Below are 59763 nucleotides of genomic sequence, written 5' to 3'. Positions count from 1 at the left end.
GATGCAGATATTTGAAAGCAAGGATCAGAATTTTAAAATCAAGGCGTTAGTCGACCATGAGCCAATGTAGATCAGTGAGCACAAGTGTGATGGTTAAACGGGAATTGATGCAGGTTTTGATATGGACAGCAGAGTGATCTCAAGTTTATGGAGGGTGGAAGATAGGAGGCCGGCCAGGGGAACATTTGAATAGTCAAGTCTGGTGGGGCAAAAGCATGGATGAGGGTTTCAATAAGCAGCAGAGAAGCTAAGGCAGGGGCAGAGACAGGCGACGTTACAGGGGTGAAAGGAGATGGTTTTTGTAATGGAGAGGATATGGGGTTGAAAGCTCAGCTCAAGGTCAAATAGAATGCAGAGGTTGCAAACACTCTAAATCAGCCTGAAACAATGGCCAAGGTGGTTGGAATCATTAGCAAGGGATCGGAGTTTGCGACGGCATCCAAAGAATGGTATCAGTTCTCCCAATGTTTCAGCTGGAGAAAACTGAAGCACTGGATATTGGACAAGCAGTGTGACAACTCAGAGGCAGTGAGAAGCTGGGAGAGATGGTGATCTGGTAGAGCTGGGTATCGTTAGCGTACATGTGGAACCCAATTATGTTTTTATGGATAATGTCACCGAAGAGCAGCAAGTCATTGAGAAATAGAAGGGGGCCAAGGATCTCTGGGGGAAGCACACAATACATCAATAAATACCCAAATAGGCATATGAATGGGGTGTTGTGACTGGTCCAAGCAAGCACCAAAATATACTGTGCATCACACATCCCAGATAGTGATAGTCACTGTTGCAATAAAGAAAGCAGAAAAAAAAGACATGCATTTATATAACGCCTTTCACGACCACCGGATGTCTCTCAGCACTTTACAGCCAATGAAGTAGTTTTTGGAATGTAATCACTGATGGAAAGTGGGAAACACAGCACACAAGCAAACTCCCACAAACAGCAATGTGATAATGACCAGATAATCTGTTTTTGTTATGTCAATTGAGAAATAAATATTGGCCAGGGCACCAGGGATAACTCCTGCTCTTCTTCGAAATAGTGCCATGGGATCTTGTACATTCACCCGAGAGGGCAGACAGAGCCTCGGTTTAACGTTTCATCCAAAAGGTGGCTTCTCCGACAGTGCAGCACTCCCTCAGTACTGCACTGGAGTGTCAGCCTAGATTTGTGTGGTCAAGTTCCTGGAGTGGGACTTGAATCCACAACCTTCTGGCTCAGAGGTGTGTGCGCTACCCACTGAGCCACAGCTGACACCCTAGCCAACAAGAACATGAATAATTAATTTTGAGAGAAATAAAAGGCCACACAAATCTTTTTTTTTTAAATCATTGGATTGAGTTTGCAGAGAACACATTAAGATGCCAAGATGGTGTCCAGAGGATGAATAAGTGTTTCACCTCCTACAAGGCACAAGTCAGAAGTATGGTGGAATATTCTCCATTTTTCTGGATGAGTTCAGATCCAACACTGGAGAAGCCCGACACCATCCAGGACAAAGCAGTCTGCTTGATTGGCACCCCATCCACCACCCTATATATTCACTCCCTCCACCAGTGCACCATGGCTGCAATGTGTACCATCTACAAGATGCACTGCAGCAATTCGCTTAGGCTTATTCATCAGCAACTCCCAAACCCACGACCTCTACCACCTAGGACAAGAGCAGCAGGCACATGGGAACACCATCACCTCCAAAATTGCCCTCCAAGTCACACACCATCCTGACTTTCATATTCCTTTCATGAACAGAGGTTCAATTGGAGAGGTTTGCTGTTGGATACATTTTATTTGGAAGTACTGTATATCCTCCTATAGCATGCTAATTTTAACTCCTTTCTCAGGACCATAGGATTCTTTTCCACTTGCTCTGTACTTGGGGAAATGAAAACAGGACTTTTATCTGACAAGGTGGACTGAAGTTCACATGCCCTAGCTGAAGCTGAGGAAGATTGCATCAGACCCTTGCAAATATATCTGACAGATCATACAGGAGGTGTAGGGTGAAATCCAAAAAAACCCAAAGAGGCACAGAACTCCTGAATAACATGTCCCAAATTAAGCCACGATCTGAAGATTCAGTTACAGGAGTTGAGGGAATTTTCAAATACTCCTGCTCATTAAACTTATTAATAAGCAATATAATCATAGTGTACTAAAAACAGATTCTCCAATTTATTAATACTTATTTGCAACACAGATACATAGAAAAAGTCAGGTGGCAGAGGATCACATCATATATTGAAATACATAATTACAGCAGTGATAGAAAAATGGAAAACGACAACATTACTTAAAAATAAACCAGCTTTGACGAATTCTCTTGATATATTGAATAAAGAATTTTGCAGTTTTTAGATAGTTAATACAATTTTATTCGAAATGGATTTTTGCAAAACCTCGTGGTTTTTAAAAGAAACATTTGTACCAAATGCATAAATATCACCCAAGTGCTGTTAGATCCTTTAAAGAAGCCATCAGAAAGCAGGGTCCTATTAGCAATTAATAATTTAAGTTTACATTTTGAAAACTTGTCTTATCTTCCATATAAAATCTATTTCTCCAAATTCAAATAATCTGATAATTCAAGTTTTAAAGTCTAAATTGGTGCTGCTTAATTCAAATGATTGTAGTTTTTTTTAAAAAAGCAGTTTTACAAAAATTACTTGATTAACCGGAGTAGACTATAGCTGCGTTAAAGCAGAACTGTATTTGTAGTTCACTGTTTTGTCCAGAAAGATGTTCCCATTTTTAAATTATTAAATCTGTACATTAACAAATCTTGTTTCACGCACACTGTCCATCCACAAACCTTATTCATTATCACTATTTTTAGTTCCGTTTTTCTGTCAACATTTATAACAGTCAATGTCAACAGTTCCCATCTAATTTCACTTTAGGCTTTGGCCACTTGGTAGCTCTGTGGAGCCAATTTCTGAAGTCTCCCAAATCCGTCCCTATCTAGTAGGTTAAATCTGGTATCCATCAACTGTACATGGGAAATTTACTAGTAGAAATACATTTATTAAGCCTTTTCCCTATCTGGCATCTTTCCATTTTTACTATTTTTCACTTCCTCCCCACTCTAAAGTTTCTTGCAGCCTGAAGACTTCAGTAAACTGATCAAAGTGTTTGATGACACTGTGGATAATGTCTGCTGCGGATTTGTTGTGCAATGGCTCCTAGATCTATGCATACCCAACCTAAATATAGAATCCCAATTCTCTACCTCCATTTTGCAGGTCTGGTGGGGGGTGGGAGAGGAGAGCAGGAGGGAATCATAATTTTGATTCAAGAGAAAGAATTCAACAAAATAGTTATATATTTTTATAAACACATCTACAATTCTCATTCAAAGATTTACTCATTCTCCAGTTCTTGTATCAGTGAAACAATTCCTGAAATGCTTATCCCAGCAGTACAGGTTGGGTTTCAGCAGCCTGGAATGATCTTGACGCCTGGCCCATTCTCTGCCCATTGAAAGAAGTTGCACTGTTTGCCCATTCCTTGCGAGCACACATAAAAAATGCGTCCATTATTAGGCCCAAGTTTCAGCACTGTCCTCATGATGCATCGCTTTCCATGATTGCAGAATGGAAAATGCAGATCAGCCCACTATGAGAAACAAAACAGGGTTAAGGCTCAACAGTTTGCATACGATGGGTTTACTTGAACTCTTCCCAACATTCAAATTTACAAAATCAATTTGAAATAATTCAAATAGTTAGGCTATGTAAATTTCTATATATACTGCTGCAGAAAAATTGCCTACTATAACTGTGTGACACACGTTTACACTGATGTGCCAGCTGAAATTGACTTCTGCATTTCTCTACAAAAAAAATCCAAGTGGAGGTGGGGTGGCAAGAATGCTGAACCCTCTGTCGCAGATGAAAGCCATTCCAGCACCACCAAGGCACTTGCTTACATGACGAGGATCAACAATTAACAAGTAAGTTAACTCCCAGTAACCAGCGTGCTCGCTGACCTACATTGGCCCCCGGTCCAGCAACGCTTCGATTTAAAAATTTTCGTCCTTGTTTTCAAATTCCTCCATGGCCTCACTTCTCCCTATCTCTGTAAGCTCCTTAAGCCCTCCAACCCCCCACCCCCTCCCCAACCCACCCCCCGCGATCTCTACACACTGCCAATTCTGGCCTCTTGCACATCACTGATTTTAAATCGCTCCACCATGGGTGGCTGTGCCTTCAGCTGTCTCTGGCCAAAGCTCTAGAATTCCCTCCCTAAACTTCTCCCCATCTCTCTCCTTAAAATCTACCTCTTTGACCAAGTCACCTGTCCTAACATATCTTTTTGTGGCTTGGTGTTAAATTTTGATTATGTTCTAGTGAAGCACCGTGGACGTTTCACTAAGTTAAAGGCGCTATATAAATGCAAGTTGTTCATATTATGGTATTTACAAAAGATATGGGGAATTCCTTCAGAACTCACCCATGGACCTGGACCATTTTCTATTTGTTATCCCGATGTTCTTTTGACCCTAATAAATTAACTTTGATGTTTTTCAGGGAAACCTTTTTTAAATTGATCATTTTCTGCATGTTAATTTTTTAATGTGTGGGTCTGTAAGAAAGAAGTGATGATGAATGATGTGTAATGTGGCTGATAAAGACAATTCTACTACTACAGCACAATTCTAGATGCATGAAAAGATGTTGCTAACTGCACACTTAAAATTATTAATGTCTTTGGCTTATTAGTAAAAAACCTTTTGATTTACAGGCCTATTATATAAATCATGTGTAACTGAGCTGAACAAATGCAATTAAATTATAAACAATTGAAACACTGCTCCACACAATATACCGTAATCTATTACCCGACTGTTCATTGCCTAGCAGAAAGCTAACAATTACTATAATTTCAAAGTCATTTTGAATAGTTCAATTCAAGAGTCAAACTACAATGCAGCTGATGTTTAAAGCAAATTGTGTAGAAAATCTGATGTGGGACTCAAACTGCAGTAAGCTCTGAACACTGCAGTTATTCACCTTCAGATTTTTTGACAGTGTTGAAGTGCCCTCTTCAGGCTATTTAGCGTAATGGTACACAACCATTAACCATGAATCTGCATTAAATAAAATGTTAGAATGGTTTTTATTTTGCAGTTAAAATGTTATTGTCTGATTGGATTTGCTTAAATTGATCATGTGATACAGTGTAACCTCAATTTTCGGCATTCTTGATTATCCGTGAGAATTTTCACAGAAAATTGATTGCCAGCAGGATTCGAGACCAGCAGCACTTTTCTCGTCACCTCTCTTTCGTTCTCACCATTGAAAGTTCCCCATGCAATCTTTTAACTGCAAAATAAAAACCATTCTAACATTTTATTTAATGCAGATTCATGGTTAATGGTTGTGTACCATTACGCTAAATAGCCTGAAGAGGGCACTTCAACACTGTCAAAAAACCTGAAGGTGAATAACTGCAGTTTTCAGAGCTTACTGCAGCTTGAGTCCCACATCAGATTTTCTACACAATTGCAGCTGCCAAAGGCTCGAGTGGAGCATAAACGGTGGCATGAACTGGTTGGGCTGAATGGCCAGTTTTTCTGTGCCACAGATCCTATGTAAATCTGCCTTAAAACTGAGAAAGTCAGCCTTAAAATGGTCCACCAATGTCAACCACTAGGCCTGCAACTAGAGAGGATAGTACTAAAGGTAGTATGTGTTCACCTTCAGCAATCTTTTGGAAGCCCCTGTAGTGCTAATCTTAGCGGAGCTGTTGACTGGAAAGTCAACGCAGAGCCCACTTGTTTCAAATGAGGTCCTGTCCCACGAAGCAGAGTGCAGTCCCAGCTCTGAAACAGGAGAGCCTGTGGTTGTCACTGTGGGGAGCATTTTGGCTATCATTCTTCAATCAATAGCCTGTCTAGTGACTGGAATCACAAGCAGATATGTAGAGGAGCTTTGAGCCAGCAGATAGAGGAAGTGGGGAGATGCAGAAGTGGGTAGTGGCATTACATTTAACATTTACAGCAGCAATCAGTAGTATATTTGGGGGGGGGGGGGGTGTGGTCTCAATCATCCAGTAAGACTGTCACTTCCATGTCAGGTAATTTACACTCCATTAGATTAGAGCAACATACTCACTTGAAAGTAGTCACACTGGGGTCCTTGAGGTAGGGAGCACGCATAGAACTGCCTCCCCTTGTTGTCACCTTCTTTCTTGACCACTCTCTGTGTGCAGGGACGACTGTGCTTTTTGCAACATGGGTTTTCAGGATTTACAGCAGCAGTACCATCAGTCATATTAACAGAGTCTCTGGGAACACAAGATATTTTTATTAATTCTACCACATGCTTTCATCAAAACAATGCAATAAAACTGCCTTTTGTGCAATTTCAGGGCTCACTGCCTGCTGGACAACCAGTCAGCAGGACTGAAGGGTGAGAAATATCACTATTTTGCAGCAACAAGAAATCTCTAGGCTATGAATAATTCTAAAATGACATTTTAAGATTATTCACAGTCTAGGATGTTAGTTTGTCATTCGAATTTATTGAGAGGTGCAGGTAAAGAAAACAAATGCATCTTCTGGTTTACAAACCCTTGCTGTTAAAACTAGTCTTTGTCATTTCTCTCCCATCTGTCAAAACAAATTCAATTTAACAGCAGGAACATATCGGAGCTCTCAGCGACCTTCATATATCTGCTAGTAGAAATCCTATTGCCTTTAGATTGATGTAAAATAATTCATTCTGAAATAACAATTAGAATACAAGAGCAGGGAGGTTATGCTTGAACTGTATAAAACACTAGTTAGGCCACAGCTAGAGTACTGCATGCAGTTCTGGTCACCACATTACAGGAAAGATGTGATTGCACTAGAGAGGGTAGAGCAGATTTATGAGGATGTTGCCTTTACTGGAGAATTTTAGCTCTGAGGAAATATTGGATAGGCTGCGGTTGTTTTCTTTGGAAGAGGAGGGACCTTATTGAGATGTATAAAATTATGAGGGGCCGAGATAGTGTGGATAGGAAGGACCTGTTTCTCTTAGCAGAGGGGTCAACAGCCAGGGGACATATATTTAAATTAATTGGCAGGAGGTTTAGAGGGGATTTGAGGAGAAATTTCTTCACCTAGAGGGTGTGGGATCCTGGAACTCAATGCCTGAAAGGGTGGTAGAGGCAGAAACCCTCACCACATTTAGCAAGTACTTGGATATGCACTTGAAGTGCTGTAACCTACAAGCTCGTCAAAATCCTTTGCAATTTGTGCACATTGATATCATACGCCACCCTAAAAAGCGATTATTTATCTCATATTCTGTTATGGAACCTTGCTGTGTACAATTCAGCTCCCACATTTATTTACAAAACAGTAACAGAACTTTAAAAGTAATCCATTGCTTGTTAAGTGCTTTGGACATTCTACGGTTGTGATATAAATTCTAATTCTTTCATCATCTCCAGTGTAGTTCATTTAAATTCACTGAGCTAATCAAGGAAGTCCACTGGAACACTTTCATTTAACAGACATCTATCCGCTAGCACAACTGAAAATAACTGTTCTGAATTTGCTCTTAATTTTATTTAAGGCATACAGCTGTCATGCTCTAAATGTATTTTAAATTGAGCAATAATGCCTTAACATACAGCTGGCGGAATATTCAATACATCTACGAACATATGAAACAGTAAATCTGAAATTAAAAATCTTCAAAATTTCTATTCAGAAAACACAAAACCCATTAAAATCTGATGAGCAAGTCACACCACTTTACAGGTTTTATCTCCTGCATTTGTACAGGTGAAATAATGGCCCAGAAATCGCAGCCTCCCCGGGTCCATACAGAGTGTGTACGGACCCGGGAAGGCATCGCAAAAGACAGTTTTCAGCACACAATACACATGCGCTGAAAACTGGCTTTTCCGATCGGTCAAGCTCCAGCTTGACAGATCCTCCACATCTCGGGAGTGAGGACGTCCGCATGGGCCAGATTGCGGTTATTTACCCACATCTTGCCCAGCAAATGTCCTGAAAACACTTGCGCCTGATAAAAGCAGGTGCATAGCTTACTTTTACAGGTGCAAGAGTTATAAAACACAAAAACATTTTTAGAAAACATTTAAAAATACATTTTATTGTTAAAAACCCTGCCCACTATGGTAAGTTTATTTTAAACCATCATTTTAAAAACTTTTTAAAAAGCGATTTTGTTTCTAAGACATTTATTAATTTTAATTTCAATTAATTTTAATTATGTGATGTGTGTTTTTTATTATGGTGTTTAGTGGGTTTTTTTAATCATTAATAGCAATGAGAACTCGTAGATACAGAGCTGTGGAATACTGTACCTGATTGGTTGAACAGTCACACGTGACTGCACCTTCTGTGTGGGAACCTCGAGGACGGGAGCGCACTTCGCAGCGCGGGAAGAGAAGGCTTCCCCAACGGAATCCCACGCTCCTCCGGGACCACCAGGTACTTTTGTAAAAATTCTCCGGTCGGAGGCGTTCTTTCAAAAGAAGCCACCGACCGGAAATTCAGGGCCAATGTCATATTCTGTGCCATTTAACTGCCCAGATGTCAACGAAGCAGTTCACTAATTGAGGACATTGTCCGGATTTATTTTCCACAAAATCATGTAACAGAAGGATAGATGTAATACTGTATCCATCATAATATTCGATCAAAAGCAGCAATGGAGACTGGCAGGAGCAGCTGGATTAAGATGGGCAGCTTTTTTTGAAGAAAATGTAAAATAATGCCCAGAGGTGTGAAAGGTATGATACTCAACAACTCGTATTTATATAGCTCATTTAAAGCATTATTGATCATAGTAAAACATCCCAAGGCGCTTCACAGAAGTGTTATCATACAAAAATTGATGCCGAGCCATATAAAGAGATATAAGAACATGTGAAATAGGAGCAGGAGTCAGCCATTCGGCCCCTTGAGCCTACTCCACCATTCAATAAGATTATGGCCGATCTTCTACCTCAACTCCACTTTCCTGCACTATCCCCATATCCCTCGATTCTCTTAATATCCAAAAATCTATCAATCCCTGTCTTGAATATACTCAACAACTGAGCCTTCACAGCCCTCTGGGGTAAAGAATTCCAAAGATTCACCACCCTCTGAGTGAAGAAGTTTCTCATCTCAGTCCTAAATGGCCCATACCTTATTGAGACTGTGACCCCCTGGTTCTAGACTCCCCCAGCCAGGGGAAACATAGTCCCTGCATCCACCCTGTCCATCCCTGTAAGAATTTTGTATCTTTTAATAAGATCACCACTCAGTCTTCTGAACTCGAGAGAATATAGGCCTAGTCTATAGTGTGCACGCTAGATCCGTGCAGCAGAGCAAGAACATAAGAACAAAAGAGTTAGGAACAGGAGTAAGCCATCTAACCCCTCGAGCCTGCTCCGCCATTCAAAAAGATCATGGCTGATCTGACCGTGAACTCAGCTCCACTTACCCGTCCGCTCCCTATAACCCTTAATTCCCTTATTGGTTAAAAATCTATCTATCTGTGATTTGAATACATTCAATGAGCTAGCCTCAACTGCTTCCTTGGGCAGAGAATTCCACAGATTCACAACCCTCTGGGAGAAGATATTCCTTCTCAACTCGGTTTTAAATTGGCTCCCCCGTTTTTTGAGGCTGAACCCCCTAGTTCTAGTCTCCCCGACCAGTGGAAACAACCTCTCTATCTTGTCTATCCCTTTCATTATTTTAAATGTTTCTATAAGATCACCCCTCATCCTTCTGAACTCCAACGAGTAAAGACCCAGTCTACTCAATCTATCATCATAAGGTAACCCCCTCATCTCCGGAATCAGCCTAGTGAATTGTCTCTGTACCCCCTCCAAAGCTAGTATATCCTTCCTTAAGTAAGGTGACCAAAACTGCACGCAGTACTCCAGGTGCGGCCTCACCAATACCCTGTACAGTTGCAGCAGGACCTCCCTGCTTTTGTATTCCATCCCTCTCGTAATGAAGGCCAATATTCCATTTGCTTTCTTGATTATCTGCAAATTAACTTTTTGGGATTCATGCACAAGGAACCCCAGGTCCCTCTGCACCGCAGCATGTTGTAATTTCTCCCCATTCAAATAATATTCCCTTTTACTGTTTTTTTTCCCTTCCAAGGTGGATGACCTCACATTTTCCGACATTGTATTCCATCTGCCAAACCTTAGCCCATTCGCTTAACTTATCTAAATCTCTTTGCAGCCTCTCTGTCCTCTACACAACCTGCTTTCCCACTAATGTTTGTGTCATCTGCAAATTTTGTTATACTACACTCTGTCCCCTCTTCCAGGTCATCTATGTATATTATAAACAGTTGTGGTCCCAGCACCGATCTCTGTGGCACACCACTAACCACTGATTTCCAACCCGAAAAGGACCCATTTATCCCGACTCTCTGCTTTCTGTTCGCCAGCCATTTCTCGATCCATGCTAATACATTTCCTCTGACTCCGCGTACCTTTATCTTCTGCAGTAACCTTTTGTGTGGCACCTTATCGAATGCCTTTTGGAAGTCTAAATACACCACATCCATCGGTACACCTCTATCCACCATGCTCGTTATATCCTCAAAGAATTCCAGTAAATTAGTTAAACATGATTTCCCCTTCATGAATCCATGTTGCGTCTGCTTGATTGCACTATTCCTATCTAGATGTCCCGCTATTTCTTCCTTAATGATAGCTTCAAGCATTTTCCCCACTACAGATGTTAAACTAACCGGCCTCGTTACCTGCCTTTTGTCTGCCCCTTTTTTTTTTAAAAACAGAGGCGTTACATTAGCTGCTTTCCAATCCGCTGGTACCTCCCCAGAGTCCAGAGAATTTTGGTAGATTATAACGAATGCATCTGCTATAACTTCCGCCATCTCTTTTAATACCCTGGGATGCATTTCATCAGGACCGGGGACTTGTCTACCTTGAGTCCCATTAGCCTGTCCAGCACTACCTCCCTAGTGATTGTGATTGTCTCAAGGTCCAGTCGTCTTGGTTAATCCTTGCCACTGGACCAAAGCCTAGCTCTGTCAAACCGTATGGTGGCTGGTGTGCAACGGTCACCACACGTTAAAAAAAATTCATGCACAGGCATCTTCCAACCCCTCAAGTGGAGTTCAGGACTGGAACATCGGGTCCTTCATCGGAACACCTGTGAACTCGTGGAAGCAAGTCATCCTCCTTTGAGGGACCGCCTATGATGATGATGAATCGATTAGTGCAGATGACCAAAAGCTTGGTCAAAGAGGTAGGCTTTAAGGAGCGCATTAAAGGAGGAAAGGGAGGTAGAGAAGTGGAGAGGTTTAGGGAGGTAATTCCAGAGCTTAGGGCCTTAATAGCTGAAGGCACGGCCACCAATTATTGAGCGATTAAAATCAGGGATGCTCAAGAGGTCAGAATTAGAGGAGTGCAAGATATCAGGGGGTTGTGGGGCTGGAGCAGATTCGAGATAGGGAGGGGAGAGGCCATGGTGGGATTTGAAAACAAGGATGAGAATTTTAAAATCAAGATGTTGCTTAACGGGAGCCAATGTAAATCAGCGAGCACAGGAGAGATGTGTGAACAGGACTTAGTGTGAGTTAGGACATGGGCAGCAGAGTTTTGGATGACCTATCAAACAGTTAAGCTTACTTTAATACTGACCTCCCACAGTAACTTTCAGCCAACTGAAGTTTCATTTTAAATAGATAAATCTATGGACACACCTGGAAATAGAAACTGCAGTACTCATGCTGGAATCGAAAGACGAATGATGGTCCTTTTTCATTCTTTTGGCTGGCTGATGAAATGAACTTTGGTTGGTACAACTAAATGATGCTGAATTGTTGGCCGTTTGATTTACATAATTATTAAAGGGACTATTCATCCGGAGGTTCGAGTTCGTTCCATTTGCAGAACAATTCTTAACCGAAGACAAAGCTTGGCGTGAAGGATTTCCATCAGCTAAGGGTATCTTCCTTTTCATTTCACGCTCTGCTGAGAAAGTGGGTCTGGGGTTCTCCCGAGGGCTCCTTAGTGATGTGAGAACCAGCGTTGTCGTACCAAATGCTGCCTTCCGATTCAGCTTCCATTCCACTAGAGGCTTACCAAAACTATTGCATGGGTATTTTATGAGATCAGTATCAAAGCCAGGCGTCTGACGAGAAGCTTCCACTTTAAAAGATGCAGAACACACAATTAACGTTACTGAACATAATTAATCTTCAATACCATTAAAGTGAGATTTTTTTATGCACCCTTTTGCAAGTTAAATTTATGAGGTGGTGAGAGAGATTTCATAACTGCAATAATTTAGCTGTTGTAAGCAAGATGTTCACTACAATGTTAAACTCTCAGCTACTCAACAAAATGCAAGAGGACTCATTTGTACATTTAACAATGTTTTTCTTGAACAGTTCACAAAGTTAATTTACATGCTTGGACCATACACTTAAAACTGTCAATAATATCTATGATACAACTATTTAGTTGAGGCAGATTCTAGGTCCCAGAGGTGGGGGGAAATTGTCATTAATATGTAAACAGTCATTAATATTTTGCTCATTGTGTAAATAGTATAGCATAAAATTCCACAACATAAACTATAATTGACCTTTGTGGCCAATTTCAGGCAAACTTTCACATTACATTTCCAACAGTAATACATCTTTCTCTTGAAAGATACTAACTATGCCACGGAGAGTTCAGAAATTGGAAATATTAAATTGCAAATGGCCGAAAGTTAAGTCAACTTGATAATAATGACTAAAATTGTTTTGGTCCTCTTGCTGAAGATGACTTACTGACAGGCCTTTGCGTCAAACAGGCATTGCACGACTTGGCTGATGGTGCATTTATTAATGTGCAGAGTGAACATGTCCATTCTTCCTCTTCTTTTTTGGCAATGGTGTCAGTGGAATAATCTTCAGAGCCATATGCCCGGCCCAACAGGCTATTCCGTTTAGGCAAATTACTGTTAAAAACAAGACATTTGAAAGCATTAGAAAAAGTTTCATAGTTATCAAAATAGATCTTTGAAGAATTAAAATGTGACGCTCCACCTATGATGTTGAGAATGATTGGAATTGAGATTTTCTAGAGTTACAGTGCTTTAAATTTATGGTTTATTTACAGGCAATGTATTTAAAGGGTATGTGGAGATGTTTGTAAACCTCTAAAGAAACCTTGGCAAACACCAGCAAAGCAGTTTAAAACGGAACATCTGTACATGCTCTCTTCAAAGCAGAATATATAGCTACCTTTAAATGTAGCATAGATTTCAGGATTCACAGAGTGAGCGACACGTGGAATGCTCTTGCAAGTAAAGAAGTGGAGATGAAAACTCAAATTATTTTAGAAACAGAAGCTGCAATGGTGGAGAAGAGGAGACTGTAGGGTCTTTCTGGGCGGATGAGTTAAAATGGGACAATGGGAACTTCATCATCTATATTTATTTTGTGATGTGATCTTGCATCTTACTATGGGCAATTAAACACAGATATGCAGCAACTAAATAAATGCCATGGCTACTAGAGCAGATCAGAGGCTGCTCCAATAGCCACGAGTGGCTGACCGCCTGTCTCCCCAAAGCCTCTGAACAACTGCAAGGTACAAGTCAGGAGTGTGATGCAACAATTTCCACTTGCCTGGGTGGCTATAGCTGTAACAACAATCAAGAAGTCTGATGCCATCCAGGACAAAGCTGTGTGCTTGATTGGCAAGGGCACAGAATGTAATCTGGGTGGGGGACTTCAATGTCCATCATCAACAGTGGCTCGGTAGCACCACTACTGACCAAGCTCTGAAGGACATAGCTGCCAGCCTGGGCCTACGGCAGGTGGTAAGAGAACCAACACGAGGGAAAAACCTACTTGACCTCGTCCTTACCAATCTACCTGTCGCAGATGCATCTGTCCATGACAGCATTGGTAGCTGCCACCATCGCACAGTCATTGTGGAGACGAAGTCCTGGCTTCACATTGAGGACACCATCTATCGTGTTGTGTGGTATTACCACAGTGCTAAATGGGATAGATTCAGAACAGATCTAGCAGCTCAAAACTGGGCATCCATGAGGCGCTGTGGGCCATCAACAGCAACAGAATTCTATTCCGCCACAATCTGTAATCTCATGGCCCGGCATATCCCCCACTCAACCCTGGTTCAATGAAGAGTGTAGAAGAGCATGTCAGGAGCAGCACCAGGTGTACCTAAAAATGAGGTGCCAACCTGGGGAAGCTGTAACACATGCATGCTAAAAAGCAGAAGCAGCACACTATAGACAAAGCTAAGCGATCCCACAACCAACAGATTAAAGCTCTGTAGTCCTGCCACATCCAGTCGTGAATGGTGATGGAGCATTAAACAACTAACGGGAGGAGGAGGCTCCATTCTCAATGATGGCGGAGCCCAGCACGTGAGTACAAAAGACAAGGCTGAAGCGTTTACAACCATTTTCAGCCAGAAGTGCCGAGTGGATGATCCATATCGGCCTCCTCCTGAGGTCCCCACCATCACAGAAGCCAGTCTTCAGCCAATTCGATTTACTCCACATGATATCTAGAAAAGGCTGAAAGCACTGGATATAGCAAAGGTTATGGGCCCCGACAACAGCCCGGCTGTTGTGCTGATCCTTATGCTCCAGAACTAGCCTTGCCTCTACCAAGCTGTTCCAGTACAGCTACAACACTGGCATCTATCTGACAATGTGTAAAACTGCCCAGGTATGTCCCGTCCACAAAAAGCAGGACAAATCCAATCCAGCCAATTACCATCCGATCAGTCTACTCTCAATCATCAGCAAAGTGATGGAAGGGGTCGTCAACAGTGCTATCGAGCGGCACTTACTCACCAATAACCTGTTCACCGATGCCCAGTATGGGTTCAGCCAGGACCACTTGGTTCCAGACCTCATTACAGCCTTGGACCAAACTTGGACAAAGGAGCTGATTTCCAGAGGTGAAGCGAGAGTGACTGCCCTTGACATTAAGGCAGCATTTGATCGAGTGTTACATCAAGGGGCTCTGGTAAAACTGAAGTCAATGGGAATCAGGGAGAAAACTCTCCACTGGCTGAAGTCATACCTAGCACAAAGGAAGATGGTTGTGGTGGTTGGAGGCCAATCATCACAGCTCCAGGACATTGCTGCAGGAGTTCCTCAGGGCAGTGTCCTAGGCCCACCGATCTTCAGCTGCTTCATTAATGACCTTCCCTCCATCTTAAGGTCAGAAGTGGGAATGTTCGCTGATGACTGCACAATGCTCAGTGCCATTCGCAACTCCTCAGATAATGAAGCAGTCCATGCCCGCATGCAGCAAGACCTGGACGACATTCAGGCTTGGGTTGCTAAGTGGCAAGTAAAATTCACGCTGCACAAGTGAGAGTCTAACCACCACCCCTTGACACTGAACGGCATTATAATTGCCGAATCCCCCAGCATAAACATCTTGGGGGTCACCACTGACCAGAAACTTAACTGGGCCAACCACAAATACTGTGGCAACAAGAGCAGGTCAGAGGCTGGGTATTCTGAGGCGAGTGTTTGACTTCCTGACTCCCCAAAGCCTTTCCACTGCCTACAAGGCACAAGTCAGGAGTGTGATGGAATACTCTCCACTTTGCCTGGATGAGTGCAGCTCCAACACTCAAGAAGCTCAACATCATTCAGGACAAAGCAGCCCGCTTGATTCGCAATCCATCCACCACCTTAAACATTCACTCCCTCCACCACTGACGCACCATGGCTGCAGTGTGTACCATCTACAAGATGCACTGCAGCAACTCGCCAAGGTTTCTTTGGCAGCACCTCCCAAACCCGCGACCTCTACCACCTAGAAGGACAAGGGCAGCAGGCACTTAGGAACACCATCACCTCCACACACCATCCTGACTTGGAAGTATATCGCCATTCCTTCATCGTCGCTGGGTACTGCGGGAGTACCTTCACCACATGGACTGCAGCTCACCACCATCTTCTCTAGGGCAATTAGGGATGGGCAATAAATGCTGACCTTGCCAGCGATACCCACATCCAATGAACGAATAAAAGAAAAAAAAAATGCTTAGCCAACAGCAAGATGGGAACGCCATCAACATGCAGACTGCAGCGATTCAAGATGGCTCACCACTACCTTGTCAAGTGCAACTAGGGATGGGTAGCAACTGCCAGTGACACCACATCTCCAGAATGGAAAAAATAATTTAAGCAGTGGCTAGGGTACCCTTTTCGGGGAATAGTTTAGAGCTTAGCAATACCTGAATAGTAAAAAGAAAATAACTACATTCGGGAGGGAGGGGGAAAGGGAAAGAAAAGCAATTCATAAAGACCCAGAGAAACTGATCTGGTCAGATTTCAAGATACTGACTACTCCTCATGTGGCATCACATTTCGATCATGAATTGAGATTTGCAACATTTGGACGAGCCACAAAATAAGACCACAAGAGCCAAAATAAATGTTGAATAAACATGATGGGATACGGAGGTAAGAAAGGCAAGGACTGACTGGAAGCAATAGAGTACAATAGAGAGAGACTAAGAGTAACCAGAAATAACTAGAGGGAAAAACAAGGAGTCAAAGTGACAAAGTAGTGGGAATGAGAAATATGGACGCGAGACTACAAGCTTTGGAAACCAGGACAAAAATTTTTAAAAGTTAATTGGAGATGGAGTGCTCTACAGTTCTTAATTCAAGAATCAAAAGTGAATTTGTAATAAAATTCAAATCAGCCAAAGTGGCATGTGGTTCTGATCTAAAGTACAATTTCAAAATAATCCTCGTTCACATTGTCTGGCCTCAGCTCAGCTTTCCAAAAGGTGTCTGGTAAACATTGTACATTTAACATATTCCATACGTGTGCAGTACCTAATGTTAACCTGCCAGGGATCTTCCTTCTGACAGCGTGAGCAGAAATACGTCATACGGTTGTTTTCACCAAGGCGGCAGACAGTGATTTTACCATTGCAATGTCCACATGAGGAACGCTTGTACACTTTGTAATGCTTATACAAGGCTGATCCCATTTTCCGACACTAAAAAGTAGGAAGAAAGAGAGTGAAATCATAGAGTATAAGTTAGACTGATGGAGAGAGACCAAATCTCCTTCCAATGTTGAACACAAGAGCTCAAATTGTGCCAATTCCTCGTAGATCTCCTGTGGCGTTGCTCAGTAATAGTTCCAGATCGGAAGTGCAGATTTTGACATTTACCATGTGTAAAAGTTTGCACTTTTTTCTTGTGTAAACAGCTCGAAGACAGATTATTCAATTATAATTTACGTTGATATAGCACCTATAACATACTAAAAAAAAAATCAAAGCACTTCACCAGAGATTTGAGAAATGGGGTTACAAGAATTAGGACTGGTGACAAAAGGGAGCTTATGTAAAGAGGTAGGTTTTGAGGAGCCTTTTGCAGAAGAGAGAGGTGATATGGCAGAGGGGACTTAAATAGAATGTTCAGGTATCTGCTTTGGCTCCGAGTCAGAATGTTGTGGGTTCAAGCCTCACTCTAGTGACCTGAATAAGTAATCTAGGCCAATACTCCAGTGTAGTCTGTTTCTTTTAATTTGTGGAAGCTTTTTCTTTTCGCTTGACACTGTCTCTTAGCTCATTTGTTGACCATAATTCCTGAACTGCACAAGTGGAGTTTTTGCCTTTTAGGGGCATGTACAGATTTTTTATTGTACCAAATACCTCTTGGAATACTTCCCACTGTTTGTCGTTTTACCCATTGACAGTTCACTGTGATCAATTTACTTCCCATCCCTTCGAAGTTTACCATACTTAAATTTAAAACATAGAATCACAAACCAATCTGTTCCCTCTCAAACCCAATATCAAATGCAATCATATTATGGTTACTCTTCGTAAGATGTTATTGTCAGATGTTAACTAATTGTGGTTAACTCATTATTAAATCTAGAATGACATGTTCCAGGGTGAAATCAGGCTTTCTAGCTGAAACAAATCAGGAGAGAACCAGCTTTGGAGTCACCAAGCCCCCAAAAATCCTGGAACTTATGGTGGGAAAAAAAAAATTAAACAAGACTAGTAATCCTTATTTATATTTTATTTTGTTGTGAAAACAGATTAATAGTTGTTTGATAAGATCTAAATCCCAAGTCACAACAATTTTTGATAAAATAAGTCCTACATTACGCAAGATTTAATAATGCTGAAATTTGACAAATATTTGGCAAAGCTGCGTGGAAAATTAGAGATGTCAACCATCACACGGTCACTGCTTCACGCGTACCACAATACATGCCCAAGCTTTCTGCTTGAATAGTATTTTTTTTAAACTATACAATGCATTGCTCAGTAAAGAGGTAAAGTTTATGTCAACTTTGACTAGAGGGAGCTACTGTGTTAGACAATATAACAATTGAGTTGATTTATCACAAATAATAAAAATACAGATTCTTACCTTATGAAACAGAATTGTGAAGTCACGAGTCACTTTTACAAGGTGGTGTATTTGCTCAGCTGATAACTGGCAAATCTACGAGAAAGGACATGTATCTGAGATAATGGTTTACTTTATAAATCATTAATGCTTGATGTTTGATTTTAAAGTTACTGGAAACAACTGGCTTCACATCAAAAGCATTTTAGAACAATGAAAATCTGTCAATACATTGCAGAGCACAGCTCAACTTAAAGCTTAGCTGATGGTCACAGAAATCCTCTGTAATAAATGCGGTACTGACATCTGATACAAAAATTAATTATTCAACTGTCATCTCTTCACAGGTTTACATTATTTTGCATCTCAGTTTATGAAAAAGCAAAATTTAGTATGAATGCATTTTTAAAAAGGTAATTAATATTTTGGTTTGCACAAAAATAGCTTGAGTAAATCTACGATATACAACCCACAAGTCCATTATATTGTCTGAAATCACTTGATGATTAATTTTTGCATTAAATACGACTCGCCAAGCTTTCTCCCTGTTTACAATAAATTGTTTTGAGGTTTGACCAGCGCGAGCCAAGATGTGAACGTGTTTTGTTTAGGCAGCATTTGATATTTTTCGATAATAATAGGAGCCCTTTGGAGAAAGGGATGATCTGGCAACAGTAAGCAATAGCCCCCTTACTTCTTCCCTGCCTCTCCTGAAGATATCAACTCGTGCGGTGTTCATTTCCATGGATAAATGTAGCCCTCTAGCATCTTACCCAAGTGGCCAGTACTCTTAGATGAGCTGGACCAGTGAGAGCTCGTCAGTTTACATGCAGCTCATCAGTCGAGCTCAGCAGGAGATATAGAAATGTACAGGATCAGAAAAGACCATTCCAGACCAGGGTTTAAAAACAATACAGTTGTCGAACTGTATTCCCCGAATTCATTTTCTCATTACATGCCTGTCCAGCTCCCTCTTAAAATTATTGATGTTTTCAGATTGGATCGCAACCCTGGCCAGTCCATCCTAAACACTCCACTGTCTCTATGTGAAACATAGAAACATAGAAAATAGATGCAGGAGTAGGCTATTCGGCCCTTCGAGCCTGCACCATCATTCACCTCAATACCCCTTTCCTGCTTTCTCTCCATATCCCTTGATCCCTTTAGCCATAAGGGCCATATCTAACTCTCTCTTAAATATATCTAACGAACTGGCATCAACAACTCTCTGAGGTCGAAAATTCCACAGGTTAACAACTCTCTGAGTGAAGAAGTTTCTCCTCTTGGTCCTAAATGGCTTACCCCTTATCCTTAAACTGTGGCCCCTGCTTCTGGACTTCCCCAACATTGGGAACATTCTTCCTGCATCTAACCTGCAGTCCCGTCAGAATTTTATATGTTTCAATGAGATCTCCTCTCATTCTAGCAAAATTCTAAAAGGACAGAGGGTGTTAAAAAAACAAGCCTAAAGGCTTTGTGTCTTAATGCAAGGAGTATCCGCAATAAGGTGGATGAATTAACTGTGCAAATAGATGTTAACAAATATGATGTGATTGGGATTACGGAGACGTGGCTCCAGGATGAGCAGGGCTGGGAACTCAACATCCAGGGGTATTCAACATTCAGGAAGGATAGAATAAAAGGAAAAGGAGGTGGGGTGGCATTGCTGGTTAAGGAGGAGATTAAGGCAATAGTTAGGAAGGACATTAGCTTGGATGATGTGGAATCTATATGGGTAGAGCTGCAGAACACCAAAGGGCAAAAAACGTTAGTGGGAGTTGTGTACAGACCTCCAAACAGTAGTAGTGATGTTGGGGAGGGCATCAAACAGGAAATTAGGGGTGCGTGCAATAAAGGTGCAGCAGTTATAATGGGTGACTTTAATATGCACATAGATTGGGCTAACCAAACTGGAAGCAATACGGTGGAGGAGGATTTTCTGGAGTGCATAAGGGATGGTTTTTTAGACCAATATGTCGAGGAACCAACTAGGGGGGAGGCCATCTTAGACTGGGTGTTATGTAATGAGAAAGGATTAATTAGCAATCTCGTTGTGCGAGGCCCCTTGGGGAAGAGTGACCATAATATGGTGGAATTCTGCATTAGGATGGAGAATGAAACAGTTAATTCAGGGACCATGGTCCAGAACTTAAAGAAGGCTAACTTTGAAGGTATGAGGCGTGAATTGGCTGAGATGGATTGGCGAATGATACTTAAGAGGTTGACTGTGGATGGGCAATGGCAGACATTTAGAGACCGCATGGATGAACTACAACAATTGTACATTCCTGTCTGGCATAGAAATAAAAAAGGGAAGGTGGCTCAACCGTGGCTATCAAGGGAAATCAGGGATAGTATTAAAGCCAAGGAAGTGGCATACAAATTGGCCAGAAATAGCAGCGAACCTGGGGACTGGGAGAAATTTAGAACTCAGCAGAGGAGGACAAAGGGTTTGATTAGGGCAGGGAAAATGGAGTATGAGAAGAAGCTTGCAGGGAACATTAAGACGGATTGCAAAAGTTTCTATAGATATGTAAAGAGAAAAAGGTTAGTAAAGACAAATGTAGGTCCCCTGCAGTCAGAATCAGGGGAAGTCATAACGGGGAACAAAGAAATGGCGGACCAATTGAACAAGTACTTTGGTTCGGTATTCACGAAGGAGGACACGAACAACCTTCCGGTTATAAAAGGGGTCGGGGGGTCTAGTAAGGAGGAGGAACTGAGGGAAATCCTTATTAGCCGGGAAATTGTGTTGGGGAAATTGATGGGATTGAAGGCCGATAAATCCCCAGGGCCTGATGGACTGCATTCCAGAGTACTTAAGGAGGTGGCCTTGGAAATAGTGGATGCGTTGACAGTCATTTTCCAACATTCCATTGACTCTGGATCAGTTCCTATGGAGTGGAGGGTAGCCAATGTAACCCCACTTTTTAAAAAAGGAGGGAGAGAGAAAACAGGGAATTATAGACCGGTCAGCCTGACATCGGTAGTGGGTAAAATGATGGAATCAATTATTAAGGATGTCATAGCAGTGCATTTGGAAAGAGGTGACATGATAGGTCCAAGTCAGCATGGATTTGTGAAAGGGAAATCATGCTTGACAAATCTTCTGGAATTTTTTGAGGATGTTTCCAGTAGAGTGGATAAGGGAGAACCAGTTGATGTGGTATATTTGGACTTTCAGAAGGCGTTCGACAAGGTCCCACACAAGAGATTGATGTGCAAAGTTAGAGCACATGGGATTGGGGGTAGTGTACTGACATGGATTGAGAACTGGTTGTCAGACAGGAAGCAAAGAGTAGGAGTAAATGGGTACTTTTCAGAATGGCAGGCAGTGACTAGTGGGGTACCGCAAGGTTCTGTGCTGGGGCCCCAGCTGTTTACACTGTACATTAATGATTTAGATGAGGGGATTAAATGTAGTATCTCCAAATTTGCGGATGACACTAAGTTGGGTGGCAGTGTGAGCTGCGAGGAGGATGCTGTGAGGCTGCAGAGCGACTTGGATAGGTTAGGTGAGTGGGCAAATGCATGGCAGATGAAGTATAATGTGGATAAATGTGAGGTTATCCACTTTGGTGGTAAAAACAGAGAGACAGACTATTATCTGAATGGTGACAAATTAGGAAAAGGGGAGGTGCAAAGAGACCTGGGTGTCATGGTACATCAGTCATTGAAGGTTGGCATGCAGGTGCAGCAGGCGGTTAAGAAAGCAAATGGCATGTTGGCCTTCATAGCAAGGGGATTTGAGTACAGGGGCAGGGAGGTGTTGCTACAGTTGTACAGGGCATTGGTGAGGCCACACCTGGAGTATTGTGTACAGTTTTGGTCTCCTAACCTGAGGAAGGACATTCTTGCTATTGAGGGAGTGCAGCGAAGGTTCACCAGACTGATTCCCGGGATGGCGGGACTGACCTATCAAGAAAGACTGGATCAACTGGGCTTGTATTCACTGGAGTTCAGAAGAATGAGAGGGGACCTCATAGAAACATATAAAATTCTGACGGGGTTAGACAGGTTAGATGCAGGAAGAATGTTCCCAATGTTGGGGAAGTCCAGAACCAGGGGTCACAGTCTAAGGATAAGGAGTAAGCCATTTAGGACCGAGATGCAGAGGAACTTCTTCACCCAGAGAGTGGTGAACCTGTGGAATTCTCTACCACAGAAAGTTGTTGAGGCCAATTCACTAAATATATTCAAAAAGGAGTTAGATGAGGTCCTTACTGCTAGGGGGATCAAGGGGTATGGCGAGAAAGCAGGAATGGGGTACTGAAGTTGAATGTTCAGCCATGAACTCATTGAATGGCGGTGCAGGCTAGAAGGGCCGAATGGCCTACTCCTGCACCTATTTTCTATGTCTATGTTTCTATGAGATGAGGAGAAATGTTTTCATTCAGAGGGTGGTGAACCTGTGGAATTCTCTACCACAGAAGGCTGTGGAGGCCAAGTCACTGAATACATTTAAGAGCGAGATAGATAGATTTCTAGAAACAAAAGGTATCAAGGGGTATGGGGAAAAACCGGGAATATGGTGTTGATAGAGGATCAGTCATGATCATATTGAATGGCGGTGCAGACTGGAAGGGCCGAATGGCCTATTACTGCTCCTATTTTCTATGTCTATGTTTCTATGTTTCTAAACTCCAGTGAATACAGGCCCAGTCAATCCAGTCTCTCCTCATATGTCAGTCCTGCCATCCTGGGAATCGGTCTGGTGAAACTTCACTGCACTCCCTCAATAGCAAGAACGTCCTTCCTCAGATTAGGAGACCAAAACTGAACACAATATTCCAAGTGAGGCCTCACCAAGGCCCTGTACAACTGCAGTAAGACCCTCCCTGCTCCTATACTCAAATCCCCTAGCTATGAAGGCCAACATGCCATTTGCCTTCTTCATCGCCTGCTGTATCTGCATGCCAACTTTCAATGACTGATGTACCATGACACCCAGGTCTCATTGCATCTCCCCTTTTCCTAATCTGCCGCCATTCAGATAATATTCTGCCTTCATGTTTTTACCACCGAAGTGGATAACCTCACATTTATCCACATTACATTGCATCTGCCATGCATTTTCCCACTCACCTAACCTGTCCAAGTCACCCTGCCGCCTCTTAGCAGCCTCCTCACAGCTCACTGCCACCCAGCTTAGCGTCATCTGCAAACTTGGAGATATTACACTCAATTCCTTCATCTAAATCATTGATGTATATTATAAATAGCTGGAGTCCCAGCACCGAGCCTTGCGGCACCCCACTAGTCACTGCCTGCCATTCTGAAAAGGACTCGTTTATCCCGACTCTCTGCTTCCTGTCTGCCAACCAGTTCTCTATCCATGTCAATACATTACCCCTAATACCATGTGGTTTAATTTTGCACATCAATCTCTTGTGTGGGACCTTGTCAAAAGCCTTTTGAAAGTCCAAATACATATCCACTGGTTCTCCCTTATCCACTCTACGAGTTATATCCTCAAAAAATTCTAGATTTGTCAAGCCTGATTTCCCTTTCATAAATCCATGCTGACTTGGACCGATCCTGTCACTGCTTTCCAAATGTGCTGCTATTTCATCTTTAATAATTGATTCCAACATTTTCCCCACTACTGATGTCAGGCTAATAATACCCCGTTTTCTCTCTCCCTCCTTTTTAAAAAAATGGTGTTACATTAGCTATCCTCTAGTCCGCAGGAACTGATCAAGAGTCGATAGACTGCTGGAAAATGATCACCAATGCATCCATTATTTCTAGGGCCACTTCCTTAAGTACTCTGGGATGCAGACTATCAGGCCCTGGGGATTTATCGGCCTTCAATCCCATCAATTTCCCTAACACAATTTCCTGAGTAATAATGATTTCCTTCAGTTCCTCCTTCGCACTAGACCCTCGGTCCCCTAGTATTTCTGGAAGGTTATGTGTGTCTTCCTTTGTGAAACAGATTTAGCTAATCTGTCCATTCACCTTCCTCTTCCAGCTTTGTCCCATGCCATCTTGCTGTTGTTCTCACGGACACGGTGAACAGTTTCTCAAGGTTTAACTTGTTGATACCCTTAAGGATTTTGAATACCTCAGTAAGAATACCTCTCAGTCTTCTTTAGTGTTCTCTAGTGCAAAGAAACTCAGCTTCTGCAGGCTTTTCTTATAACTCGGGTTCTGATGCCAGACATCAGATGAGCAGCATTTTGCAGCATCTCTTCCTGTGTCATGGATGTCCCTCCTGCAATATGGTGACGAGAACTACACACTGTGCACCAGATATGAACAACCCAATGCCTGCACAGGCTCAGTATCGCATCCTACAATTTGCATTCTATTCCAGCCACTATAAAACCCAAGATCCCATTGGCTTTTATTTACCACTGCCAAACCTTGTGCAGATGGTTTTAACAATCTGTCCAATATCTCACTATTCTTCGCCTGCATTCTGTAGAACATTATTTAGTTTATAGTTCCAATGTTTATTTTCCTTCATCACTTCACATTTGTCAATACAATCATTGGATGCAACCAGGATTGGGAATTCTGATTTCCACCCCCTGCCACATAAAGGGCATCCATGTTGACAGAATAGATGGCAGGTGAAGTAGAGATGACAGAAGCATTCTGTCAGTGGCGAGAGAGTTCTTCCAATGAGGTAAGAGTGGATCGAGAGTGGAAGGTCTGCATAATCTGTACTGGGAATGGACTGAGAATTAGTTTGTGGCTGATGAAAGTGATGATCTGTCAGGTGGGAGCTTTTACACTTGAAGCTGTCATGTAATCAGATGGAGCAATGGCCACTGAACTCCCACCTCAGTTGACAGCAGTCCCGAATAGCATGTTTCCCATGGCCATGATGTTGAAGTGAAAAGGTAAGTTAAAAAAGCATGTTAATGACCTGTCAACTAGATGCTAATTAGTTTAATTGGGTTGCCCACCGCTGCCCATCGGGTCTGCTCAGCGCTGACAGTTTCAAAATTGTGAAAGACGCGTTGCGGCAGATTGACAGCGGAGTCCCGACCCGCTGTCAAAAATATCAGACTTTCCCACCCGACCTGCCACCGATCCCGCCCGCTAAACCCCAGGAAAATTCCAGCCAATGAGTTGGGAAAAATATGCAAGTGGACAGAACAATGGCAGATGAAAATGAATGCAGAGAAATGTAAAGTGCTAAACATAAGAAAATAAAATAGACAGCATACATACTTTATGACTGGTGCTGAAATAGCTAAGGATGAAGCTGAAAGAGACCTAGGCATCTTAGTAGATGCAACACTAAATATGTCCAACCAATGCAGAGCAGCAATCAACAAAGCCAGCAGGATGTTGAACTATACAGCCAAAACAGTAGAATATAAATCAGGAGGTAATGATCAAACTTTATAGCTTTTGGTAACTGAATATCTTGAATACTGCATCCAGTACTGGTTGCCAAGAAACAAGAGATATTCAAGTGCTGGAGGCAGTACATAGGGGAGCCATGAGGTTCATGCCAATTATCAAGGTTACGAGATACAAGGAAGACTGGAGAAACCTGCACTTCTGAATTAATCTTGGAGGTATACGAGATTGTTAAGGGTATACAAGAAGTTAACCTGGAATATTACAACAAATAAAACTCGGAGTAAAAACAGGGGACACAGGTTTACAGCAAGGTAAAAGGTCATTTTAGCACTGGTATCAGAAAATTCTTCACCTGAAGAAAGATCAAAATGTGGACTCGGCTTCCACATAGAGTAGTGAAGGCAAAAACCTTGCAATCATTTGAGAAACAATTGGATGTTACAATAGGAGAACATTGGGAACTCAATGGATGAATTACGATGGGTTAAATACTTTCTTATATTGTGGTGCACAATAACGGAGCACATACTAGCCATGTGCAAGCCTCTCTCCATTTCGTGAAGAAACCATTCCAAGATTTTTCATCCAAATATAATCTCCCATTTTAAAAGAGTTTTAACATGCAACAAGTGTTACTGTCTCAATTTAACAGAGCAGGTATTGCCTATAGCTATAGTGAAAAGGGTGTTTGTATTGCCTATAGCTATACAGTACAGCAAGAATTATAACAAGCAAATAAAAAGTTTTCCTGTACGCAACCTGATTTCAAGTCTGATATTGGGGCCAGTCAAAATTAAGTGTGTTTACAGCATGTACAAAATATAGTATGCATTTGTGGATTCAAGTCCAGAGATTGAGCACAAAAATCTAGGTTGACATCCCTTTGCAGCACTGAGGGAGTGCTGCAACACTGGAGTCGCCGTCTTTCGGATGAGACGTTAAACAGAGGTTCCGTTTGCCCTCTCAGGTGGACGTAAAAGATCCTATTTCGAAGAACAGGGGAGTTATCCCCGGTGTCCTAGCCAATATTTATCTCTCAATCAACATTACGATAAAAACAGATAATCTGGTCATTATCACATTGCCGTTTGTCGAAGCTTGTTGTGTGCAAATTGGCTGCCGCGTTTCCTACATTACAACAGTGACTACACTTCAAAAAGGACTTCATTGGCTGTAAAACATTATATAAGTGCAAGTCTTTTTCTTTTTTAACCTCTCCAGTCTGAAATTCTGAGGGTCGCTTTGCAAAATTACCTAGAATTAAGTAAAGACTGATCAAAATAATTTATAAACTTCAAAACCAACTGATGTGGGTTATAAATTGGTCCACACAAGCCCTCAAGGCAAGAATGTTAGTTTGTACTTGGAAAAGAAACATGTTTGTGTATGAAGGATTTCATAAGTGGTTAATCAAATATTGAAAAGAATACAAATTTTACTTATTGAGATGCTATTAAAAACACAGAGACTGAGGGGCCGAAAGTGTCCTGTATTGCACCTCTCGTTAGCACCTCCAGGGCGCTCTATCGGGGTGTAAAGCAATGTCACGTGCTCCACTTCCTGTGAGGGACGGCAACCGCAATTTTGCAGCCAGGACGGCACATGCGCATAGGGCGCAGGAAGTCCCGCCCAACTCGTTTACTGCCCCCAAGTGGGGTGCTGGGGAATTTTGCCCCCTGAATGTCCACAGGATCAAAAAAATTGACAGGAAAATGGAACTGGCTAGTCTTGTGCCGAAATGTAACATATACATAACTAGGGCCATAACAATTATCATCTGAAAGGGTTTTGAAGCATTGAATAATTCATACACTGAAACTTTGAGGCTCTTGGGGCTTGTGTAGTGAAGAACTGAGTTGGAAAATTAGTATCTGTGTCAGTGGTTATGGAAATGGTGTCAATGTCATATGCATCAGAAGTCATGCTAAAATACCAATATTTTTTTTTTAAAAAACAGCTCAAAACAAGTTCTGCATTCTACTTGCAGCTGGTTTTACAGCACAGATATCCAGCAGGATAACCATAAATTCAACAGCATCAGTTGTATGTCTTGAGCTACGCCCAACCTCAAATTTGGAGTCTCAGGGCTGTTGGGCATTGGCTTAATTCTGGATTTCTCACAACAGATGGAAAGCATTTTATCAAACACTACAACACTCTGCACATAGCTCAGTGTGCAATTATATTCTGTGGTGTGGAAATGAGCCATGGCAGTGGTGAAAGTGTAATAAATGCATTCAAAGATCCTACACAAAGAAGTTGAGGGGGGAAAAAAATCAACTGAGGATCCATTACAACAACTTGCATTCTATAGCACCATTAACATAGGAAAATGTCCCAAGGCACTTCACAGGAGCTTTCTGAAACAAAATTTGACAGAGACACACGAGGAAAGATTAAAACAGTGAAGAATTATAATCAGAAATGCTCAAGAGAGCAGAATTAGAGGAGCGCAGACATCTTGGGGCGTCGTGGGGTTGGAGGAGATTACAGAGATAGGGAGGGGCGAGGCCATGGAGGGATTTGAAAATAAGGATGAGAATTTTGAAACCGAGGCGTTGCTTAACTGGGAGCCAATGTAAGTCAGCGAGCACGGGAATGATGGGGGAACGGGACTTGGTGCGAGTTAGGACACGAGCAGCCAAGTTTTGGATCACCTCTAGTTTACATAGTGTAGAATGTGGGAAGCCAGCCAGGAGTGGGAAGAAAAGACATTGCAGGTGAATCTCTGGCTACGACTGGGCAGATAGAAATAGAAACAGGTGAGGGTAGTTCCACCCAGCTGGACGATGGAGGAGAGGCATTGGAGGATGGTGTGGTCAACCGTGTCAAAGGCTGCAGACAGGTCGAGAAGGATGAGGAGGGATCGTTTACCACAGTCACATTTACATGGGATCACTGTCCAGTAACCCTGGCTGAAAGGTGTATGCATGGGGCTCTGCTGAGATGTAGATTAAAACCAGCCTACTTCAGCAAGCTGCTGGAAGGTTGCCATCACCCACCGAATAATACCCAAAAGGATTGAATGACCCCAATATTTACGGGGAGGGAGAGAGCAGTAGCGCGTGTTTGCGGGGATGGGGGGGAAACCTGGAAGTGCCAGGAACAGAGAGGTTCTGACGAGTTTAACGACAGGACCTTATTATTATTCTTGTACTCGGCTTCCTGCCCAGCAACCAGCCAGATCGACAAAGAGAGTAAGACCAGGAGGGATCACTGGTTTGGAGGGGACTGGGAGTTTGGATGATTGCAGAAGATTTGCTTGAGCAGCCACAGGGTGGTGGGTGTTGGTGCCTCAGGGGAGAGGTGTGAACTCCTGCTCCTCCTGGTCCACAAGCAGTGCGGTAAAAAGTACATACATACTGTATCCGACTGCTCCTGTCCCACGTCAGCTGCTGGGGGCTAAAACCTGACCAGCCAGTGTTAAATTGAAAAGGCTGCCAAAATCTGAGGATCAGGGCCTCATTAACAAATTATAATCATGGATCCATCTCTCCAGACTGGGTTATTCAGACGCCCCCAAACACACCACAGTTACAACCAAAGTGTAGGTGCGCTTCGCATATTTTCCGATTTATCACTCCCCCCACCCCCCCCCCCCAGTCATGCTGGGGGTTAAAATTTCCCCCATTTGTGTTGAGGAGAGAAAAATAAAATGCAATATAAATAGATATATAAAAGGGGGAAGTATTATGAGATTTTTTTCTTTAAAGTCTTAAAAAAAAAAGTTGCCACTTTATTTAATTTCTCCTGGCCTAAAACATGCAGATTTGTTTCAAATAAAGGCCAAGTAAAAATGGACCCTGCTACAGGAGGATTTTACCTTTACAGCAGGGTGGAAGCTACTGTCAAACATTGATTCATTTTTGATGATATTTCCCACTCCAGGCAGCACCGTCTGGTCCAAGAGCACATCACAGAGCATGCGAGCACCATGTCGCTTCAATTCATTCTCAGCTCGGGAGCAACTGAACTTGGCTGAACAAACATCCAGGTCTTCCAGCAATTTTACTTTCTGCTCACACTCACAAGTGTTCCTGACGGATAATAGAAAATAGCACTGTTCAAGTTTATCAAGGGTTTATTGCACCATAGTTTATATACAACAGTCTTGCAATCCCAACCAGTTCTCAATTCCTTCAATTCTAAAGTTTTTTTCCCCTCACAGTAGTAACCTACTTAGTCTAATTAGTGGACTTATTAGGGAAACTGGATGCAAGTGCAACAAGAGATGCTGCAAGTTCCAACGGTAGCATCCTCGCCGGAGTCAGAAGGTTGTGGGTTCAAGTCCCACTCCAGAGACTTGAGCACAAAATCCAGACTGACACTCCAGTGCAGTGCTGAGGGAGAGCTGCACGGTCAGATGCTGTCTTTCAGATGAGACGTTAGACCAAGTCTGTTCTCTCAGGTGGACGTAATAGATCCCATGGTACTATTTTGAAGAAGAGGAGAGCTATCCTCGGTGTCCTGGCCAATATTTATCCCTCAACCATCATCACTAAAACATTATCTGGTGATTATCTCATTGCTGTTTGTGGGAGCTTGCTGTGCGCAAACTGGCTGTCACATTTCCTACTGCTGCTTCTTCTTCTTCTTAGGCCGTCCCCCGGAGTCGAGGATGATTTGCTTCCACACGAATATGATTTCTAAGGTGGCTGATGAGTCCAATGCGGGATCTACAGACTCTGTCACAGGTGGGGCAGGTGGCGGTTGAAGGGACGGGGAGGTGGGGTGCTTGATTTATCGTACGCTCCTTTTACCGTTTGTACTTGGCTTCCGCGTGATCCCGACGAAGAGACCCAAATGGTTCTTCTCCACTTCATGGGCCAAGGATTCCCAAGAGTTGGTGGGGATGTTACATAGAAACATAGAAAATAGGTGCAGGAGCAGGCCATTCAGCCCTTCTAGCCTGCACCGCCATTCAATGAGTTCATGGCTGAACATGAAACTTCAATACCACATTCCTGCTTTCTCACCATACCCCTTGATCCCCCGAGTAGTAAGGACTTCATCTAACTCCCTTTTGAATATATTTAGTGAATTGGCCTCAACTACTTTCTGTGGTAGAGAATTCCACAGGTTCACCACTCTCTGGGTGAAGAAGTTTCTCCTCATCTCGGTCCTAAATGGCTTACCCCTTATCCTTAGACTGTGACCCCTGGTTCTGGACTTCCCCAACATTGGGAATATTCTTCCTGCATCTAACCTGTCTAAACCCGTCAGAATTTTAAACGTTTCTATGAGGTCCCCTCTCATTCTTCTGAACTCCAGTGAATAAAAGCCCAGTTGATCCAGTCTTTCTTGATAGGTCAGTCCCACAATCCCGGGAATCAGTCTGGTGAATCTTCGCTGCACTCCCTCAATAGCAAGAATGTCCTTCCTCAAGTTAGGAGACCAAAACTGTACACAATACTCCAGGTGTGGCCTCACCAAGGCCCTGTACAACTGTAGTAACACCTCCCTGCCCCTGTACTCAAATCCCCTCGCTATGAAGGCCAACATGCCATTTGCTTTCTTAACCGCCTGCTGCACCTGCATGCCAACCTTCAATGACTGATGTACCATGACACCCAGGTCTCTTTACACCTCCCCTTTTCCTAATCTGTCACCATTCAGATAATAGTCTGTCTCTCTGTTTTTACCACCAAAGTGGATAACCTCACATTTATCCACATTATACTTCATCTGCCATGCATTTGCCCACTCACCTAACCTATCCAAGTCACTCTGCAGCCTCATAGCATCCTCCTCGCAGCTCACACTGCCACCCAACTTAGTGTCATCCGCAAATTTGGAGATACTACATTTAATTCCCTCGTCTAAATCATTAATGTACAATGTAAACAGCTGGGGCCCCAGCACAGAACCTTGCGGTACCCCACTAGTCACTGCCTGCCATTCTGAAAAGTCCCCATTTACTCCTACTCTTTGCTTCCTGTCTGACAACCAGTTCTCAATCCACGTCAGCACACTACCCCCAATCCCATGTGCTTTAACTTTGCACATTAATCTCTTGTGTGGGACCTTGTCGAAAGCCTTCTGAAAGTCCAAATATACCACATCAACTGGTTCTCCTTTGTCTACTTTACTGGAAACATCCTCAAAAAATTCCAGAAGATTTGTCAAGCATGATTTCCCTTTCACAAATCCATGCTGACTTGGACCTATCATGTCATCATTTTCCAAATGCGCTGCTATGACATCCTTAATAATTGGTTCCATCATTTTACCCACTACTGAGGTCAGGCTGACCGGTCTATAATTCCCTGTTTCCTCTCTCCCTTTTTTTTTTTAAAAAGTGGGGTTACATTAGCTACCCTCCACTCGATAGGAACTGATCCAGAGTCAATGGAATGTTGGAAAATGACTGTCAATGCATCCGCTATTTCCAAGGTCACCTCCTTAAGTACTCTGGGATGCAGTCCATCACGCCCTGGGGATTTATCGGCCTTCAATCCCATCAATTTCCCCAACATAATTTCCCGACTAATAAAGATTTCCCTCAGTTCCTCCTCCTTACTAGACCCTCTGACACTTTTTATATCCGGAAGGTTGTTTGTGTCCTCCTTCGTGAATACCGAACCAAAGTACTTGTTCAATTGGTCTGCCATTTCTTTGTTCCCCGTTATGACTTCCCCTGATTCTGACTGCAGGGGACCTACGTTTGTCTTTACTAACCTCTTTCTCTTTACATACCTATAGAAACTTTTGCAATCCGCCTTAATGTTCCCTGCAAGCTTCTTCTCATACTCCATTTTCCCTGCCCTAATCAAACCCTTTGTCCTCCTCTGCTGTGTTCTAAATTTCTCCCAGTCCCCGGGTTCGCTGCTATTTCTGGCCAATTTGTATGCCACTTCCTTGGCTTTAATACTATCCCTGATTTCCCAAGATAGCCACGGTTGAGCCACCTTCCCTTTTTTATTTTTACGCCAGACAGGAATGTACAATTGTTGTAATTCATCCATGCGGTCTCTAAATGTCTGCCATTGCCCATCCACAGTCAACCCCCTAAGTATCATTCGCCAATCTATCCTAGCCAATTCACGCCTCATACCTTCAAAGTTACCCTTCTTTAAGTTCTGGACCATGGTCTCTGAATTAACTGTTTCATTCTCCATCCTAATGCAGAATTCCACCATATTATGGTCACTCTTCCCCAAGGGGCCTCGCACAATGAGATTGCTAATTAATCCTCTCTCATTACACAACACCCAGTCTAAGATGGCCTCCCCCCTAGTTGGTTCCTCGACATATTGGTCTAGAAAACCATCCCTTATGCATTCCAGGAAATCCTCCTCCACCGCATTGCTTCCAGTTTGGCTAGCCCAATCTATGTGCATATTAAAGTCACCCATTATAATTGCTACACCTTTATTGCATGCACCCCTAATTTCCTGTTTGATGCCCTCCCCAACATCACTACTACTGTTTGGAGGTCTGTACACAACTCCCACTAACGTTTTTTGCCCTTTGGTGTTCTGCAGCTCTACCCATATAGATTCCACATCATCCAAGCTAATGTCTTTCCTAACTATTGCATTAATGTCCTCTTTAACCAGCAATGCTACCCCACCTCCTTTTCCTTTTATTCTATCCTTCCTGAATGTTGAATACCCCTGGATGTTGAGTTCCCAGCCCTGATCATCCTGGAGCCACGTCTCCGTAATCCCAATCACATCATATTTGTTAACGTCTATTTGCACAGTTAATTCATCCACCTTATTGCGGATACTCCTTGCATTAAGACACAAAGCCTTCAGGCTTGTTTTTTTTTTAACACCCTTTGTCCTTTTAGAATTTTGCTGTACAGTGGCCCTTTTTGTTCTTTGCCTTAGGTTTCTCTGCCCTCCACTTTTCCTCATCTCCTTTCTGTCTTTTGCTTTTGCCTCCTTTTTGTCTCCCTCTGTCTCCCTGCATTGGTTCCCATTTCTTCAAAGAGGCTTCGAGGGTGTCCTTGAAACGTTTTCTCTGCCCTCCTGGGGCTCGCTTGCTGTGGCAGAGCTCGGAGTTGAGTGCCTGTTTCGGGAGTCTTGTATCAGGCATGCGGACTGCAGGAGAACCAAGACATTGGTACACCAATCCTGCCAGTGGTTTTGCAGAATTTTGCGGAGGCAGCGTTGGTGGTACTTAGTGCTTTGAGGTGCCTACTGTACATCGTCCATGTCTCTGAAGCATAAAGGAGGACGGTAACTCCTTTAGACCATGAGCTTGGTGCCATGTTTGAGATTTTATTCCTCACACACTCTTTTCCTCAGGCGACTGAAGGCTGCACTGGCACAGTGAAGGTGGTATTGGGTTTCGTCTTCGCTGACAGAAGACTCCCAAGGTATCCCAAAGCTGTCCAAGGGCTCGTCATGAATCTTGATGATCGGGGGGCAATACTGTGAGGCGAGGGCAGGTTGGTAGAGAACCTTTGTCTTACGGATATTTAATGTAGGCCCATACTCTCGTACGCTTCAATGAATGTGTCAACGATGGTTTGGAGTTCGGCCTCCCGAGTGTGCACAAACGCAAGCTCATCTGCATACTGTAATTCAATGACAGAGGTTGGGATAACCTTGGTACTCAACTGGAGGCAACAGAGGTTGAACAATTTCCCGTTTTTCGTCCTGTAAATTAGTTCCACTCCAGCAGGGAGCTTGTTGGAGGTTAGATGAAGCATTGCAGCGAGGAAGATTGAAAAGAGCGTTGGTGCAATGACACAGCCTTGCTTGACCATGGTCTGCACTTGTAGTGGGTCTGTTGGTAAGGATCACGGCTTGCATGTCATCGTGAAGCAGGTGGAGGATGGTGATAAATTTTTGCCGACAGCCGAATTTGAGGAGAACACTCCGTAATCCCTCTCAGTTGACAGAGTCGAAGGCCTTTGTGAGGTCAAAGGTGGCCATGTAGAGGTTGGTGCTGCTTCAGACATTTTTCTTGGATTTGTCATGCGGTGAAAATCATGCCTGTTGTGTCTCTAAGTGGCCGGAATCCGTATTGCGACTCTGGGAGGAGACAATTGAGGAGGATTCTTGCGATAATTTTCCCTGTGGCAGACAGCAGGGAGACTCCTCTGTAATTACCGCAGTCACCTTTCTTGAAAATGGTCACGATTACGGCATCTGAGATCCCCAGCATGCTCTCCTCCTCATGGATTCGCTCCAAGAGTACTTCTGCACCGTGATTTATTACTTCGGCGGGAATCAAGCAGAGTGCCGGGCTGCCAGATCGCAACGGGCTGGTAAGTCAGACGATTTCCCCCCCCCCCCCCCCCAGCAGCCTACAGCCACCTGGAGCTGTCACCGTCATTGCAGCTTTAGGGGTCGCTCCCGAATTTTTGCTCTGGGACAAAAATGGGGCGCAGCGGATCAGGGTGCTACCGGCTACCGCTGCCACTCAACTCCCGGGCGCTGCACCCGGGCAAAAAGCACCCCTGGGGGGTGCTAACCAGAGGCACAAACGGCTCCAATTTCTACCCCATTACTTTTAATGTGAATAAATGTACTACTTTAGTCAAATCCACATTTAGCAAAATGGGTCAATGCCTAATTAAACAAATCAACTATAACTTTCCCTTATAAGGACAACACAAAAATCAAGAAATCAAGATATCGCATTCATTTACCTGACATCAACTGTGGAGTCAAAGAAGCAAATCAAGTCACTGGTCAGCTGGATCTCCAGAACTGCTGGGGCTCCACCGTTGTGCCTTCTCTCAGCGGAATTGATACGTATTGAACCATGCATACCAAAATGTACCCTGGAATGGTATATATATATACATATGAGATTTGTAGTTATTTCAAAACCAAAAGTGCACCAGATTTTCTCTTGAATATACCTGCAGATGACCTTCAGAAAGTTAAAGACAAAGGGCTAGAAATTGTGCACGCCCCATTTGGGGCGATAACTTTTGCGGGATCACAAAAGTATCGGCGGGCTCTACACAACTGAATCTGACACGAACCTCCAGTTTTGCGCTCCAAGAGGGAAGTGAAATTGCTAAATCAAGCGCTACCACTTTCCTTGGAGCGCTAAAGGGAGAAAGATGGGCGGTAATGGCAGAGTGCGGCACAATGCCCCTTGCAACGCTGCAGAATCACAGGCTCCTTCCCTCCCTTAAAGGGAAGGGCCACGCTGAGGTCATTGGAGGCTAAGGATGGGAATGGTCGGTGACGGCACCTGCGATCCGCGAAGAGCAGACCCAAGCACTCTGTGGCCCCAAGTTTCCACACGCGGCAAAACAGGCGCCCCTCTGAGCTGGGCGCCCATTTTTCGCACCGAAAACGCGCTTGAAAAAAAACGCGCTATTCTCGAGCGCTTTGCAGCTCTATGTCTGCTTGGCACGGCGCCCACGGGGCGGAGCCTACCACTTGCGCCAATTTTGTAAGTAGGAGGGGGCGGGTACCATTTAAATGAGTTTTTTTTCGTGCCGGCAACCCTGCGCGTGCGCGTTGGAGCGTTCGCGCACGCGCAGTGTGAAGGAAACATTGGCACTCGGCCATTTTTGTAATTCTTTGTAGCTGTTCAATTTTTAACATTTTTTAATAAAACCACATTGCTCTTCCATGATCAGAACTGAGGCTTCTTGCAGCTTTCTCCCCCTGCCGTCCTTCGGGCCCATCGGGAACGGCTGCCTCAACTTCTGAGACTTCCTGCAGCCTTCTCGCTGCCTCCCCCCCCCCCACTGCCGTCGGGAACGGCTGCCTCAACTTGTGAGGCTTCCTGCAGCCTTCTCCCTGCCTCGCCCCCGCTGCCGTCGGTCGGGCCCTCACTGCTTTCCCCCCCCCGCCGTCGGGAACGGCTGCCTCAACTTGGGAGGCTTCCTGCAGCCTTCTCCCTACCTCCCCCCCGCTGCCGTCGGTTGGGCCCTCACTGCCTCCCCTCCCCCCCTGCCATCGGGAACAGCTGCCTCAACTTGGGAGGCTTCCTGCAGCCTTCTCCCTGCCTGAAAGGCCTGCCTGAAGCACTTTCACACAGGTAGGAACATGGTTTATGTTTTCTTTTCTTTGGATATAAATTTTTATTCAGGTTGGAATTATTTGTATAATATTTGTATAAGTATAACTAAGGATTTATTGTAGAATGTAATGACTTCCCTTCCCCCCCACCCCGTTCCGGACGCCTAATTTGTAACCTGCGCCTGATTTTTTAATGTGTAGACAAGGTTTTTTCAGGCCTACAAAAATCTTCACTTGCTCCATTCTAAGTTAGTTTGGAGTACGTTTTCACTGTGGAAACTTTCAAATCAGGCGTCAGTGGCCGGACACGCCCTCTTTTGAAAAAAAAATTCTGTTCAAAAGTGAAACTGTTCTACCTGACTAGAACTGCAGAAAACTTAAATGTGGAGAATTCCGATTTCTAAGATACTCCATTCTCCACCAGTTGCTCCTAAAAATCAGGAGCAAATATCGTGTGGAAACTTGGGGCCTAAGAGTGTGCAGGGCTGATCAATCGTGGCCGAGAAAAAAATGAAATTGCAGCACCGAGGACATTATTAATTACTGCTCCCCAAGCGACCGGATGAGGTCACAACGCCTCCTGTAGCTGCCATTGTTGACGCTTAGCAATGCCGCAGGGGGCGGAAGCGAACTTTACATCCGGGGTGATAACAGGGCGCTGCGCATCGAACGACGTCACGACCTCCAGGGCACAGGAGATGGAGGCGATAAGTTTTAGCGCCAGCGCTAACCCGCCATGGAATTTCACGGATGTTGCTAATTTTGCTGCGTCCGACCGGTAAGCCATTAGCGCCCTGTTTATAGCTCCTTCCTCCCCGGAGGCGTTAACGGGAGGCACAACGGTGGTCAATTTCTCTCCCAAAGTCAAATCAAAAGTCTTTGCATCTCCATAACCAGCAATCTTGGCAGATGGCTGGTGCTCTCATCAATGCAAAATACTAAGGCAGCAAAAAGGAAAAATGTTTATCTAACTTTGAAATGAACATTAAATGGATTAAGAATTTCAAGTAGGAGTTAGTTCTACAAGTCTCTTCCTATCTCCTCTGCCATTCAAGAACAGCCAACTAATATTGTATAGCACTCCACACGTACACGATCATTTCAGTGTGCTTTGCATGGGGGAAAAGTGGACACCAAGCAGGAACTAAAGGAAGTGCGTGTGCATGCACGTGAAGCGCTTTCTAAAGGGGTGTTCATTTTGGTCTTTTAATTCGTATTCCAGGTGCCAACATCAGAGAGACAGCAGACGACTGGAATCTGAAAGAAAGACCAATATAAAAACGGCTCAGCTTAGAGCACTCTCTCAAAGCATTATGCCAAGAGCTGCAATAAAAACAGAAAATGCTGGAAATACTCAGCAGATCAGGCAGCATCTGTGGAGAGAAACAAAATTAACATTTCAGGTCTATGATCTTGCGCAAACAGCATTTCTAAATTATTTGGTTGGTTTCATAGTGAAATTAAACTTTTTATCTTTTCCCCTTAATTTCCTACAAAAACAAAATAGACTATATACCTGTCACTTATTCCAAAAGGTAATTAATTAGGCTAAGCACTTGGAAGACATTAACAAAGTTAAATGCAAATGTTATACTATATGCATATTTAATGCCACTTATTACTACAGTACATTTCAGATGTTACTTCAAAGACCAGCAAAGATAAATATGGATTTTGGCAATGGAGAGAACTTGGAGTAGATAAAGAAAGGCTTGTATTTATACAACATTATTCATGACCTCCGGATGCCTCAAAGTGCTGTACAGCTAATGCAGTACTTTTTGAAGTGTAGTCACTGTTGTAATGTATACACTCTACATCCCACTCAAAACCATGTGATCTCCTGGGAGAGGCAAAAAAGAGATAAAAAATCCAGGCCAATTTTGAAAGAGATTGGGGTGTGAGGGGTGGGAAAAGAGAAAACAATCAGGAAACTTCCGCTCCAATCCATCGAGGCAATCAAAACTAGTCCAGGAGATGACTCTGGTCCTGAATTCCCTACCTTTTCTGATGTCCATCCCAACCAAAAACAGGTCCAGCTCTCTTGAAGTAATCTGTTTATAGGTATTGGTTGAGGGATAAATATTAGCCAGGGTACCGGATAAAATCCCCTGCTCTTCGAAAAGGTGTCATGGGATCCTTTATGTCCAAGAAGGCTGACAGGGCCTAGGATTAACGTCTCGTCCAAAAGACAGCACCCTTCAACAATGCATTCTTGTCAGTACTGCACTGGAGTGTCAGCCTAGATTTTATGCTTAAGTTCCTGGATTGGGACTTGAAACCACAACCTTCTGAGTCAAAGGCACGAATGCTACCACTGAGCCAAGGTCGATGTGAAATTTATAGTGAGTGAGTGAAGAGCCAAATGCTACTTGTTTAATGCCTCCCGTCCAAACCAGGATAGGTTTTCATTGGCTCAGCCTTTCAGAAATATAATAGAACATTTTGTCTATGATGCGCACACGATGCCAAGATAGAGCTTGCCTTAAAAATTCACGTCATGTCATATTCTAAATAAACACTGAAGAGTACCTGTTGCAACCCACACAATGCCAATCCAAATTGCCTTGTGGCTGTAATTGTAGATATTCAAGGCCCAGTGGAACAAGACAGAACTAAAACCACGCAGCATCAAAAGTCATGAAAAATATCTGCCGGAGCTGGCACTATTTGAGCAACATCTCAGTATGGCATCCACAGGAGCTACACAGACAAATTTAATTTCTAGATTTAGTAAAAGCCAAAGGACTAAAAATTTGTTCGAGCCCGATTTGAGTCAGTGACATCGTCTGGGTGTTAATTTTAACACCGGGCAACGTTTACCGATTCCAACCGGGATATTCACTATTAGCGCCCCAAGAGCAGAGTGAAGTACTAAGGGAAGCGTTCCACATAATTTTTAGGTCGCTACGGGGCAGTAGCGCTGCGCCTAAAGGGGAGGTCAGGTGGACCACCCAAAAAATGAGAGAAAGTTGAAGGGAGCATTGGAAACACCAGCAGCAATATGTCAGAGCTTTCAGAATCATAGCAATGTTCAAACATTTTACACTGAACATCCACCTGCTTTATAATATCACCTCGGGAGCTTCCACGGAACACCTGCTCTCCCTGTCGGTGACGGCGCCAGGCACTATGGCAGGCGAAAGGAGCGAAGTTCGGGATCGCGGCGCTAACGTGGCATTGCACTCATGATGTCACCAAATGTGTGGCGCTAGAGTGCGCAGTGCTAACTGATAGCGCCGATGCTAAACAACCAATGAAGTTTGTGGCAGGCACTAACAGCGCCCCGCTCGGGCGCTAACGGATGGTGCTAAGCAAACAAATTTTTAGCCCAAAGAATAGGCAGGCAAACAAATTCCAGATCATTTATCAACAGCATTGCGAATGTAGCATTTTTGGAGTAGACACTGAAGTTAAAGATTATAATGAATGGCTTTATCACGGTTTCTTGTAAGACTTGGCCTCATGTGCGTATCATAGACAAAATCTTCTATTAAATTTCTGAAAGGCTGAGCCAATGAAAACTTATCCTTGTCATCTCCAGAGACCAATTAGGAATATGTTATACGAGCTATTTGATCCCCTATGGCAATGTTAGAGACCAATCAGCTAAACTTTACGTATATAAATCTTCAGGAATTGAAGATCCCCAATGGTTTAGTAATTAAATGGACCAAGTTATGCTCTTTTATATAATGATAGCAACATTCGCATCAATTTTAAGTTTTACAGACAAACGTGACTCACTGGAAAATCCTGGACATATTTTATTTTATGGGAACTGCAGATAGACAGTTGTATTTCTCATTTTGCAAGTTCCTACCCGTGGCCCCTCCGAGTTAAGAGATGAAAAGCAGCAACAGGCTAGGGCACAGCCATCAGTGAACAATGGTGCTTTTCAGGGGCCTCAATAGAGACATTGTGGGCCGGATTTTGCAGTCGGCAGCATTATTAAGGTTTACGCCAGCGGCATATGAACCGAATGCACTTACCTGTTACGAGGCCCCAAATGAAAAGTTGCTGTCAGATGCTGCAGAGTTGAGCGCAGCGAGGTGGCCCGCAGATCCCAGGGGTGCACCGTGTGTGTAAGTGTATCTGGGAGCACGTGGGCTGGTGCTCCAATCAGCAAATAGAAGGTCGAGCAGAACTTGTGTGTTGACATCGCTAGTACAATGCTTTCTGCTACTTAAAGTATTTGTTAAGAGCTGCAAGAATGACTCTCATGCTGACATCTAATAGTTATAAATGCAGAAACATGAAGAACTGCACAATATTTCTCTTGATATTTGTTGAAGTTAATCCGCAATTAAATTAACCTTTAAATCATGACGAGTAGGGGGCACCATGGATAAATATCGGTCACATATAAATGCTTCCATTTTTGGCCTCGTATAGCTTTTCAAATTATTTGGATTTATCAGGAGGTATCCCCTTACGCTGTGCAAACAGGCCCTTTGCCTGTTTACACCAACCATAAAATTTTCATATGCAATTGCTGGGCAATTAGCTCAACTCTGCGCCAGCAATTAAGGTTTACATGTTGGTGCGGATCATCTGTCACGTCGGAACTTGATAAATCGCAAGTTCGGGATTTAGGGCGTGCGGAAATCCCAAACTTGCTGTTCATTTCAAAGGCGGTAAGACGATGTACTCAAGGTACGTCGCCACAACGACCGCACAATCCGGCCCATTATCAATTATGTCAGTCAAGACAACGGTGACCCTGAATTTCCTACGTTATTGTTATAGGAATGTCAGTGTTTTCCATTCAGTAGAACAAACTACAAGATACACTACCTTAATGTGGTTCGGCCAAAACATATGAAAAGTTCTTTGCCCAATGTCTTTACACCAGTGTAAACCTTTCCTTTGAGCAGTCGGATTCCATCCTGACAGGAAAGCTTCTGTCCCTTTCCTGGAGTAATCTGAAGGAAAGCATAAAAGCAAAATACATCTCTTACTTTTCCCGTTCTGAAGAAAGGTCCGTTTGTTTTTCAGCCAAAGGGGTCGTAACCGGCCACCTGCGCCAATTCTGGCCACTTAGGCAAGTTTGACCAGCTGAGAGTTACTCCAGTTCTGCTGAGGACAGCGTATGTGTCCTCTGCAGAAAAACCTTTCGGAGAGTTAAAGAAATAGGCGCAGGTAAGCGCAGCAGCAGGAAAGGTAAAGGGGGGAGGGGGGGGGGAGGAAGTGAGAGAGAGAGAGAGAGAGAGGGGGGGTTGGGGCAGTGGAAGAGGGAGGTCGAGGGGGTCAGAGGGCGGCCGAGGGGGCAGCCAAGGGGAGAGGGGGGGGGAAGCCTTTCGGGTGTAGTTAGGTGCGGGGACCGGGAGGGAGGAGGCCATTCAGCTTGGGATAGAGGCGGGGATCAGACCGGCAAGCCCTTCGGCCTGGGCTAGGGGACCGGGACCAGTAAGGCACTTGGGGCTGGGGGGGGTGGGCTGGTGGGGAGCTGGAGCTGGACCGGCACAGATAAGGGGTTTGGGGCGGGCTAGGGATTCGGCTCCAAAACAAGCCGTGGCTGGGGGGGGGGGGGTAAAAGAGAGATAGCCGATCAGGAGGCTTGGTGCCTGGGAAGGGGGAGGGAGAGACAGCCGATCAGAAGCCTTGGTGCTTTAAAAATGGCCGATTGTCAAATGCGAGCTGTACTGAGCATGCGCGTCCAGTGGAGCGACATCAAAAACGTATGTTTTTTTTCCCGCGCATGCGCAGAAGGCGCAGCTTAGCTTTTTTGGCAGACAACATCCTTGTTTACCAATCATTCCATGGCCTCGCCGCTCCCTGTCTCTGTAATCTTTTTCAGCCTCACAACCCCACAAGATATCTACGCTGCTCAAATTCTGGCCTCTTGAACATCCTTCATTATAACAGCTCAACCATCGGTGGCCATGCCTTCAGCTGTTTGGGCCCCAAGCTCTGGAACTCCCTCCCTAAACCTCTTCGCCTCGTTTTCCTCCTTTAAGACGCTCCTTAAAACCTACCTCTTTAAACAAGCTTTTGGTCATCTGCCTTAATTTTTTATTTTGTGGCTCGGTGTCAAATTTGTGTTTTGTTTTGTATCACTGCTGTGAAGCACCTTGGGACATTTTACTACGTTAAAGGCGCTATATAAATACAAGTTATTATATATGGCCTGTACATTTATATTTCTGTATATTTATATAATTCCTGTACATGTATACTGTCTATTTATATAATTCCTGTGCATTTAAACTGTCTGTATATTTGTCTATATTTATGATGTATATGTATACTATCTGTATATTTATATAATGTCTGTATATTTATATGTCTGTATATATATCTGTACATTTATATAATGCCATACTGTCTGTACATTTATATAATGCCTGTACATGTATAGTCTATATTTATGTCTGTATATTTATATAATGCTGTATATGTATAGTGTCCATGTACTTCCTGCAATGCCGGTACAGCTAGCGCCTGTCTCTGTGGATTTACGTTGCGTCTCTTCACTCACCACGCTGCCCCTCAGCTCCACCACTCGCTGTCCTTCTCTGACTCGGCTCTTTATCTTCTCCCCATTTAACGCGCAACCGGGCCCTTCCACCATGGCCAGGCAGCCAAACAACTGAGAGCGAGAAAGAGAGAGATAGGGACGCCGACCCAGAGACTACCCAGAGCGCGAGAACCCGTCAACACACATTCAAACAGCGGCGCGCGGGAGAGAGAACCCGCCTTCAACACATTCAAACAGCGGCGCGCGGGAGAGAGAACCCGCCTTCAACACATTCACACAGCGGCGCGCGGGAGAGAGAACCCGCCTTCAACACATTCACACAGCGGCGCGCGGGAGAGAGAACCCGCCCCCACACACATTCAAACAGCGGCGCGCGGGAGAGAGAACCCGCCAACACACATTCAAACAGCGGCGCGCGGGAGAGAGAACCCGCCAACACACATTCAAACAGCGGCGCGCGGGAGAGAGAACCCGCCTTCAACACATTCAAACAGCGGCGCGCGGGAGAGAGAACCCGCCTTCAACACACTCAAACAGCGGCGCGCGGGAGAGAGAACCCGCCTTCAACACATTCAAACAGCGGCGCGCGGGAGAACCCGCCCCCACACACATTCAAACAGCGATGCGCACGCGCGCGGGGTGGGACCCCGTCCACATACATGAAGCGAGCGCCTGCCAGGTTCACAGTAACGGACACCCGGCAGGTGGCGCGGGGTGGAACGGAGCTGGCGTAAGGTATGGCGAGAAGGCTCTCCGTGGAGCAGCATGATCAGCAGTTGAGGAGTTGAAGCCTGACTGACTCTGCAAACACCTAGTGTTGGGAGAGGAACGCTGCGTTACTGCATACTTGATTGTGAACTTTTTTTTAATGTGAGTTTCTAGTTTGTTTTAAAGATCAGTAAGATAATAGAGTGGGGGGTGGGGGCCATACTAAGTCAGCCATTATTCCTGGCTGCTATATTCAGACAGAGTCGAGCTAGAAGACGCTTATTGTTCATCATTTGCAATGGAACCGAAGAGGTGGCAGACGTTTTGGGCAGGAGGCTTTACCCCCGCCCCACGGGTTTACAGTTTTGGTGCGCAGTGTGTTCGAAGGCTGCACTTCAGAAAAGAGGTGGTCACAGAGATAGATATGCCATCTCCTACAGGCAGCCTACAGCCTACCAGCGGCAAAAGGGCTGCGCCACCCAGCAAGATGAAGGTGACTGCAGCACTTGCCTTCTATGCCTCCAGCTCCTTTCAGGCATCAGCGGGGCACATATGCTCCATCTCGCAGTATGCTACACATCGTTGCATTCGCCAGGTGACTACTGCATTGTACGCACGTAGGATGCACTACATAAACTTGCTAATGACCAGGGATATCCAAAATGAGAGGGCTGTAGGTTTTGGACGATTTGCTGGCTTCCCTAAGGTTCACGGTGCCGTTGACTAGGCACATCGCCCTGCGAGCACCTTTACCGAAACCGAAAGGGATTCCAATCCATGAACGTACAGATTGTCTGTGACCATACTCAGCGCATCATGGCAGTGAAGGCCCGATATCCAGGGAGCATCCATGATGCTTTCATCTTGCACGAGAGCAGTGTCTCACGCATGTTCCAGTGTCAAGCACAAGGTCAGAGCTGACAGATTAGGGACAAAGGTTACGGCCTCGCCACCTGGCTCATGACCCACTTCCGGAACCCTCAGACTGAAGCCGAGCATCGCTATAATGAGAGCCATGCAGCCACCCGCAACATCATTGAACAGACAATTGGAGTTGCGATGCCTGGACCGCTCTGGAGGCTGCTTGCAATACTCCCCTCAGCCGATCGCTGAGTTCATTGTGGTGTGCTGCATGCTACACAACTTAGCCATCATGGGGGGACAGGAATTGCCAATGGGGATTGCAGGATCACCTCAGGAGGATGATGACGAGGAAGAGGAGCCTGGTGAGGAACCCATGTCACCACAACCACACGGGAGGCATCGTGAGATTTGGCCGCTGCAAAAGCTTTATGTCGGCAGTTCATAATTTGAACACTTTGCAGGAAGGCTGCCAGAGCGGTGCTGTCTTGGGGGGGAGAGGCAATGGAGACGGTGTCTGGGGACGCACTGGAACAGCTCGTGCCATGGAAGGCCCGGCTCTTTACTGGCTAGCTTCTTCCTCGGCGTTGCCAATCACAGGTGGTTTGGGTGACAACCGTCGATGCTTCGTTGGCGAGTGAGTGGGGGGAGACGGAATGCTGTCATCTGGAGGAGTGACACCATCTCCAATATCCATGGAGCCACTCTCGCCGACAGGGCTAGCCCCTAGCAAACGGAGCATGATGTAAAAGAACACCTTGCTGGTCTGCTTTGGAACCGTCACTTCCCCGTGTGACAGTGGGGAATGCAAAGAGTTTAGAGGCAGACGTGGACTGCATCACCTGTCCAAGCTGAAGCAGAGCTTGTGCCTGTGATGCGCCCAAGTCTGCAACGTGGTCAAGGGCATGCGCCACATTTCCACCATTTCCAGTTCCACTTCTGCCTGTCTGTCAGCAGGCCGACTCACCCTTCGCAGAGCTGGCCTGCGGGATTCCACCCCAGCACTGTGTTGATGCACGCCACTGGGCCCAGGAGCCTCCCATTCCTCAAACCCCGTGAATGGAGCATCGTCCCTGTTGTGTATCTGTAAAGCATGCACTCCCATGTTCCGCCACCAGGGAGCTCATCCCCTGAAGTCCCAAGGGATCCCAGCATCCCTTGGGAGCACTGTATATATAAGCCGGCCCCTAAGGTCTGTTCCTCACTCTGGAGGTCTTATTAAAGACTGAAGTCACTGTTACTTTAACCTCCCTATGTGCAGCCTCATCTGTGTTAGGAACACAATAGTCTCCAGAGGAGCTGAGTCCTGATGGTAGAGCAGGGGGCCTCGGATGCTGCGCCAGAGTTGGCTCATCCATCTCCTCCTCTTCCTCCTCCTCCTTCAGACGATGGCTTGACGTGGAGGGGTCCCTTGAGGGATGCGGTGCCTGTGGCTGGTCATGTGGAAATAGAAAGCAACAGACCAGTGGTTAGCAGCAGGGGAGGGGGCAGGGTGAAATGGGGAAGGCCGCATAGCACAGGCTTATTTGAAGGACCACCGCTATTCCATTACATCTCTCAATGTAGTATTTTGAGTCGTGCAATCCACTTACTTGCCCTCAGTATCCAAGGAGGGTTCAGTGCCCCCACTGGAAGTTGCTCGACCTGTGGCGCCGATGAGGCCTGCCACTCTCCTCGACGTCGGTCAGTGGCGGGGTCTGATGCGGACTGCCGCCTGTCCGCACCTGCTCCTGGCGATTGTGTGATTTCTTCGCCTGAAAAGTTGAAAATGGGAATGGTTATAAGAGGGTCCATCTGCTCTTGTAGCACAGATAGCCCCTCAGTGCCTTTCAGTTCTGCGTGGAGGGGATTCCTGTACAGGCTGCTCCTGCACACTCTCCACATTGCCATCCTCGTCTGCCGTCCGTACACGCCATGGCGTACCATCTTGCCGTCCGGAGAAGGCGGGGGTCCCCAACGGAGTGCTCTCTACACGAGAGTCCTCCCTCTAATTATTGGAGACTTGGCCGAGAGGGTGTTGCACGGAGCAGTCCCGTGCAATAAGTTTTTAAGCCTGTTCAGGGCTCCTAGGCCGCTTGTAATTTCTGCGGTCTAGAAGAGTCTGTGTTCCACATTTACGTCGAATGTGTGAGGTTGCAGCCCCTCTTCCAATATTTGAAGGGGCTGCTCCTCAAATTCTGGTTGCACTTCAATCCTACACTCCTGATCTTTGGGCACCCTGTGCGGAAGGCCTCCTCATAGGACTGCTCCTGGGCATGACTAAGGTGGCCATCAACTGGTCCAGGCAGCGGATGGTCGAGGGGGTCGTTCAGCCCGACTGCCTGCCTCTCTTAGAAACATAGAAAATAGGCGCAGGAGTAGGCCATTCGAGCCTGCACCACCATTCAATAAGATCATGACTGATCATTCACCTCGGTACCCCTTTCCTGCTTTCTCTCCATACCCCTTGATCCCTTTAGCCGTAAGGACCATATCTAGCTCCCTCTTGAATATATCCAATGAACTGGCATCAATAATTCTCTACAGTAGGGAATTCGACAGGTTAACAACTCTGAGTGAAGAAGTTTCTCCTCATCTCAGTCCTAAATGGCTACCCCTTATCCTTAGACTGTGTCCCCTGGTTCTGGACTTCCCGAACATTGGGAACATTCTTCCTGCATCTAACTTGTCCCTCCCGTCAGAATTTTATATGTTTCTATGAGATCCCCTAAACTCCAGTGAATAAAGGTCCAGCCATCCCGGGAATCAGACTGTAGAACCTTCGCTGCATTCCCTCAATAGCAAGAACGTCCTTCCTCAGATTAGGAGACCAAAACTGAACACAATATTCCAGGTGAGGCCTCACCAAGGCCCTGTACAACTGCAGTAAGACCTCCCTGCTCCTATAGTCAAAACCCCTAGCTATGAAGGCCAACATAACATTTGCCGCCTTCAGCGCCTACTGTATCTGCATGCCAACTTTCAATGACTGATGTCTCGTTGCACCTCCTCTTTTCCTAATCTTCTGCCATTCAGATAATATTCTGTCTCCGTGTTTTTGCCCCCAAAGTGGATAACCTCACATTTATCCACATTATACTGCATCTGCCATGCATTTGCCCACTCACCTAACCTGTCCAAGTCACCCTGCAGCCTCTTAGCGTCCTCCTCACAGCTCACACTGCCTAGTGTCATCTGCAAACTTGGAGATATTACACTCAATTCCTTCATCTAAATCATTAATGTATATTATAAATAGTTGGGGTCCCAGCACTGAGCCCTGCGGCACCCCACTAGTCACCGTCTGCCATTCTGAAAAGGACCCGTTTATCTCGACTTTCTGCTTCCTGTCTGCCAACCAGTTCTCTGTCCACATCAGTCCATTACCCCCAATACCATGTGCTTTAATTTTGCACACCAATCTCTTGTGTGGGTCCTTGTCAAAAGTCTTTTGAAAGTCCAAATACACCACATCCACTGGTTCTCCCTTGTCCACTCTACTAGTTACATCCTCAAAAAAATTTCAGAAGATTTGTCAACTTTAATAATTGATTCCAACATTTTCCCCACTACTGATGTCAGGCTAACCCATCTATAATTACCCATTTTCTCTCCCTCCTTTTTAAAAAATTGGTATTACATTAGCTACCCTCCAGTCCATAGGAACTGATCCAGAGTCGATAGACTTTTGGAAAATGATCACCAATGCATCCACTATTTCTAGGGCCACTTCCTTAAGTACTGTGGGTACATCTGAGCCAGGGTGTCCCTGGAGATGGAGCACGCGGTGTCCACCGGTACGCTCATGGCCTTCTGTGAGAGGTGGACGCCGGAGGGACTGGAGTACACCATCACCCCCGGCAACCCAATTTTAACTTGAACCACATGATGCCAAAAGTTTAATTTGTTTAAGTTTATTGGTTTTTAGTGCCCACCCCCCTTTAATCAGGGGGCACTCGATTTAATGATTTATTGCATTACAGATACAACAAAATAATTGTAGCACAGATGGCCACCTAAGCAATTATGCCATAATGTCTGCATGTACTCGAGTCCTCTGTTTAATAGCCTTTGATGTTGCACGTGGAAGAGAGATAGGTGGGGAGCCATCTAATGAGATCTTTCAGAAAGCGATCTTAATAATGTGTAAATATCATTGATGGCAAATAGGGTGCCAAACTAAGCCTACATATGCAGCATGCATAGTAAGAGGCAACCCACAGAGTATTGAGAGGCACCAAGAGCATGAGAACAAATAGTGTGTCAGATTTATCCTTGAAGTAATGAAGGAGTGCATGAATGAAAATGGTACTCACTCTGATGATCCTGGTGAGATTGTTAAACTTCTTTTGGCACTGTGTCCGAAACAGAGACTGCCTCTGCTATATCCCTCCAAATTATTTTAATGATAGTGGTCTTGAACCACCCTGAAGATGCAGTTGCTGCCATCTCTGATCGTCAGCCCCCACCAAAGCATCATTTGCCTCCTGGCTGAAACGCCTGGCACACAGTCTTCACTCCTCCTCCTCCATAATCTCTTCAGAAATGGCTGAATCTGCTCCGGTTTAAATGCGCATGCACGTGCAGGAAGTAGCCGAGCCCTGTATTAGCGTTTGCAACGGAAACCAGAAGGTGGAAAGGCGGGGCAATAAAAGCGCATGCGCAAAATGGCAGACTGCGTCAACACTGGAACTTTCGGCTCCAGCGCACAGAGTCTGGTGCAACGCCAGACTTAACGCTAACACTCCTCGGGAGCTTTCACTCTGCGAAAGTTCCTCGTTCTGGCGTTAAAGTATCCAAGTGCTAAATCTTGTGCTCCATTGCGAATTGCGCCCGGAAGCGCTAAATACTGAAAATCTGTTCAACCTCCGTCTCCTCCAGGCCAGATCCAACGTCGTCCCATCCTCTGTCATCAAATTACAGTACACAGACGACGATTACATCTGCACACGCTCGGAGGCCGAACTCCAAGCCATCGTCAACACCTTCACCGAGGCGTATGAAAGCATGAGTGTAAACCAGTTAGCTTGACATCAGTAGTGGGGAAAATGTTGGAATCCATTATTAAAGATGAAATAGCAGCGCATTTGGAAAGAAGTGACGGGATCAGTCCAAGTCATCATGGATTTATGGGAGGGAAATCATGCTTGACAAATCTTCTGGAATTTTTTGAGGATGTAACTAGTAGTGTGGACAAGGTAAAACCAGTGGATGTGGTGTATTTGGACTTTCAAAAGGATTTTGACAAGGTCCCACACAAGAGAATAGTGTGCAAAATGAAAGCACATGGTATTGGGGGTAATGTATTGACGTGGATAGCGAACTGGTTGGCAGACAGGAAGCAAAGAGTAGGAATAAACGGCTATTTTTCAGAATGGCAACCAGTGACTAGTGTGGTACCGCAAGGTTAAGTGCTGGGATTCCAGCTATTTACAATATACATTAATAATTTAGATGAAGGAATTGAATGTAATATCTCCAAGTTTGCAGATCATACTAAGCTGGGTGGCAGTGAGAGTGAGGAGGATGCTAAAAGGCTGCAGGGTGACTTGGACAGGTTAAGTGAGTGGGCAAATGCATGGCAGATGCAGTAAAATGTAGATAAATGTGAGGTTATCCACTTTTGGTGGCAAAAACAGGAAGGCAGAATCTTATCTGAATGGTGACAGATTCGGAAAAGGGGAGGTGTTATGGTACATCAGTCATTAAAAGTTGGCATGCAGATACAGCAGGCAGTGAAGAAGGCAAATGGCACGTTGGCCTTCATAACGAGAGGATTTGAGTATAGGAGCAGGGAGGTCTTATTGCAGTTGTACAGGGCCTTGGTGAGCCCACATCTTGAATATTGTGTACAGTTTTGGTCTCCTAATCTGAGGAAGGACATTCTTGCTATTGAGGGAGTGCAGCGAAGGTTCACCAGACTGATTCCCGGGATGGCAGGACTGACCTATGAAGAAAGACTGGATCGACTAAGCTTATATTCACTGGAATTTAGAAGAATGAGCGGGGATCTCATAGAAACATTTAAAATTCTGACGGGATCGGACAGGTTAGATGCAGGAAGAATGTTCCCGATGTTGGGGAAGTCCAGCACCAGGGTTCATAATCTAAGGATAAGGGCTAAGCCATTTAGGACCGAGATGAGGGGAAACTTCTTCAGAGAATTGTGAACCTGTGGAATTCTCTACCACAGAAAGTTGTTGAGGCCAGTTTGTTAGATATATTCAAAAGGGAGTTAGATGTGGCCCTTTCGACTAAAGGGAACAAGGGGTATGGAGTATTGAAGTTGCATGATCAGCCATGATATTGAATGGTGGTGCAGGCTCGAAGGGCCGAATGGCCTACTCCTGCACCTATTTTCTATGTTACACTAAACATCCGTAAGACAAAGATCCTCTACCAACCTGCCTCCCCCACATAGTACTGCCACCTGGTTATCAAAATCCACGACTAGGCTTTGAACAACATGGACTATTTTCCATACCTCGGGAGTCTACTGTCAACAAGGGCAGACATCGATGACGAGGTCCAACATCGCCTTCAGTGTACCAGTGTTCCTTCAGTCGCCTGAGGAAGAGAGTGTTTGAAGCCCAAGACCTCAAACCCGGCACCAAGCTCATGGTCTACAGAGCAGTAGTGATATCCGCCCTCCTATATAGCTCAGAGACATGGACTATGTACAGCAGGCACCTCAAAACATTGAAGAAGTACCATTAACGTTGCCTCCGCAAGATCCTGCAAATCCATTGACAGGATAGGCGCACTGTCAGTGTTCTCGCTCAGGCCAATATCACCAGCCTCGAAGCATTGACCGCGCTCAAATCATCTCCGCTGGATGGGCCACATCGTCCACATGCCTGACACAAGACTCCCAAAACAAACGCTTTACTCTGAGCTCCGACACGGCAAGCAAGCCCCAGGTGGGCAGAGATATCTTTTCAAGGACACCCTCAAAGCCTCCTTGAAAAAGTGCAACATCCCCAGCGACACTTTGGAGTCCCTGGCCCAAGACCATCCCAAAGTGGACGAAAAGCATCCAGGAAGGCGCTGAACACCTCGAGTCTCTTCGCCGAAAGCAAGCTGAAGCCAAGCGTTGACAGCGGAAGGAGCACGCGGCAACCCAGGCACCTCAACTCCCCGTTACTCCAACCACCGTCTGGCCCACCTTTGACAGAGACTGTAGGTCCTGCATTGGACTCTTCAGTCACCTGAGAACTCATTTTTAGTGTGGAAACAAGTCATCGTCGACTCCGAGGAACTGCCGAAGAGAGGATCTAGCCTAATTCCACTATCTAGCTCTTGGTCCGTAGCCCTGTAGGTTACGGCACTTCAACAGCACATCCAAGTACTTCTTAAATGTGGTGAAAGTTTCTGCCACTACCACACTTTCAGGCAGAGAGTTTCAGACCCCCACCACCCTCTGGATGAAAATACTTCTCCTCAAATTCCCTCTAAACCTCCTAGCAATTACTTTAAATCTATGCCCCCTGGTTATTGACCCGTCGGCTAAGGGAAATAGGTCCTTCCTATTCACTCTATCTAGGCCCCTCATAATTTTATATACCTCAAGAAGGTCTCCCCTCCGCCTCCTCTGTTCCAAAGAAAACAACCCCATCCGATCCAATCTTTCCTCATAGGAAAAAAATCTGTGCGGGGCTTCAAGTTCCCCCACAGCCCTTTACCAGTTGTATATATTGCTGCAGTCTCCCTCTTTATCCTCACACACAACATGCATTTATAACATGGATAAACGTTAGATTATCCACTTTGGTGGCAAAAACACGAAGGCAGAATATTATCTGAATGGCGGCAGATTCGGAAAAGGGGAGGTGCAACGAGACCTGGGTGTCATGGTACATCAGTCATTGAAAGTTGGCATGCAGGTACAGCAGGCGTGAAGAAGGCAAATGGTATGTTGGTCTTCATAGCTAGGGGATTTGAGTATAGGAGCAGGGAGGTCTTACTGCAGTTGTACAGGGCCTTAGTGAGGCCTCACCTGGAATATTGTGTTCAGTTTTGGTCTAATCTGAGGAAGGACGTTCTTGCTATTGAGGGAGTGCAGCGAAGGTTCACCAGACTGATTCCCGGGATGGCAGGACTGGCATATGAGGAGAGACTGGATCGACTGGGCCTGTATTCACTGGAGTTTAGAAGGATGAGAGGGGATCTCATAGAAACATAAAATTCTGACGGGACTGAACAGGTTAGATGCAGGAAGAATGTTCCTGATGTTGGGGAAGTCCAGAACCAGGGGACATAGTCTAAGGATAAGGAGTAAGCCATTTAGGACTGAGATGAGGAGAAACTTCTTCACTCAGAGAGTTGTTAACCTGTGGAATTCTCTACCGCAGAGAGTTGTTGATGTCAATACATTGGATATGTTCAAGAGGGAGTTAGATATGGCCCTTACGGCGAAAGGGATCAAGGGGTATGGAGAGAAAGCAGGAAAGGGCTCCTGAGGTGAATGATCAGCCATGATCTTATTGAATGGTTGTGCAGGCTCGAAGGGCCGAATGGCCTACTCCTGCACCTATTTTCTATGTTTCTATGAAGAAATTCCTCCTCATCTCAGGCTTAAATGACCGATCCTTTATCCTGACACAATGCCCCCTAGTTCTAGATTCTCCAGCCAGGAGAAATAACTACCCCGTGTCTACCCTGTCAATCTTCCTCAGAATCTTGTTTCAAAGAGATCACCTCTCATTCTTCTAAACCCCGGAGAGTATAGGCTCAATATATTCAATCTCTCCTCATAGGACAACCCTCTCATCCCAGGGATCAACCTAGTGAACCCTTGTTGCACCACTTCTAAGTATATTCTTCCTCAGATAAGAAGACCAAAACAGTACTCCAGATGTGTTGTCACCTTGGCCGCGATTTCCCCTACCTAGGCAGGGTGAAGGCGGAAGATGACAGCGGTGGGTGGCAAACCCGCTCCTGCGGCAATCCAGGCCAAAAATGAGATCTTACCCTAATGGACCTTGATAGGCCCGCTCTACGTGTTTCCCGTTCCAATGGGAACAGGTCTAGTGACATTACCGGAAGTCACGCTTCTTGCCGGTATATGGTCCCGTTTGCTGACTGTTAGATTTTCTTTCATGAAGCTTGTGTAGGTGCGTGGAGATCGGGGTGAAGGAGCAGCAAGAGACTGTAGAGGGACGTGATTGGGGCCCAGGAGAGGCGCGAGTTCGGGGCCCAGAAGAGGCGAGGGCCCAGGGGCAGCACGGACCAGCCCACACAGCAATATGTGTGCGCACTAGGTCCGTGCAGCAGAGCAGGTCTCCAGTCGTCTTGGTTAATCCTTGCTACTGGACCGAGACCGAGCTCTGTCAAGCCCGTGTGGTGGCTGGTGTGTAAATAGCCTGACCTTTGGGAATTTGAGAAACATAATGGTTAAATTGTCACCTTTACTGCCTGGGCATTAAACATTCATTGAAATAAATCAGGTTCTGTAAGTGGCGTGCAAACCTGGCAGTAAAAATAATAATCTAACTCCACCACACATTAAAAAAATCCAAGCACAGGCATCTTCCACCCTGTAGTTCTGGATCTGGAATATTAGGTCCTTCATTGAAACAACTGTGAACTTTTTGACGTGGAAGCAAGTCATCCTCGGTTCGAGGGACTGCCTATGATGATGATGATGATGTACCATGACGTCTGAAAGGTAGAGGTCTGCGCTTCGTTTTAATGATGAGTCCCTCCAGCATCTTGAGGGAGTGAGGACATGTAAGGAGGTTCTTTTCCCTGCGGGTGGCAGGAAGAGGCCTCCCCAACAGACTAAATCAGTGTGGCTTAATATAGCTGAGGAGATTTACGGCGAATTCAGTAGTGCTTCGCACCTGGGTACAGTACAGGAAAAGGTTTAATGATCATCTAAGATCAGGAAAAGTCCAAACCTACACTTACCTTGATGCTGTGCCTGTCCTCACATCCCCAGGACTGTGCATTACCAACCATAACGTTACTCAGCCCAAGATCCCTTAGACCTTTATCCATCGATGTGTCTCTATTTACATTATAAGGTCCCCATCTTAATTTCTACCCACACTCAGCATCATTACATAACAATGAAAGCAAGTAACGGCACAAAACGAGGTGACTTAGTATCGCCAAGCCACTCCATCAAAGTCTCCCTGTGAAGCTGCATGCCATTCCATTAGTGAGTTATTCCATCGGTCTCTTTAAACCTGTTCTTTGCCTCCTTGCAGGAAAAAGATTGCCCAAAATAAGAGGGAGAGAACGGGAGCAGGCCCTCAGGTCGATGCTTCATTTGTCAAGCGCGGAGAAGGCAGCACTCTATATTGCTGGTGTGGTGGAAGTTGCGGAAGTGGTGGACGGAGAGAGGGGCTCAATAGAAGAAGCTAGCGATAGAATTATTATCCATACAGTTGCATGTCTTTCGGTCACTCATATGGGGTGTTCTGTGATCAGAAAATTAATAGTGATGATGTGTATAATGGTATGTGTCTGCACTTGAGATGTCATATATTTAAATCGTGTCTTTACTCTCCATCAGGAGTCCCACCCACCTCCCCTCCATCCCCAACTGTCCAAGAGTAAGAGGAACAAGACTCCTCAGAAGAGTCTTCTGGCTCTGAGGGCGCAACGTCATCTCACAGAATGCAAACCAGCTCCTGCGCAGATAAGCACACCTCGGTGGGGTCGACGCGAGATAGAGTAGTGTTGTCACCTGGTGTCCCACAGATCACAAGTGAGCAAGAACAGATGGTGGAGACAGTGACAGCAGTGGAAACTACTCGGCTGCATGCAGACGCTGAGCCTTGAGCCATCCAAGAAGAGGAAGATTCTGGAGCTGCAGGAACAAGTGCAGGAGGCTCTGACTGGTTTTGCAACTGCGCTGATGATGAGTGTGCAGAGAATGGAGGAGTCCATCTCCAACATGAGCAGCACTGTGGTGCAGTCATTGGCAACTATAGCTTTCTCAATGCATAGGATGGCCACCTGCATGGAGGAATCACAGTACTGTGTAATGACAACATGGTTTCTCGTCTAAATAAATGGCCATCTATGGAGGAGAGAAACCAGAGGCTCATAGACGTCCTTTCTAGGAGGGATGTCAGTATAGATTTGGGCCTTCATGGCCCCACTGAAGTGCAGCAAGATGCTCTCCAGCTCCTTGCTAGCAGGGAGGTGTGGGTGTCCCATGAGAGGGATGATGGTAGGAGGAGACATCTAAGTGGCAGCTCCGCTCCAAGCCCTCCAGCTTCCAGCCCCGCGGTCAGAGCCCTCGATGCCTCTTCGGTTCACGATGGCCAAGTCTACCCCTGCACAGTCGCAGGAGGAGCAGACTTTGGTGGAGCCATCACAGGTCCCAAAACTCAGAGGATGACCGCCAAAGGCATCTAAGCATTTACAGCAGGGAGAAAAGGAAGCTGCCTGTACCTCAGCTGAAGCCACAGGGGTAGCACCACGTAAAAGAAGCCGGAAAAGAAAGATCCCAACACACATAGTCACAAAGGTTATTGCTCGGGTGTGTTTATCAGTATCATTATGATGGTTGTTAAATATGGAGCTATTTAATTAAATTATTTCTTTGTCATACATTCCAGTCCAAGCCAAATGTGTGGGATAGAATGGAGGTGGCAGAGTGTAGGAACAGGGCTGATTTGACATGCAGCAATAATGCTGGTGATGAAAAGAAGGAAGTAGTCATTGGTTTATGTTGCTGGTGCAGGTTGATGCCAACGTGTGGACGCCTGTGCCGGCAAATGTGTGGCACCACAAAGTTACTGCACCTGGCATTTGTGCGGGTGTCCCTGGTGTTACGAGCAGCAACATTCTCACGCACTGGTCTTAATGGCAGTGTTGGCTCCTCCAGATGTTCCTCATCGGCATTGCCAACCTCATGTTGCTGCTCTTCCACCGTCGTCTTCATCTAGCGGCAGTCCTCACTGCTGAGCGATGTAGTGCAGAGCGCAGTAGACCACAACCATTCTGGATACCCTCACTGGTACATAATGAAGGGCCCCTCCAGATTTGTCCAGGCATCTGAACTGCATTTTAAGCAATCCTATAGTTTGCTCGATTATACTTCTTGCGGGGATGAGGCTCTGATTGTACCGTCCATCAGCCTCGTTTGCTGGCCTCAAAGGTGTCATCAGCCATGTCTTGAGGGGATTGTCCTTATCCCCAAGCAGCCAGCCTGAAAGACTGGTTGGCGGTGCGAAAAGCTGATGGATGCTGGAGTGGCACAGGATCACGGCAGCTGCCAGGGAAGTTGCCTCATGTGTATGATGCTTTTACTGTGGTCACACACCAGCTGAACGTTATGGGAGTGGAAACCCTTGCGGTTCACACAAGCTCGCGGATTGTGATGGGGTGCCCTTCAACTGGGCTGCAGGTCTTCCTCCAGCAATGCGCACAGGTCGGTGACCACCTGGCGTGATAGCCTGAGCCTCCTTCGCCACTGCTGCTCCGTCATGTTCAGGTAGCTTATCCTCTGCCTATAGACCCTGTGCTGTGGGTAATAGATTGTAAATCGCTGAGGCCCAAGCACTGATCCTTGCGTAACCTCATTAGTTATAGCCTGCCAACCGGAAAATGTCCCGTTTATCCCTATTCTTTGTTTTTTGTCCATTTAAATAATCCTCTTAGCCATGCTAATATATTACCCCCAACCCTATGAGCCCTTATCTCGCGTAGCAATCTTTGACATAAGAACATAAGAATTAGGAACAGGAGTAGGCCATCTAGCCCCTCGAGCCTGCTCCGCCATTCAACAAGATCATGGCTGATCTGACCGTGGACTCAGCTCCACTTACCCGCTCGCTCCCCGTAACCCTTAATTCTCTTTATTGGTTAAAAATCTATCTTTCCGTGACTTGAATACTTTCAATGAGCTAGCCTCAACTGCTTCCTTGGGCAGAGAATTCCACAGATTCACAACCCTCTGGGAGAAGAAATTCCTTCTCAACTCGGTTTTAAATTGGCTCCCCTGTATTTTGAGGCTGTGCCCCCGAGTTCTAGTCTCCCCGACCAGTGGAAACAACCTTTCTGCCTCTATCTTGTCTATCCCTTTCATTATTTTAACTGTTTCTATAAGATCACCCCTCATCCTTCTGAATTCCAATGAGTAAAGACCCAGTCTACTCAATCTATCATCATAAGGTAACCCCCTCATCTCCGGAATCAGCCTAGTGAATCGTCTCTGTACCCCCTCCAAAGCTAGTATATCCTTCCTTAAGAAAGGTGACCAAAACTGCACACCGTACCCCAGATGCAGCCTCATCAATACCCTGTACAGATCTCCCTGCTTTTGTACTCCATCCCTCTCGCAATGAAGGCCAACATTCCATTCGCCTTCCTGATTGCCTGCTGCACCTGCAAACTAACTTTTTGGGATTCATGCACAAGGACCCCCAGGTCCCTCTGCACCACAGCATGTTGTAATTTCTCCCCATTCAAATAATATTCCCTTTTACTGTTTTTTTCCAAGGTGGATGACCTCACGCTTTCCGACATTGTATTCCATCTGCCAAACCTTAGCCCATTCGCTTAACCTATCTAAATCTCTTTGCAGCCTCTCTGTGTCCTCTACACAACCCGCTTTCCCACTAATCTTTGTGTCATCTACAAATTTTGTTACACTACAGTCTGTCCCCTCTTCCAGGTCATCTATGTACATCGTAAACAGTTTCCCGACTCTCTGCTTTCTGTTAGCCAGCCAATTCTCTATCCATGCTTATACATTTCCTCTGACTCCGCGAACCTTTATGTTCTGTAGTAACCTTTTGTGTGGCACCTTATCGAATGCCTTTTGGAAATCTAAATGCACCACATCCATCGGTACACCTCTATCCACCATGCTCGTTATATCCTCAAAGAATTCCAGTAAATTAGTTAAAAATGATTTCCCCTTCATGAATCTATGTTGCATCTGCTTGATTGCACTATTCCTATCTAGATGTCCTGCTATTTCTTCCTTAATGATAGTTTCAAGCATTTTCCCCACTACAGATGTTAAACTAACCGGCCTATAGATACCTGCCTTTTGTCTGCCCCATCTTTTTAAACAGAGGAGCTACATTAGCTGCTTTCCAATCCGCTGGTACCTCCCCAGAGTCCAGAGAATTTTGGTAGATTATAACTAATGCATCTGCTATAACTTCCGCCATCTCTTTTAATACCCTGGGATGCATTTCATCAAGACCAGGGGTCTTGTCTACCTTGAGTCCCATTAGCCTGTCCAGCACTATACCCCCCTAGTGATAGTGATTGTCTCAAGGTCCTCCCTTCCCACATTCCTGTGACCAGCAATTTATGGCATGGTTTTTGTGTCTTCCACTGTGAAGACCGAAGCAAAAATAATTATTTAAGGTCTCAGCCATTTCCACATTTCCCATTATTAAATCCCCCTTCTCATCTTCTAAGGGACCAACATTTATTTTAGTCACTCTTTTCCGTTTTATATATCTGTAAAAGCTTTTACTATCTCTTTTTATGTTTTGCGCAAGTTTACCCTCGTAATCTATCTTTCCTTTCTTTATTGCTTTCTTAGTCATTCTTTGCTGTTGTTTAAAATGTTCCAATCTTCTAGTTTCCCACTAACCTTGGCCACCTTATACGCATTGGTTTTTAATTTGATACTCTCCTTTATTTCCTTGGTTATCCACGGCTGGTTATCCCTTCTCTTACCGCCCTTCTTTTTCACTGGAATATATTTTTGTTGACGACGATGAAAGAGCTCCTTAAAAGTCCTCCACTGTTCCTCAATTGTGCCACAGTTTCGTCTGTGTTTCCAGTCTACTTTAGCCAACTCTGCCCTCATCCCAATGTAGTCCCCTTTGTTTAAGCATAGTACGCTTGTTTGAGACACTACTTCCTCACCCTCCATCTGTATTACAAATTCAACCATACTGTGATCACTCATTCTGAGAGGATCTTTTACAAGGAGATCGTTTATTATTCATGTCTCATTACACAGGACCAGATCTAAAATAGCTTGCTCCCTTGTAGGTTCTGTAACATACTGTTCTAAGATACAATCCCGTATGCATTCTATGAATTCCTCCTCCAGGCTACCCCGTGTGATCTGATTTGACCAATCGATATGTAG

At 44.9% G+C, this 59763-nt stretch overlaps 1 protein-coding gene across 1 annotated transcript; it reads right to left on the bottom strand.

Annotated features, from left to right (window-relative positions):
• Positions 1–2314: 2314 nt before the first annotated feature.
• On the bottom strand, positions 2315–43667 carry neil3 (nei-like DNA glycosylase 3). Its single transcript, XM_070896806.1, has 10 exons — positions 43137–43667; positions 41453–41580; positions 35320–35454; positions 29536–29749; positions 18411–18485; positions 16848–17014; positions 12787–12956; positions 11710–12157; positions 6121–6292; positions 2315–3619 (listed from the first exon to the last, which is right to left on the bottom strand). The coding sequence occupies exons 1-10, from the start codon at positions 43227–43229 to the stop codon at positions 3437–3439; spliced, it is 1785 nt and encodes a 594-aa protein (XP_070752907.1). The 5' UTR covers positions 43230–43667; the 3' UTR covers positions 2315–3436.
• Between the last annotated feature and the right edge of the window lie 16096 nt (positions 43668–59763).

Source organism: Pristiophorus japonicus, chromosome 1, assembly GCF_044704955.1.
Source record: "Pristiophorus japonicus isolate sPriJap1 chromosome 1, sPriJap1.hap1, whole genome shotgun sequence".
Taxonomy (NCBI): domain Eukaryota; kingdom Metazoa; phylum Chordata; class Chondrichthyes; family Pristiophoridae; genus Pristiophorus; species Pristiophorus japonicus.
Note: the sequence above shows the minus strand (reverse complement) of the source record. Positions and strands in the feature narration are given on the sequence as shown.

What these genes read in the sequence shown, in the direction of transcription:
- neil3 (XM_070896806.1), bottom strand. Translation starts at nt 43,229, where the DNA reads ATGGTGGAAGGGCCCGGTTGCGCGTTAAATGGGGAGAAGATAAAGAGC. An exon ending in TCACAATTCTGTTTCATAAG is followed by an intron (nt 17,015 to 18,410) that starts GTAAGAATCTGT and finishes CCTACTTTTTAG; the next exon opens with TGTCGGAAAATGGGATCAGC. An exon ending in CCCTGGCAGGTTAACATTAG is followed by an intron (nt 12,957 to 16,847) that starts GTACTGCACACG and finishes TGTTTTTAACAG; the next exon opens with TAATTTGCCTAAACGGAATA.